We start from the raw sequence: 69,617 nt of genomic DNA, 5'->3' as shown, positions 1-69,617 counted from the left end.
CCATTCTCTGTGCCTCTGTGCGAGCACTGCCATGGGCAGATGAGGCTGAGCAACAGCTCTCCAGGCTAGCCCCTTCTGCCTGCCAGCTATCTGCAGACGTTCGCATTTCAAGAACAGGGCTGCGAAAGGAGCCTGGCAAGGTACACCACCATTCCCAGCATGCGTTTGAAGTTTGAGGTGGCAAGACAAGCAAGCAGCCCCATTCTCTGTGCCTCTGTGCGAGCACTGCCATGGGCAGATCAGGCTGAGCAACAGCTTTCCAGGCTAGCCACTTCTGGCTGCCAGCTATCTGCAGACCTTCGCACTTTCGGAGCAGGGCTGCGAAAGGAGCCTGGCTGGAACACCATCTTTCCCAGCATGCGTTTGAAGTTTCAAGAGGCAAGATAAGCAAGCAGCCCCATTCTCTGTGCCTCTATGCGAACAGTGCCATGGGCAGATGAGGCTGAGCAACAGCTTTCCAGGCTAGCCCCTTCTGCCTGCCAGCTATCTGCAGACGTTCGCACTTTCGGAGCAGGGCTGTGATAGGAGCCTGGCAGGGACACCACCATTCCCAGCATGCGTTTGAAGTTTCAAGTGGCAAGATAAGCAAGCAGCCCCATTCTCTGTGCCTCTATGCGAGCACTGCCATGGGCAGATGAGGCTGAGCAACAGCTTTCCAGGCTAGCACCTTCTGGCTGCCAGCTATCTGCAGACGTTCGCATTTCAAGAGCAGGGCCGCGAAAGGAGCCTAGCAGGTACACCAAATTTCCCAGGTTACGTTTGAAGTTTGAGGTGGCAAGACAAGCAAGCAGCCCCATTCTCTGTGCCTCTGTGCGAGCACTGCCATGGGCAGATGAGGCTGAGCAACAGCTTTCCAGGCTAGCCCCTTCTGCCTGCCAGCTATCTGCAGACGTTCGCACTTTCGGAGCAGGGCTATGATAGGACCCTGGCAGGGACACCACCATTCCCAGCATGCGTTTGAAGTTTGAGGTGGCAAGACAAGCAAGCAGCCCCATTCTCTGTGCCTCTGTGCGAGCACTGCCATGGGCAGATGAGGCTGAGCAACAGCTTTCCAGGCTAGCCCCTTCTGCCTGCCAGCTATCTGCAGACGTTCGCATTTCAAGAACAGGGCTGCGAAAGGAGCCTAGCAGGTACACCAAATTTCCCAGGCTACGTTTGAAGTTTGAGGTGGCAAGACAAGCAAGCAGCCCCATTCTCTGTGCCTCTGTGCGAGCACTGCCATGGGCAGATCAGGCTGAGCAACAGCTTTCCAGGCTAGCCACTTCTGGCTGCCAGCTATCTGCAGACCTTCGCACTTTCGGAGCAGGGCTGCGAAAGGAGCCTGGCTGGGACACCATCTTTCCCAGCATGGGTTTGAAGTTTCAAGAGGCAAGATAAGCAAGCAGCCCCATTCTCTGTGCCTCTATGCGAACAGTGCCATGGGCAGATGAGGCTGAGCAACAGCTTTCCAGGCTAACCCCTTCTGGCTGCCAGCTATCTGCAGACGTTCGCACTTTCGGAGCAGGGCTGTGATAGGAGCCTGGCAGGGACACCACCATTCCCAGCATGCGTTTGAAGTTTGAGGTGGCAAGACAAGCAAGCAGCCCCATTCTCTGTGCCTCTGTGCGAGCACTGCCATGGGCAGATCAGGCTGAGCAACAGCTTTCCAAGCTAGCCCCTTCTGCCTGCCAGCCATCTGCAGACGTTCGCATTTCAAGAGCAGGGCTGCGAAAGGAGCCTGGCTGGGACACCAACTTTCCCAGGCTACGTTTGAAGTTTGAGGTGGCAAGACAAGCAAGCAGCCCCATTCTCTGTGCCTCTGTGCGAGCACTGCCATGGGCAGATGAGGCTGAGCAACAGCTTTCCAGGCTAGCCCCTTCTGCCTGCCAGCTATCTGCAGACGTTCGCACTTTCGGAGCAGGGCTGTGATAGGAGCCTGGCAGGGACACCACCATTCCCAGCATGCGTTTGAAGTTTGAGGTGGCAAGACAAGCAAGCAGCCCCATTCTCTGTGCCTCTGTGCGAGCACTGCCATGGGCAGATGAGGCTGAGCAACAGCTTTCCAGGCTAGCCCCTTCTGCCTGCCAGCTATCTGCAGACGTTCGCACTTTCGGAGCAGGGCTGCGAAAGGAGCCTGGCAGGGACACCAACTTTCCCAGGCTACGTTTGAAGTTTGAGGTGGCAAGACAAGCAAGCAGCCCCATTCTCTGTGCCTCTGTGCGAGCACTGCCATGGGCAGATGAGGCTGAGCAACAGCTTTCCAGGCTAGCCCCTTCTGGCTGCCAGCTATCTGCAGACGTTCGCACTTTCGGAGCAGGGCTGTGATAGGAGCCTGGCAGGGACACCACCTTTCCCAGCATGCGTTTGAAGTTTCAAGTCGTAAGATAAGCAAGCAGCCCCATTCTCTGTGCCTCTATGCGAACAGTGCCATGGGCAGATGAGGCTGAGCAACAGCTTTCCAGGCTAGCCCCTTCTGCCTGCCAGCTATCTGCAGACGTTCGCACTTTCGGAGCAGGGCTGTGATAGGAGCCTGGCAGGGACACCACCATTCCCAGCATGCATTTGAAGTTTCAAGTGGCAAGATAAGCAAGCAGCCCCATTCTCTGTGCCTCTATGCGAGCACTGCCATGGGCAGATGAGGCTGAGCAACAGCTTTCCAGGCTAGCACCTTCTGGCTGCCAGCTATCTGCAGACATTCGCATTTCAAGAGCAGGGCCGCGAAAGGAGCCTAGCAGGTACACCAAATTTCCCAGGCTACGTTTGAAGTTTGAGGTGGCAAGACAAGCAAGCAGCCCCATTCTCTGTGCCTCTGTGCGAGCACTGCCATGGGCAGATGAGGCTGAGCAACAGCTTTCCAGGCTAGCCCCTTCTGGCTGCCAGCTATCTGCAGACGTTCGCACTTTTGGAGCAGGGCTATGATAGGACCCTGGCAGGGACACCACCATTCCCAGCATGCGTTTGAAGTTTGAGGTGGCAAGACAAGCAAGCAGCCCCATTCTCTGTGCCTCTGTGCGAGCACTGCCATGGGCAGATGAGGCTGAGCAACAGCTTTCCAGGCTAGCCCCTTCTGCCTGCCAGCTATCTGCAGACGTTCGCATTTCAAGAACAGGGCTGCGAAAGGAGCCTAGCAGGTACACCAACTTTCCCAGGCTACGTTTGAAGTTTGAGGTGGCAAGACAAGCAAGCAGCCCCATTCTCTGTGCCTCTGTGCGAGCACTGCCATGGGCAGATCAGGCTGAGCAACAGCTTTCCAGGCTAGCCACTTCTGGCTGCCAGCTATCTGCAGACGTTCGCACTTTCGGAGCAGGGCTGCGAAAGGAGCCTGGCTGGGACACCATCTTTCCCAGCATGCGTTTGAAGTTTCAAGAGGCAAGATAAGCAAGCAGCCCCATTCTCTGTGCCTCTATGCGAACAGTGCCATGGGCAGATGAGGCTGAGCAACAGCTTTCCAGGATAGCCCCTTCTGCCTGCCAGCTATCTGCAGACCTTCGCACTTTCGGAGCAGGGCTGCGAAAGGAGCCTGGCTGGGACACCATCTTTCCCAGCATGCGTTTGAAGTTTCAAGAGGCAAGATAAGCAAGCAGCCCCATTCTCTGTGCCTCTATGCGAACAGTGCCATGGGCAGATGAGGCTGAGCAACAGCTTTCCAGGCTAGCCCCTTCTGGCTGCCAGCTATCTGCAGACGTTCGCACTTTCGGAGCAGGGCTGTGATAGGAGCCTGGCAGGGACACCACCATTCCCAGCATGCGTTTGAAGTTTGAGGTGGCAAGACAAGCAAGCAGCCCCATTCTCTGTGCCTCTGTGCGAGCACTGCCATGGACAGATGAGGCTGAGCAACAGCTTTCCAGGCTAGCCCTTTCTGCCTGCCAGCTATCTGCAGACGTTCGCATTTCAAGAGCAGGGCTGCGAAAGGAGCCTAGCAGGTACACCATCTTTCCCAGGCTGCGTTTGAAGTTTGAGGTGGCAAGACAAGCAAGGAGCCGCATTCTCTGTGCCTCTGTGCGAGCACTGCCATGGGCAGATCAGGCTGAGCAACAGCTTTCCAGGCTAGCCCCTTCTGGCTGCCAGCTATCTGCAGACGTTCGCACTTTCGGAGCAGGGCTGCGAAAGGAGCCTGGCTGGGACACCAACTTTCCCAGGCTACGTTTGAAGTTTGAGGTGGCAAGACAAGCAAGCAGCCCCATTCTCTGTGCCTCTGTGCGAGCACTGCCATGGGCAGATGAGGCTGAGCAACAGCTTTCCAGGCTAGCCCCTTCTGGCTGCCAGCTATCTGCAGACGTTCGCACTTTCGGAGCAGGGCTGTGATAGGAGTCTGGCAGGGACACCACCATTCCCAGCATGCGTTTGAAGTTTCAAGTCGCAAGATAAGTAAGCAGCCCCATTCTCTGTGCCTCTATGCGAACAGTGCCATGGGCAGATGAGGCTGAGCAACAGCTTTCCAGGCTAGCCCCTTCTGCCTGCCAGCTATCTGCAGACGTTCGCACTTTCGGAGCAGGGCTGTGATAGGAGCCTGGCAAGGACACCACCATTCCCAGCATGCGTTTGAAGTTTGAGGTGGCAAGACAAGCAAGCAGCCCCATTCTCTGTGCCTCTGTGCGAGCACTGCCATGGGCAGATGAGGCTGAGCAACAGCTTTCCAGGCTAGCCCCTTCTGCCTGCCAGCTATCTGCAGACGTTCGCACTTTCGGAGCAGGGCTGCGAAAGGAGCCTGGTTGGGACACCAACTTTCCCAGGCTACGTTTGAAGTTTGAGGTGGCAAGACAAGCAAGCAGCCCCATTCTCTGTGCCTCTGTGCGAGCACTGCCATGGGCAGATGAGGCTGAGCAACAGCTTTCCAGACTAGCCCCTTCTGGCTGCCAGCTATCTGCAGACGTTCGCACTTTCGGAGCAGGGCTGTGATAGGAGCCTGGCAGGGACACCACCATTCCCAGCATGTGTTTGAAGTTTCAAGTTTCAACATAAGCAAGCAGCCCCATTCTCTGTGCCTCTATGCGAGCACTGCCATGGGCAGATGAGGCTGAGCAACAGCTTTCCAGGCTAGCCCCTTCTGGCTGCCAACTATCTGCAGACGTTCGCACTTTCGGAGCAGGGCTGTGATAGGAGCCTGGCAGGGACACCACCATTCCCAGCATGCGTTTGAAGTTTGAGGTGGCAAGACAAGCAAGCAGCCCCATTCTCTGTGCCTCTGTGCGAGCACTGCCATGGGCAGATGAGGCTGAGCAACAGCTCTCCAGGCTAGCCCCTTCTGCCTGCCAGCTATCTGCAGACGTTCGCATTTCAAGAACAGGGCTGCGAAAGGAGCCTGGCAAGGTACACCACCATTCCCAGCATGCGTTTGAAGTTTGAGGTGGCAAGACAAGCAAGCAGCCCCATTCTCTGTGCCTCTGTGCGAGCACTGCCATGGGCAGATCAGGCTGAGCAACAGCTTTCCAGGCTAGCCACTTCTGGCTGCCAGCTATCTGCAGACCTTCGCACTTTCGGAGCAGGGCTGCGAAAGGAGCCTGGCTGGGACACCATCTTTCCCAGCATGCGTTTGAAGTTTCAAGAGGCAAGATAAGCAAGCAGCCCCATTCTCTGTGCCTCTATGCGAACAGTGCCATGGGCAGATGAGGCTGAGCAACAGCTTTCCAGGCTAGCCCCTTCTGCCTGCCAGCTATCTGCAGACGTTCGCACTTTCGGAGCAGGGCTGTGATAGGAGCCTGGCAGGGACACCACCATTCCCAGCATGCGTTTGAAGTTTCAAGTGGCAAGATAAGCAAGCAGCCCCATTCTCTGTGCCTCTATGCGAGCACTGCCATGGGCAGATGAGGCTGAGCAACAGCTTTCCAGGCTAGCACCTTCTGGCTGCCAGCTATCTGCAGACGTTCGCATTTCAAGAGCAGGGCCGCGAAAGGAGCCTAGCAGGTACACCAAATTTCCCAGGTTACGTTTGAAGTTTGAGGTGGCAAGACAAGCAAGCAGCCCCATTCTCTGTGCCTCTGTGCGAGCACTGCCATGGGCAGATGAGGCTGAGCAACAGCTTTCCAGGCTAGCCCCTTCTGCCTGCCAGCTATCTGCAGACGTTCGCACTTTCGGAGCAGGGCTATGATAGGACCCTGGCAGGGACACCACCATTCCCAGCATGCGTTTGAAGTTTGAGGTGGCAAGACAAGCAAGCAGCCCCATTCTCTGTGCCTCTGTGCGAGCACTGCCATGGGCAGATGAGGCTGAGCAACAGCTTTCCAGGCTAGCCCCTTCTGCCTGCCAGCTATCTGCAGACGTTCGCATTTCAAGAACAGGGCTGCGAAAGGAGCCTAGCAGGTACACCAACTTTCCCAGGCTACGTTTGAAGTTTGAGGTGGCAAGACAAGCAAGCAGCCCCATTCTCTGTGCCTCTGTGCGAGCACTGCCATGGGCAGATCAGGCTGAGCAACAGCTTTCCAGGCTAGCCACTTCTGGCTGCCAGCTATCTGCAGACCTTCGCACTTTCGGAGCAGGGCTGCGAAAGGAGCCTGGCTGGGACACCATCTTTCCCAGCATGCGTTTGAAGTTTCAAGAGGCAAGATAAGCAAGCAGCCCCATTCTCTGTGCCTCTATGCGAACAGTGCCATGGGCAGATGAGGCTGAGCAACAGCTTTCCAGGATAGCCCCTTCTGGCTGCCAGCTATCTGCAGACGTTCGCACTTTCGGAGCAGGGCTGTGATAGGAGCCTGGCAGGGACACCACCATTCCCAGCATGCGTTTGAAGTTTGAGGTGGCAAGACAAGCAAGCAGCCCCATTCTCTGTGCCTCTGTGCGAGCACTGCCATGGGCAGATCAGGCTGAGCAACAGCTTTCCAAGCTAGCCCCTTCTGCCTGCCAGCCATCTGCAGACGTTCGCATTTCAAGAGCAGGGCTGCGAAAGGAGCCTGGCTGGGACACCAACTTTCCCAGGCTACGTTTGAAGTTTGAGGTGGCAAGACAAGCAAGCAGCCCCATTCTCTGTGCCTCTGTGCGAGCACTGCCATGGGCAGATGAGGCTGAGCAACAGCTTTCCAGGCTAGCCCCTTCTGCCTGCCAGCTATCTGCAGACGTTCGCACTTTCGGAGCAGGGCTGTGATAGGAGCCTGGCAGGGACACCACCTTTCCCAGCATGCGTTTGAAGTTTCAAGTCGCAAGATAAGCAAGCAGCCCCATTCTCTGTGCCTCTATGCGAACAGTGCCATGGGCAGATGAGGCTGAGCAACAGCTTTCCAGGCTAGCACCTTCTGGCTGCCAGCTATCTGCAGACGTTCGCATTTCAAGAGCAGGGCCGCGAAAGGAGCCTAGCACGTACACCAAATTTCCCAGGTTACGTTTGAAGTTTGAGGTGGCAAGACAAGCAAGCAGCCCCATTCTCTGTGCCTCTGTGCGAGCACTGCCATGGGCAGATGAGGCTGAGCAACAGCTTTCCAGGCTAGCCCCTTCTGCCTGCCAGCTATCTGCAGACGTTCGCACTTTCGGAGCAGGGCTATGATAGGACCCTGGCAGGGACACCACCATTCCCAGCATGCGTTTGAAGTTTGAGGTGGCAAGACAAGCAAGCAGCCCCATTCTCTGTGCCTCTGTGCGAGCACTGCCATGGGCAGATGAGGCTGAGCAACAGCTTTCCAGGCTAGCACCTTCTGCCTGCCAGCTATCTGCAGACGTTCGCATTTCAAGAACAGGGCTGCGAAAGGAGCCTAGCAGGTACACCAACTTTCCCAGGCTACGTTTGAAGTTTGAGGTGGCAAGACAAGCAAGCAGCCCCATTCTCTGTGCCTCTGTGCGAGCACTGCCATGGGCAGATCAGGCTGAGCAACAGCTTTCCAGGCTAGCCACTTCTGGCTGCCAGCTATCTGCAGACGTTCGCACTTTCGGAGCAGGGCTGCGAAAGGAGCCTGGCTGGGACACCATCTTTCCCAGCATGCGTTTGAAGTTTCAAGAGGCAAGATAAGCAAGCAGCCCCATTCTCTGTGCCTCTATGCGAACAGTGCCATGGGCAGATGAGGCTGAGCAACAGCTTTCCAGGATAGCCCCTTCTGGCTGCCAGCTATCTGCAGACGTTCGCACTTTCGGAGCAGGGCTGCGATAGGAGCCTGGCAGGGACACCACCATTCCCAGCATGCGTTTGAAGTTTCAAGTGCCAAGATAAGCAAGCAGCCCCATTCTCTGTGCCTCTATGCGAGCACTGCCATGGGCAGATGAGGCTGAGCAACAGCTTTCCAGGCTAGCCCCTTCTGGCTGCCAACTATCTGCAGACGTTCGCACTTTCAGAGCAGGGCTGCGAAAGGAGCCTGGCTGGGACACCAACTTTCCCAGCATGCGTTTGAAGTTTGAGGTGGCAAGACAAGCAAGCAGCCCCATTCTCTGTGCCTCTGTGCGAGCACTGCCATGGGCAGATGAGGCTGAGCAACAGCTTTCCAGGATAGCCCCTTCTGGCTGCCAGCTATCTGCAGACGTTCGCACTTTCGGAGCAGGGCTGTGATAGGAGCCTGGCAGGGACACCACCATTCCCAGCATGCGTTTGAAGTTTGAGGTGGCAAGACAAGCAAGCAGCCCCATTCTCTGTGCCTCTGTGCGAGCAGTGCCATGGGCAGATGAGGCTGAGCAACAGCTTTCCAGGCTAGCCCCTTCTGGCTGCCAGCTATCTGCAGACGTTCGCATTTCAAGAGCAGGGCTGCGAAAGGAGCCTAGCAGGTACACCAAATTTCCCAGGCTACGTTTGAAGTTTGAGGTGGCAAGACAAGCAAGCAGACCCAGTCTCTGTGCCTCTGTGCGAGCAGTGCCATGGGCAGATGAGGCTGAGCAACAGCTTTCCAGGCTAGCCCCTTCTGCCTGCCAGCTATCTGCAGACGTTCGCACTTTTGGAGCAGGGCTGCGAAAGGAGCCTGGCTGGGACACCAACTTTCCCAGGCTACGTTTGAAGTTTGAGGTGGCAAGACAAGCAAGCAGCCCCATTCTCTGTGCCTCTGTGCGAGCACTGCCATGGGCAGATGAGGCTGAGCAACAGCTTTCCAGACTAGCCCCTTCTGCCTGCCAGCTATCTGCAGACGTTCGCACTTTCAGAGCAGGGCTGTGATAGGATCCTGGCAGGGACACCACCATTCCCAGCATGCGTTTGAAGTTTGAGGTGGCAAGACAAGCAAGCAGCCCCATTCTCTGTGCCTCTGTGCGAGCACTGCCATGGGCAGATGAGGCTGAGCAACAGCTTTCCAGGATAGCCCCTTCTGGCTGCCAGCTATCTGCAGACGTTCGCACTTTCGGAGCAGGGCTGCGAAAGGAGCCTGGCTGGGACACCATCTTTCCCAGGCTACGTTTGAAGTTTGAGGTGGCAAGACAAGCAAGCAGCCCCATTCTCTGTGCCTCTGTGCGAGCACTGCCATGGGCAGATGAGGCTGAGCAACAGCTTTCCAGGATAGCCCCTTCTGCCTGCCAGCTATCTGCAGACGTTCGCACTTTCGGAGCAGGGCTGCGATAGGAGCCTGGCAGGGACACCACCATTCCCAGCATGCGTTTGTAGCTTCAAGTGGCAAGATAAGCAAGCAGCCCCATTCTCTGTGCCTCTATGCGAGCACTGCCATGGGCAGATGAGGCTGAGCAACAGCTTTCCAGGCTAGCCCCTTCTGCCTGCCAGCTATCTGCAGACGTTCGCACTTTCGGAGCAGGGCTGTGATAGGAGCCTGGCAGGGACACCACCATTCCCAGCATGCGTTTGAAGTTTGAGGTGGCAAGACAAGCAAGCAGCCCCATTCTCTGTGCCTCTGTGCGAGCACTGCCATGGGCAGATGAGGCTGAGCAACAGCTTTCCAGGCTAGCCCCTTCTGCCTGCCAGCTATCTGCAGACGTTCGCACTTTCGTAGCAGGACAGCGAAAGGAGCCTGGCTGGGACACCAACTTTCCCAGGCTACGTTTGAAGTTTGAGGTGGCAAGACAAGCAAGCAGCCCCATTCTCTGTGCCTCTGTGCGAGCACTGCCATGGGCAGATGAGGCTGAGCAACAGCTTTCCAGGCTAGCCCCTTCTGCCTGCCAGCTATCTGCAGACGTTCGCACTTTCGGAGCAGGGCTGTGATAGGAGCCTGGCAGGGACACCACCATTCCCAGCATGCGTTTGAAGTTTCAAGTGGCAAGATAAGCAAGCAGCCCTATTCTCTGTGCCTCTGTGCGAGCACTGCCATGGGCAGATGAGGCTGAGCAACAGCTTTCCAGGATAGCCCCTTCTGCCTGCCAGCTATCTGCAGACGTTCGCACTTTCGGAGCAGGGCTCTGACAGGAGCCTGGCAGGGACACCACCATTCCCAGCATGCGTTTGAAGTTTGAGGTGGCAAGACAAGCAAGCAGCCCCATTCTCTGTGCCTCTGTGCGAGCACTGCCATGGGCAGATGAGGCTGAGCAACAGCTTTCCAGGCTAGCCCCTTCTGCCTGCCAGCTATCTGCAGACGTTCGCACTTTCGGAGCAGGGCTGCGAAAGGAGCCTGGCTGGGACACCAACTTTCCCAGCATGCGTTTGAAGTTTGAGGTGGCAAGACAAGCAAGCAGCCCCATTCTCTGTGCCTCTGTGCGAGCACTGCCATGGGCAGATGAGGCTGAGCAACAGCTTTCCAGGCTAGCCCCTTCTGCCTGCCAGCTATCTGCAGACGTTCGCACTTTCGGAGCAGGGCTGTGATAGGAGCCTGGCAGGGACACCACCATTCCCAGCATGCGTTTGAAGTTTCAAGTGGCAAGATAAGCAAGCAGCCCTATTCTCTGTGCCTCTGTGCGAGGACTGCCATGGGCAGATGAGGCTGAGCAACAGCTTTCCAGGATAGCCCCTTCTGCCTGCCAGCTATCTGCAGACGTTCGCACTTTCGGAGCAGGGCTCTGACAGGAGCCTGGCAGGGACACCACCATTCCCAGCATGCGTTTGAAGTTTGAGGTGGCAAGACAAGCAAGCAGCCCCATTCTCTGTGCCTCTATGCGAACAGTGCCATGGGCAGATGAGGCTGAGCAACAGCTTTCCAGGCTAGCCCCTTCTGCCTGCCAGCTATCTGCAGACGTTCGCACTTTCGGAGCAGGGCTGCGAAAGGAGCCTGGCTGGGACACCAACTTTCCCATTCTACGTTTGAAGTTTGAGGTGGCAAGACAAGCAAGCAGCCCCATTCACTGTGCCTCTGTGCGAGCACTGCCATGGGCAGATGAGGCTGAGCAACAGCTTTCCAGGCTAGCCCCTTCTGCCTGCCAGCTATCTGCAGACGTTCGCACTTTCGGAGCAGGGCTGTGATAGGAGCCTGGCAGGGACACCACCATTCCCAGCATGCGTTTGAAGTTTCAAGTGGCAAGATAAGCAAGCAGCCCCATTCTCTGTGCCTCTGTGCGAGCACTGCCATGGGCAGATGAGGCTGAGCAACAGCTTTCCAGGATAGCCCCTTCTGGCTGCCAGCTATCTGCAGACGTTCGCACTTTCGGAGCAGGGCTGTGATAGGAGCCTGGCTGGGACACCAACTTTCCCAGGCTACGTTTGAAGTTTGAGGTGGCAAGACAAGCAAGCAGCCCCATTCTCTGTGCCTCTGTGCGAGCACTGCCATGGGCAGATGAGGCTGAGCAACAGCTTTCCAGGCTAGCACCTTCTGGCTGCCAGCTATCTGCAGACGTTCGCATTTCAAGAGCAGGGCTGCGAAAGGAGCCTGGCTGGGACACCAACTTTCCCAGGCTACGTTTGAAGTTTGAGGTGGCAAGACAAGCAAGCAGCCCCATTCTCTGTGCCTCTGTGCGAGCACTGCCATGGGCAGATCAGGCTGAGCAACAGCTTTCCAGGCTAGCCCCTTCTGCCTGCCAGCTATCTGCAGACGTTCGCAGTTTCGGAGCAGGGCTGCGAAAGGAGCCTGGCAGGGACACCACCATTCCCAGCATGCGTTTGAAGTTTCAAGTGGCAAGATAAGCAAGCAGCCCCATTCTCTGTGCCTCTATGCGAACAGTGCCATGGGCAGATGAGGCTGAGCAACAGCTTTCCAGGCTAGCACCTTCTGCCTGCCAGCTATCTGCAGACGTTCGCACTTTCGGAGCAGGGCTGCGAAAGGAGCCTAGCAGGTACACCACCATTCCCAGCATGCGTTTGAAGTTTCAAGTGGCAAGATAAGCAAGCAGCCCTATTCTCTGTGCCTCTGTGCGAGCACTGCCATGGGCAGATGAGGCTGAGCAACAGCTTTCCAGGATAGCCCCTTCTGCCTGCCAGCTATCTGCAGACGTTCGCACTTTCGGAGCAGGGCTCTGACAGGAGCCTGGCAGGGACACCACCATTCCCAGCATGCGTTTGAAGTTTGAGGTGGCAAGACAAGCAAGCAGCCCCATTCTCTGTGCCTCTGTGCGAGCACTGCCATGGGCAGATGAGGCTGAGCAACAGCTTTCCAGGCTAGCCCCTTCTGCCTGCCAGCTATCTGCAGACGTTCGCACTTTCGGAGCAGGGCTGCGAAAGGAGCCTGGCTGGGACACCAACTTTCCCAGCATGCGTTTGAAGTTTGAGGTGGCAAGACAAGCAAGCAGCCCCATTCTCTGTGCCTCTGTGCGAGCACTGCCATGGGCTGATGAGGCTGAGCAACAGCTTTCCAGGCTAGCCCCTTCTGCCTGCCAGCTATCTGCAGACGTTCGCACTTTCGGAGCAGGGCTGTGATAGGAGCCTGGCAGGGACACCACCATTACCAGCATGCGTTTGAAGTTTCAAGTGGCAAGATAAGCAAGCAGCCCCATTCTCTGTGCCTCTGTGCGAGCACTGCCATGGGCAGATGAGGCTGAGCAACAGCTTTCCAGGATAGCCCCTTCTGGCTGCCAGCTATCTGCAGACGTTCGCACTTTCGGAGCAGGGCTGTGATAGGAGCCTGGCTGGGACACCAACTTTCCCAGGCTACGTTTGAAGTTTGAGGTGGCAAGACAAGCAAGGAGCCGCATTCTCTATGCCTCTGTGCGAGCAGTGCCATGGGCAGATGAGGCTGAGCAACAGCTTTCCAGGCTAGCACCTTCTGGCTGCCAGCTATCTGCAGACGTTCGCATTTCAAGAGCAGGGCTGCGAAAGGAGCCTGGCTGGGACACCAACTTTCCCAGGCTACGTTTGAAGTTTGAGGTGGCAAGACAAGCAAGCAGCCCCATTCTCTGTGCCTCTGTGCGAGCACTGCCATGGGCAGATGAGGCTGAGCAACAGCTTTCCAGGCTAGCCCCTTCTGCCTGCCAGCTATCTGCAGACGTTCGCAGTTTCGGAGCAGGGCTGCGAAAGGAGCCTGGCAGGGACACCACCATTCCCAGCATGCGTTTGAAGTTTCAAGTGGCAAGATAAGCAAGCAGCCCCATTCTCTGTGCCTCTATGCGAACAGTGCCATGGGCAGATGAGGCTGAGCAACAGCTTTCCAGGCTAGCCCCTTCTGCCTGCCAGCTATCTGCAGACGTTCGCACTTTCGGAGCAGGGCTGCGAAAGGAGCCTAGCAGGTACACAAAATTTCCCAGGCTACGTTTGAAGTTTGAGGTGGCAAGACAAGCAAGCAGCCCCATTCTCTGTGCCTCTGTGCGAGCACTGCCATGGGCAGATGAGGCTGAGCAACAGCTTTCCAGGCTAGCCCCTTCTGCCTGCCAGCTATCTGCAGACGTTCCCACTTTCGGAGCAGGGCTGTGATAGGAGCCTGGCAGGGACACCACCATTCCCAGCATGCGTTTGAAGTTTCAAGTGGCAAGATAAGCAAGGAGCCCCATTCTCTGTGCCTCTGTGCGAGCACTGCCATGGGCAGATGAGGCTGAGCAACAGCTTTCCAGACTAGCCCCTTCTGGCTGCCAGCTATCTGCAGACGTTCGCACTTTCGGAGCAGGGCTGTGATAGGAGCCTGGCAGGGACACCACCATTCCCAGCATGCGTTTGAAGTTTGAGGTGGCAAGACAAGCAAGCAGCCCCATTCTCTGTGCCTCTGTGCGAGCACTGCCATGGGCAGATGAGGCTGAGCAACAGCTTTCCAGGCTAGCCCCTTCTGCCTGCCAGCTATCTGCAGACGTTCGCACTTTCGGAGCAGGGCTGCGAAAGGAGCCTGGCAGGGACACCAACTTTCCCAGGCTACGTTTGAAGTTTGAGGTGGCAAGACAAGCAAGCAGCCCCATTCTCTGTGCCTCTGTGCGAGCACTGCCATGGGCAGATGAGGCTGAGCAACAGCTTTCCAGGCTAGCCCCTTCTGGCTGCCAGCTATCTGCAGACGTTCGCACTTTCGGAGCAGGGCTGTGATAGGAGCCTGGCAGGGACACCACCTTTCCCAGCATGCGTTTGAAGTTTCAAGTCGTAAGATAAGCAAGCAGCCCCATTCTCTGTGCCTCTATGCGAACAGTGCCATGGGCAGATGAGGCTGAGCAACAGCTTTCCAGGCTAGCCCCTTCTGCCTGCCAGCTATCTGCAGACGTTCGCACTTTCGGAGCAGGGCTGTGATAGGAGCCTGGCAGGGACACCACCATTCCCAGCATGCATTTGAAGTTTCAAGTGGCAAGATAAGCAAGCAGCCCCATTCTCTGTGCCTCTATGCGAGCACTGCCATGGGCAGATGAGGCTGAGCAACAGCTTTCCAGGCTAGCACCTTCTGGCTGCCAGCTATCTGCAGACGTTCGCATTTCAAGAGCAGGGCCGCGAAAGGAGCCTAGCAGGTACACCAAATTTCCCAGGCTACGTTTGAAGTTTGAGGTGGCAAGACAAGCAAGCAGCCCCATTCTCTGTGCCTCTGTGCGAGCACTGCCATGGGCAGATGAGGCTGAGCAACAGCTTTCCAGGCTAGCCCCTTCTGCCTGCCAGCTATCTGCAGACGTTCGCACTTTTGGAGCAGGGCTATGATAGGACCCTGGCAGGGACACCACCATTCCCAGCATGCGTTTGAAGTTTGAGGTGGCAAGACAAGCAAGCAGCCCCATTCTCTGTGCCTCTGTGCGAGCACTGCCATGGGCAGATGAGGCTGAGCAACAGCTTTCCAGGCTAGCCCCTTCTGCCTGCCAGCTATCTGCAGACGTTCGCATTTCAAGAACAGGGCTGCGAAAGGAGCCTAGCAGGTACACCAACTTTCCCAGGCTACGTTTGAAGTTTGAGGTGGCAAGACAAGCAAGCAGCCCCATTCTCTGTGCCTCTGTGCGAGCACTGCCATGGGCAGATCAGGCTGAGCAACAGCTTTCCAGGCTAGCCACTTCTGGCTGCCAGCTATCTGCAGACCTTGGCACTTTCGGAGCAGGGCTGCGAAAGGAGCCTGGCTGGGACACCATCTTTCCCAGCATGCGTTTGAAGTTTCAAGAGGCAAGATAAGCAAGCAGCCCCATTCTCTGTGCCTCTATGCGAACAGTGCCATGGGCAGATGAGGCTGAGCAACAGCTTTCCAGGATAGCCCCTTCTGCCTGCCAGCTATCTGCAGACCTTCGCACTTTCGGAGCAGGGCTGCGAAAGGAGCCTGGCTGGGACACCATCTTTCCCAGCATGCGTTTGAAGTTTCAAGTGGCAAGATAAGCAAGCAGCCCCATTCTCTGTGCCTCTATGCGAACAGTGCCATGGGCAGATGAGGCTGAGCAACAGCTTTCCAGGATAGCCCCTTCTGGCTGCCAGCTATCTGCAGACGTTCGCACTTTCGGAGCAGGGCTGTGATAGGAGCCTGGCAGGGACACCACCATTCCCAGCATGCGTTTGAAGTTTGAGGTGGCAAGACAAGCAAGCAGCCCCATTCTCTGTGCCTCTGTGCGAGCACTGCCATGGACAGATGAGGCTGAGCAACAGCTTTCCAGGCTAGCCCCTTCTGGCTGCCAGCTATCTGCAGACGTTCGCACTTTCGGAGCAGGGCTGTGATAGGAGCCTGGCAGGGACACCACCTTTCCCAGCATGCGTTTGAAGTTTCAAGTCGCAAGATAAGCAAGCAGCCCCATTCTCTGTGCCTCTATGCGAACAGTGCCATGGGCAGATGAGGCTGAGCAACAGCTTTCCAGGCTAGCCCCTTCTGCCTGCCAGCTATCTGCAGACGTTCGCACTTTCGGAGCAGGGCTGTGATAGGAGCCTGGCAGGGACACCACCTTTCCCAGCATGCGTTTGAAGTTTCAAGTGGCAAGATAAGCAAGCAGCCCCATTCTCTGTGCCTCTGTGCGAGCACTGCCATGGGCAGATGAGGCTGAGCAACAGCTTTCCAGGCTAGCCCCTTCTGCCTGCCAGCTATCTGCAGACGTTCGCACTTTTGGAGCAGGGCTATGATAGGACCCTGGCAGGGACACCACCATTCCCAGCATGCGTTTGAAGTTTGAGGTGGCAAGACAAGCAAGCAGCCCCATTCTCTGTGCCTCTGTGCGAGCACTGCCATGGGCAGATGAGGCTGAGCAACAGCTTTCCAGGCTAGCCCCTTCTGCCTGCCAGCTATCTGCAGACGTTCGCATTTCAAGAACAGGGCTGTGAAAGGAGCCTAGCAGGTACACCAACTTTCCCAGGCTACGTTTGAAGTTTGAGGTGGCAAGCCAAGCAAGCAGCCCCATTCTCTGTGCCTCTGTGCGAGCACTGCCATGGGCAGATGAGGCTGAGCAACAGCTTTCCAGGCTAGCCCCTTCTGGCTGCCAGCTATCTGCAGACGTTCGCACTTTCGCAGTAGGGCTGCGAAAGGAGCCTGGCTGGGACACCAACTTTCCCAGGCTACGTTTGAAGTTTGAGGTGGCAAGACAAGCAAGCAGCCCCATTCTCTGTGCCTCTGTGCGAACAGTGCCATGGGCAGATGAGGCTGAGCAACAGCTTTCCAGGCTAGCCCCTTCTGGCTGCCAGCTATCTGCAGACGTTCGCACTTTCGGAGCAGGGCTGCGATAGGAGCCTGGCAGGGACACCACCATTCCCAGCATGCGTTTGAAGTTTCAAGTGCCAAGATAAGCAAGCAGCCCCATTCTCTGTGCCTCTATGCGAGCACTGCCATGGGCAGATGAGGCTGAGCAACAGCTTTCCAGGCTAGCCCCTTCTGGCTGCCAACTATCTGCAGACGTTCGCACTTTCAGAGCAGGGCTGCGAAAGGAGCCTGGCTGGGACACCAACTTTCCCAGGCTACGTTTGAAGTTTGAGGTGGCAAGACAAGCAAGCAGCCCCATTCTCTGTGCCTCTGTGCGAGCACTGCCATGGGCAGATGAGGCTGAGCAACAGCTTTCCAGGCTAGCCCCTTCTGGCTGCCAGCTATCTGCAGACATTTGCACTTTCGGAGCAGGGCTGCGAAAGGAGCCTGGCTGGGACACCACCATTCCCAGCATGCGTTTGAAGTTTGAGGTGGCAAGACAAGCAAGCAGCCCCATTCTCTGTGCCTCTGTGCGAGCACTGCCGTGGGCAGATCAGGCTGAGCAACAGCTTTCCAGGCTAGCCCCTTCTGCCTGCCAGCTATCTGCAGACGTTCGCACTTTCGGAGCAGGGCTGTGATAGGAGCCTGGCAGGGACACCACCATTCCCAGCGTGCGTTTGAAGTTTGAGGTGGCAAGACAAGCAAGCAGCCCCATTCTCTGTGCCTCTGTGCGAGCACTGCCATGGGCAGATGAGGCTGAGCAACAGCTTTCCAGGCTAGCCCCTTCTGCCTGCCAGCTATCTGCAGACGTTCGCATTTCAAGAGCAGGGCTGCGAAAGGAGCCTAGCAGGTACACCAAATTTCCCAGGCTACGTTTGAAGTTTGAGGTGGCAAGACAAGCAAGCAGACCCAGTCTCTGTGCCTCTGTGCGAGCACTGCCATGGGCAGATGAGGCTGAGCAACAGCTTTCCAGGCTAGCCCCTTCTGCCTGCCAGCTATCTGCAGACGTTCGCACTTTTGGAGCAGGGCTGCGAAAGGAGCCGGGCTGGGACACCAACTTTCCCAGCATGCGTTTGAAGTTTGAGGTGGCAAGACAAGCAAGCAGCCCCATTCTCTGTGCCTCTGTGCGAGCACTGCCATGGGCAGATGAGGCTGAGCAACAGCTTTCCAGGCTAGCCCCTTCTGCCTGCCAGCTATCTGCAGACGTTCGCACTTTCGGAGCAGGGCTGTGATAGGAGCCTGGCAGGGACACCACCATTCCCAGCATGCGTTTGAAGTTTGAGGTGGCAAGACAAGGAAGCAGCCCCATTCTCTGTGCCTCTGTGCGAGCACTGCCATGGGCAGATGAGGCTGAGCAACAGCTTTCCAGGATAGCCCCTTCTGCCTGCCAGCTATCTGCAGACGTTCGCACTTTCGGAGCAGGGCTGCGATAGGAGCCTGGCAGGGACACCACCATTCCCAGCATGCGTTTGTAGCTTCAAGTGGCAAGATAAGCAAGCAGCCCCATTCTCTGTGCCTCTATGCGAGCACTGCCATGGGCAGATGAGGCTGAGCAACAGCTTTCCAGGCTAGCCCCTTCTGCCTGCCAGCTATCTGCAGACGTTCGCACTTTCGGAGCAGGGCTGTGATAGGAGCCTGGCAGGGACACCACCATTCCCAGCATGCGTTTGAAGTTTGAGGTGGCAAGACAAGCAAGCAGCCCCATTCTCTGTGCCTCTGTGCGAGCACTGCCATGGGCAGATGAGGCTGAGCAACAGCTTTCCAGGATAGCCCCTTCTGCCTGCCAGCTATCTGCAGACGTTCGCACTTTCGGAGCAGGGCTGCGATAGGAGCCTGGCAGGGACACCACCATTCCCAGCATGCGTTTGTAGCTTCAAGTGGCAAGATAAGCAAGCAGCCCCATTCTCTGTGCCTCTATGCGAGCACTGCCATGGGCAGATGAGGCTGAGCAACAGCTTTCCAGGCTAGCCCCTTCTGCCTGCCAGCTATCTGCAGACGTTCGCACTTTCGGAGCAGGGCTGTGATAGGAGCCTGGCAGGGACACCACCATTCCCAGCATGCGTTTGAAGTTTGAGGTGGCAAGACAAGCAAGCAGCCCCATTCTCTGTGCCTCTGTGCGAGCACTGCCATGGGCAGATGAGGCTGAGCAACAGCTTTCCAGGCTAGCCGCTTCTGCCTGCCAGCTATCTGCAGACGTTCGCATTTCAAGAGCAGGGCTGCGAAAGGAGCCTAGCAGGTACACCATCTTTCCCAGGCTACGTTTGAAGTTTGAGGTGGCAAGACAAGCAAGCAGCCCCATTCTCTGTGCCTCTGTGCGAGCACTGCCATGGGCAGATGAGGCTGAGCAACAGCTTTCCAGGCTAGCACCTTCTGGCTGCCAGCTATCTGCAGACGTTCGCACTTTTGGAGCAGGGCTGCGAAAGGAGCCTGGCTGGGACACCAACTTTCCCAGGCTACGTTTGAAGTTTGAGGTGGCAAGACAAGCAAGCAGCCCCATTCTCTGGGCCTCTGTGCGAGCACTGCCATGGACAGATGAGGCTGAGCAACAGCTTTCCAGGCTAGCCCCTTCTGGCTGCCAGCTATCTGCAGACGTTCGCACTTTCGGAGCAGGGCTGTGATAGGAGCCTGGCAGGGACACCACCTTTCCCAGCATGCGTTTGAAGTTTCAAGTCGCAAGATAAGCAAGCAGCCCCATTCTCTGTGCCTCTATGCGAACAGTGCCATGGGCAGATGAGGCTGAGCAACAGCTTTCCAGGCTAGCCCCTTCTGCCTGCCAGCTATCTGCAGACGTTCGCACTTTCGGAGCAGGGCTGTGATAGGAGCCTGGCAGGGACACCACCTTTCCCAGCATGCGTTTGAAGTTTCAAGTGGCAAGATAAGCAAGCAGCCCCATTCTCTGTGCCTCTGTGCGAGCACTGCCATGGGCAGATGAGGCTGAGCAACAGCTTTCCAGGCTAGCCCCTTCTGCCTGCCAGCTATCTGCAGACGTTCGCACTTTTGGAGCAGGGCTATGATAGGACCCTGGCAGGGACACCACCATTCCCAGCATGCGTTTGAAGTTTGAGGTGGCAAGACAAGCAAGCAGCCCCATTCTCTGTGCCTCTGTGCGAGCACTGCCATGGGCAGATGAGGCTGAGCAACAGCTTTCCAGGCTAGCCCCTTCTGCCTGCCAGCTATCTGCAGACGTTCGCATTTCAAGAACAGGGCTGTGAAAGGAGCCTAGCAGGTACACCAACTTTCCCAGGCTACGTTTGAAGTTTGAGGTGGCAAGCCAAGCAAGCAGCCCCATTCTCTGTGCCTCTGTGCGAGCACTGCCATGGGCAGATCAGGCTGAGCAACAGCTTTCCAGGCTAGCCCCTTCTGGCTGCCAGCTATCTGCAGACGTTCGCACTTTCGCAGTAGGGCTGCGAAAGGAGCCTGGCTGGGACACCAACTTTCCCAGGCTACGTTTGAAGTTTGAGGTGGCAAGACAAGCAAGCAGCCCCATTCTCTGTGCCTCTGTGCGAACAGTGCCATGGGCAGATGAGGCTGAGCAACAGCTTTCCAGGCTAGCCCCTTCTGGCTGCCAGCTATCTGCAGACGTTCGCACTTTCGGAGCAGGGCTGCGATAGGAGCCTGGCAGGGACACCACCATTCCCAGCATGCGTTTGAAGTTTCAAGTGCCAAGATAAGCAAGCAGCCCCATTCTCTGTGCCTCTATGCGAGCACTGCCATGGGCAGATGAGGCTGAGCAACAGCTTTCCAGGCTAGCCCCTTCTGGCTGCCAACTATCTGCAGACGTTCGCACTTTCAGAGCAGGGCTGCGAAAGGAGCCTGGCTGGGACACCAACTTTCCCAGGCTACGTTTGAAGTTTGAGGTGGCAAGACAAGCAAGCAGCCCCATTCTCTGTGCCTCTGTGCGAGCACTGCCATGGGCAGATGAGGCTGAGCAACAGCTTTCCAGGCTAGCCCCTTCTGGCTGCCAGCTATCTGCAGACATTTGCACTTTCGGAGCAGGGCTGCGAAAGGAGCCTGGCTGGGACACCAACTTTCCCAGGCTACGTTTGAAGTTTGAGGTGGCAAGACAAGCAAGCAGCCCCATTCTCTGTGCCTCTGTGCGAGCACTGCCGTGGGCAGATCAGGCTGAGCAACAGCTTTCCAGGCTAGCCCCTTCTGCCTGCCAGCTATCTGCAGACGTTCGCACTTTCGGAGCAGGGCTGTGATAGGAGCCTGGCAGGGACACCACCATTCCCAGCGTGCGTTTGAAGTTTGAGGTGGCAAGACAAGCAAGCAGCCCCATTCTCTGTGCCTCTGTGCGAGCACTGCCATGGGCAGATGAGGCTGAGCAACAGCTTTCCAGGCTAGCCCCTTCTGCCTGCCAGCTATCTGCAGACGTTCGCATTTCAAGAGCAGGGCTGCGAAAGGAGCCTAGCAGGTACACCAAATTTCCCAGGCTACGTTTGAAGTTTGAGGTGGCAAGACAAGCAAGCAGACCCAGTCTCTGTGCCTCTGTGCGAGCACTGCCATGGGCAGATGAGGCTGAGCAACAGCTTTCCAGGCTAGCCCCTTCTGCCTGCCAGCTATCTGCAGACGTTCGCACTTTTGGAGCAGGGCTGCGAAAGGAGCCGGGCTGGGACACCAACTTTCCCAGGCTACGTTTGAAGTTTGAGGTGGCAAGACAAGCAAGCAGCCCCATTCTCTGTGCCTCTGTGCGAGCACTGCCATGGGCAGATGAGGCTGAGCAACAGCTTTCCAGGCTAGCCCCTTCTGCCTGCCAGCTATCTGCAGACGTTCGCACTTTCGGAGCAGGGCTGTGATAGGAGCCTGGCAGGGACACCACCATTCCCAGCATGCGTTTGAAGTTTGAGGTGGCAAGACAAGGAAGCAGCCCCATTCTCTGTGCCTCTGTGCGAGCACTGCCATGGGCAGATGAGGCTGAGCAACAGCTTTCCAGGATAGCCCCTTCTGCCTGCCAGCTATCTGCAGACGTTCGCACTTTCGGAGCAGGGCTGCGATAGGAGCCTGGCAGGGACACCACCATTCCCAGCATGCGTTTGTAGCTTCAAGTGGCAAGATAAGCAAGCAGCCCCATTCTCTGTGCCTCTATGCGAGCACTGCCATGGGCAGATGAGGCTGAGCAACAGCTTTCCAGGCTAGCCCCTTCTGCCTGCCAGCTATCTGCAGACGTTCGCACTTTCGGAGCAGGGCTGTGATAGGAGCCTGGCAGGGACACCACCATTCCCAGCATGCGTTTGAAGTTTGAGGTGGCAAGACAAGCAAGCAGCCCCATTCTCTGTGCCTCTGTGCGAGCACTGCCATGGGCAGATGAGGCTGAGCAACAGCTTTCCAGGATAGCCCCTTCTGCCTGCCAGCTATCTGCAGACGTTCGCACTTTCGGAGCAGGGCTGCGATAGGAGCCTGGCAGGGACACCACCATTCCCAGCATGCGTTTGTAGCTTCAAGTGGCAAGATAAGCAAGCAGCCCCATTCTCTGTGCCTCTATGCGAGCACTGCCATGGGCAGATGAGGCTGAGCAACAGCTTTCCAGGCTAGCCCCTTCTGCCTGCCAGCTATCTGCAGACGTTCGCACTTTCGGAGCAGGGCTGTGATAGGAGCCTGGCAGGGACACCACCATTCCCAGCATGCGTTTGAAGTTTGAGGTGGCAAGACAAGCAAGCAGCCCCATTCTCTGTGCCTCTGTGCGAGCACTGCCATGGGCAGATGAGGCTGAGCAACAGCTTTCCAGGCTAGCCGCTTCTGCCTGCCAGCTATCTGCAGACGTTCGCATTTCAAGAGCAGGGCTGCGAAAGGAGCCTAGCAGGTACACCATCTTTCCCAGGCTACGTTTGAAGTTTGAGGTGGCAAGACAAGCAAGCAGCCCCATTCTCTGTGCCTCTGTGCGAGCACTGCCATGGGCAGATGAGGCTGAGCAACAGCTTTCCAGGCTAGCACCTTCTGGCTGCCAGCTATCTGCAGACGTTCGCACTTTTGGAGCAGGGCTGCGAAAGGAGCCTGGCTGGGACACCAACTTTCCCAGGCTACGTTTGAAGTTTGAGGTGGCAAGACAAGCAAGCAGCCCCATTCTCTGGGCCTCTGTTCGAGCAGTGCCATGGGCAGATGAGGCTGAGCAACAGCTTTCCAGGCTAGCCCCTTCTGCCTGCCAGCTATCTGCAGACGTTCGCACTTTCGAAGCAGGGCTGCGATAGGAGCCTGGCAGGGACACCACCATTCCCAGCATGCGTTTGAGTTTTCAAGTGGCAAGATAAGCAAGCAGCCCCGTTCTCTGTGCCTCTATGCGAGCACTGCCATGGGCAGATGAGGTTGAGCAACAGCTTTCCAGGCTAGCCCCTTCTGCCTGCCAGCTATCTGCAGACGTTCTCACTTTCGGAGCAGGGCTGTGATAGGAGCCTGGCAGGGACACAACCATTCCCAGCATGCGTTTGAAGTTTGAGGTGGCAAGACAAGCAAGCAGCCCCATTCTCTGTGCCTCTGTGCGAGCACTGCCATTGGCAGATGAGGCTGAGCAACAGCTTTCCAGACTAGCTCCTTCTGGCTGCCAGCTATCTGCAGACGTTCGCACTTTCGGAGCAGGGCTGCGAAAGGAGCCTGGCTGGGACACCAACTTTCCCAGGCTACGTTTGAAGTTTGAGGTGGCAAGACAAGCAAGCAGCCCCATTCTCTGTGCCTCTGTGCGAGCACTGCCATGGGCAGATCAGGCTGAGCAACAGCTTTCCAGGCTAGCCCCTTCTGGCTGCCAGCTATCTGCAGACGTTCGCACTTTCGGAGCAGGGCTGCGAAAGGAGCCTGGCAGGGACACCACCATTCCCAGCATACGTTTGAAGTTTCAAGTGCCAAGATAAGCAAGCAGCCCCATTCTCTGTGCCTCTATGCGAACAGTGCCATGGGCAGATGAGGCTGAGCAACAGCTTTCCAGGATAGCCCCTTCTGCCTGCCAGCTATCTGCAGACGTTCGCATTTCAAGAGCAGGGCTGCGAAAGGAGCCTAGCAGGTACACCAAATTTCCCAGGCTACGTTTGAAGTTTGAGGTGGCAAGACAAGCAAGCAGCCCCATTCTCTGTGCCTCTGTGCGAGCACTGCCATGGGCAGATGAGGCTGAGCAACAGCTTTCCAAGCTAGCCCCTTCTGCCTGCCAGCCATCTGCAGACGTTCGCATTTCAAGAGCAGGGCTGTGATAGGAGCCTAGCAGGTACACTATCTTTCCCAGGCTGCGTTTGAAGTTTGAGGTGGCAAGACAAGCAGGCAGCCCCATTCTCTGTGCCTCTGTGCGAGCACTGCCATGGGCAGATGAGGCTGAGCAACAGCTTTCCAGGCTAGCCCCTTCTGCCTGCCAGCTATCTGCAGACGTTCGCACTTTCGGAGCAGGGCTGTGATAGGAGCCTGGCAGGGACACCACCATTCCCAGCATGCGTTTGAAGTTTGAGGTGGCAAGACAAGGAAGCAGCCCCATTCTCTGTGCCTCTGTGCGAGCACTGCCATGGGCAGATGAGGCTGAGCAACAGCTTTCCAAGCTAGCCCCTTCTGCCTGCCAGCTATCTGCAGACGTTCGCATTTCAAGAACAGGGCTGCGAAAGGAGCCTAGCAGGTACACCAACTTTCCCAGCATGCGTTTGAAGTTTGAGGTGGCAAGACAAGCAAGCAGCCCCATTCTCTGTGCCTCTGTGCGAGCACTGCCATGGGCAGATGAGGCTGAGCAACAGCTTTCCAGGCTAGCCCTTTCTGCCTGCCAGCTATCTGCAGACGTTCGCATTTCAAGAGCAGGGCTGCGAAAGGAGCCTAGCAGGTACACCATCTTTCCCAGGCTGCGTTTGAAGTTTGAGGTGGCAAGACAAGCAAGGAGCCGCATTCTCTGTGCCTCTGTGCGAGCACTGCCATGGGCAGATGAGGCTGAGCAACAGCTTTCCAGGCTAGCCCCTTCTGGCTGCCAGCTATCTGCAGACGTTCGCACTTTCGGAGCAGGGCTGCGAAAGGAGCCTGGCTGGGACACCAACTTTCCCAGGCTACGTTTGAAGTTTGAGGTGGCAAGACAAGCAAGCAGCCCCATTCTCTGTGCCTCTGTGCGAGCACTGCCATGGGCAGATGAGGCTGAGCAACAGCTTTCCAGGCTAGCCCCTTCTGGCTGCCAGCTATCTGCAGACGTTCGCACTTTCGGAGCAGGGCTGTGATAGGAGCCTGGCAGGGACACCACCATTCCCAGCATGCGTTTGAAGTTTCAAGTGCCAAGATAAGCAAGCAGCCCCATTCTCTGTGCCTGTATGCGAACAGTGCCATGGGCAGATGAGGCTGAGCAACAGCTTTCCAGGATAGCCCCTTCTGCCTGCCAGCTATCTGCAGACGTTCGCACTTTCGGAGCAGGGCTGTGATAGGAGCCTGGCAAGGACACCACCATTCCCAGCATGCGTTTGAAGTTTCAAGTGGCAAGATAAGCAAGCAGCCCCATTCTCTGTGCCTCTATGCGAGCACTGCCATGGGCAGATGAGGCTGAGCAACAGCTTTCCAGGCTAGCACCTTCTGGCTGCCAGCTATCTGCAGACGTTCGCATTTCAAGAGCAGAGCTGCGAAAGGAGCCTAGCAGGTACACCAAATTTCCCAGGCTACGTTTGAAGTTTGAGGTGGCAAGACAAGCAGGCAGCCCCATTCTCTGTGCCTCTGTGCGAGCACTGCCATGGGCAGATGAGGCTGAGCAACAGCTTTCCAGGCTAGCCCCTTCTGCCTGCCAGCTATCTGCAGACGTTCGCACTTTCGGAGCAGGGCTGTGATAGGAGCCTGGCAGGGACACCACCATTCCCAGCATGCGTTTGAAGTTTGAGGTGGCAAGACAAGCAAGCAGCCCCATTCTCTGTGCCTCTGTGCGACCACTGCCATGGGCAGATGAGGCTGAGCAACAGCTTTCCAAGCTAGCCCCTTCTGCCTGCCAGCTATCTGCAGACGTTCGCATTTCAAGAACAGGGCTGCGAAAGGAGCCTAGCAGGTACACCATCTTTCCCAGGCTGCGTTTGAAGTTTGAGGTGGCAAGACAAGCAAGGAGCCGCATTCTCTGTGCCTCTGTGCGAGCACTGCCATGGGCAGATCAGGCTGAGCAACAGCTTTCCAGGCTAGCCCCTTCTGGCTGCCAGCTATCTGCAGACGTTCGCACTTTCGGAGCAGGGCTGCGAAAGGAGCCTGGCTGGGACACCAACTTTCCCAGGCTACGTTTGAAGTTTGAGGTGGCAAGACAAGCAAGCAGCCCCATTCTCTGTGCCTCTGTGCGAGCACTGCCATGGGCAGATGAGGCTGAGCAACAGCTTTCCAGGCTAGCCCCTTCTGCCTGCCAGCTATCTGCAGACGTTCGCACTTTCGGAGCAGGGCTGTGATAGGAGCCTGGCAGGGACACCACCATTCCCAGCATGCGTTTGAAGTTTCAAGTGCCAAGATAAGCAAGCAGCCCCATTCTCTGTGCCTCTATGCGAACAGTGCCATGGGCAGATGAGGCTGAGCAACAGCTTTCCAGGATAGCCCCTTCTGCCTGCCAGCTATCTGCAGACGTTCGCACTTTCGGAGCAGGGCTGTGATAGGAGCCTGGCAAGGACACCTCCATTCCCAGCATGCGTTTGAAGTTTGAGGTGGCAAGACAAGCAAGCAGCCCCATTCTCTGTGCCTCTGTGCGAGCACTGCCATGGGCAGATGAGGCTGAGCAACAGCTTTCCAGGCTAGCCCCTTCTGCCTGCCAGCTATCTGCAGACGTTCGCACTTTCGGAGCAGGGCTGCGAAAGGAGCCTGGTTGGGACACCAACTTTCCCAGGCTACGTTTGAAGTTTGAGGTGGCAAGACAAGCAAGCAGCCCCATTCTCTGTGCCTCTGTGCGAGCACTGCCATGGGCAGATGAGGCTGAGCAACAGCTTTCCAGGCTAGCCCCTTCTGGCTGCCAGCTATCTGCAGACGTTCGCACTTTCGGAGCAGGGCTGTGATAGGAGCCTGGCAGGGACACCACCATTCCCAGCATGCGTTTGAAGTTTCAAGTGGCAAGATAAGCAAGCAGCCCCATTCTCTGTGCCTCTATGCGAGCACTGCCATGGGCAGATGAGGCTGAGCAACAGCTTTCCAGGCTAGCACCTTCTGGCTGCCAGCTATCTGCAGACGTTCGCATTTCAAGAGCAGGGCTGCGAAAGGAGCCTGGCAGGTACACCAAATTTCCCAGCATGCGTTTGAAGTTTGAGGTGGCAAGACAAGCAAGGAGCCGCATTCTCTGTGCCTCTGTGCGAGCACTGCCATGGGCAGATGAGGCTGAGCAACAGCTTTCCAGGCTAGCCCCTTCTGCCTGCCAGCTATCTGCAGACGTTCGCACTTTCGGAGCAGGGCTGTGATAGGACCCTGGCAGGGACACCACCATTCCCAGCATGCGTTTGAAGTTTGAGGTGGCAAGACAAGGAAGCAGCCCCATTCTCTGTGCCTCTGTGCGAGCACTGCCATGGGCAGATGAGGCTGAGCAACAGCTTTACAAGCTAGCCCCTTCTGCCTGCCAGCTATCTGCAGACGTTCGCATTTCAAGAACAGGGCTGCGAAAGGAGCCTAGCAGGTACACCATTTTCCCCAGTCTACGTTTGAAGTTTGAGGTGGCAAGATAAGCAAGCAGCCCCATTCTCTGTGCCTCTGTGCGAGCACTGCCATGGGCAGATGAGGCTGAGCAACAGCTTTCCAGGCTAGCCCCTTCTGGCTGCCAGCTATCTGCAGACGTTCGCACTTTCGGAGCAGGGCTGTGATAGGAGCCTGGCAGGGACACCACCTTTCCCAGCATGCGTTTGAAGTTTCAAGTGGCAAGATAAGCAAGCAGCCCCATTCTCTGTGCCTCTATGCGAACAGTGCCATGGGCAGATGAGGCTGAGCAACAGCTTTCCAGGCTAGCCACTTCTGGCTGCCAGCTATCTTCAGAAGTTCGCACTTTCGGAGCAGGGCTGTGATAGGAGCCTGGCAGGGACACCACCATTCCCAGCATGCGTTTGAAGTTTCAAGTGGCAAGATAAGCAAGCAGCCCCATTCTCTGTGCCTCTATGCGAGCACTGCCATGGGCAGATGAGGCTGAGCAACAGCTTTCCAGGCTAGCACCTTCTGGCTGCCAGCTATCTGCAGACGTTCGCATTTCAAGAGCAGGGCTGCGAAAGGAGCCTAGCAGGTACACCAAATTTCCCAGGCTACGTTTGAAGTTTGAGGTGGCAAGACAAGCAAGGAGCCGCATTCTCTGTGCCTCTGTGCGAGCACTGCCATGGGCAGATGAGGCTGAGCAACAGCTTTCCAGGCTAGCCCCTTCTGGCTGCCAGCTATCTGCAGACGTTCGCACTTTCGGAGCAGGGCTGCGAAAGGAGCCTGGCAGGGACACCACCATTCCCAGCATGCGTTTGAAGTTTCAAGTGCCAAGATAAGCAAGCAGCCCCATTCTCTGTGCCTCTATGCGAACAGTGCCATGGGCAGATGAGGCTGAGCAACAGCTTTCCAGGATAGCCCCTTCTGCCTGCCAGCTATCTGCAGACGTTCGCATTTCAAGAGCAGGGCTGCGAAAGGAGCCTAGCAGGTACACCAAATTTCCCAGGCTACGTTTGAAGTTTGAAGTGGCAAGACAAGCAAGCAGCCCCATTCTCTGTGCCTCTGTGCGAGCACTGCCATGGGCAGATGAGGCTGAGCAACAGCTTTCCAGGCTAGCCCCTTCTGCCTGCCAGCTATCTGCAGACGTTCGCACTTTCGGAGCAGGGCTGTGATAGGAGCCTGGCAGGGACACCACCACTCCCAGCATGCGTTTGAAGTTTCAAGTGGCAAGATAAGCAAGGAGCCGCATTCTCTGTGCCTCTGTGCGAGCAGTGCCATGGGCAGATGAGGCTGAGCAACAGCTTTCCAGGCTAGCCCCTTCTGCCTGCCAGCTATCTGCAGACGTTCGCACTTTCGGAGCAGGGCTGTGATAGGAGCCTGGCAGGGACACCACCATTCCCAGCATGCGTTTGAAGTTTCAAGTGGCAAGATAAGCAAGCAGCCCCATTCTCTGTGCCTCTATGCGAGCACTGCCATGGGCAGATGAGGCTGAGCAACAGCTTTCCAGGCTAGCACCTTCTGGCTGCCAGCTATCTGCAGACGTTCGCATTTCAAGAGCAGGGCTGCGAAAGGAGCCTGGCAGGTACACCAAATTTCCCAGGCTACGTTTGAAGTTTGAGGTGGCAAGACAAGCAAGGAGCCGCATTCTCTGTGCCTCTGTGCGAGCACTGCCATGGGCAGATGAGGCTGAGCAACAGCTTTCCAGGCTAGCCCCTTCTGCCTGCCAGCTATCTGCAGACGTTCGCACTTTCGGAGCAGGGCTGTGATAGGACCCTGGCAGGGACACCACCATTCCCAGCATGCGTTTGAAGTTTGAGGTGGCAAGACAAGGAAGCAGCCCCATTCTCTGTGCCTCTGTGCGAGCACTGCCATGGGCAGATGAGGCTGAGCAACAGCTTTACAAGCTAGCCCCTTCTGCCTGCCAGCTATCTGCAGACGTTCGCATTTCAAGAACAGGGCTGCGAAAGGAGCCTAGCAGGTACACCATTTTCCCCAGTCTACGTTTGAAGTTTGAGGTGGCAAGATAAGCAAGCAGCCCCATTCTCTGTGCCTCTGTGCGAGCACTGCCATGGGCAGATGAGGCTGAGCAACAGCTTTCCAGGCTAGCCCCTTCTGGCTGCCAGCTATCTGCAGACGTTCGCACTTTCGGAGCAGGGCTGTGATAGGAGCCTGGCAGGGACACCACCTTTCCCAGCATGCGTTTGAAGTTTCAAGTGGCAAGATAAGCAAGCAGCCCCATTCTCTGTGCCTCTATGCGAACAGTGCCATGGGCAGATGAGGCTGAGCAACAGCTTTCCAGGCTAGCCACTTCTGGCTGCCAGCTATCTTCAGACGTTCGCACTTTCGGAGCAGGGCTGTGATAGGAGCCTGGCAGGGACACCACCATTCCCAGCATGCGTTTGAAGTTTCAAGTGGCAAGATAAGCAAGCAGCCCCATTCTCTGTGCCTCTATGCGAGCACTGCCATGGGCAGATGAGGCTGAGCAACAGCTTTCCAGGCTAGCACCTTCTGGCTGCCAGCTATCTGCAGACGTTCGCACTTTTGGAGCAGGGCTGCGAAAGGAGCCTAGCAGGTACACCAAATTTCCCAGGCTACGTTTGAAGTTTGAGGTGGCAAGACAAGCAAGGAGCCGCATTCTCTGTGCCTCTGTGCGAGCACTGCCATGGGCAGATGAGGCTGAGCAACAGCTTTCCAGGCTAGCCCCTTCTGGCTGCCAGCTATCTGCAGACGTTCGCACTTTCGGAGCAGGGCTGCGAAAGGAGCCTGGCAGGGACACCACCATTCCCAGCATGCGTTTGAAGTTTCAAGTGCCAAGATAAGCAAGCAGCCCCATTCTCTGTGCCTCTATGCGAACAGTGCCATGGGCAGATGAGGCTGAGCAACAGCTTTCCAGGATAGCCCCTTCTGCCTGCCAGCTATCTGCAGACGTTCGCATTTCAAGAGCAGGGCTGCGAAAGGAGCCTAGCAGGTACACCAAATTTCCCAGGCTACGTTTGAAGTTTGAGGTGGCAAGACAAGCAAGCAGCCCCATTCTCTGTGCCTCTGTGCGAGCACTGCCATGGGCAGATGAGGCTGAGCAACAGCTTTCCAGGATAGCCCCTTCTGCCTGCCAGCTATCTGCAGACGTTCGCACTTTCGGAGCAGGGCTGTGATAGGAGCCTGGCAGGGACACCACCACTCCCAGCATGCGTTTGAAGTTTCAAGTGGCAAGATAAGCAAGGAGCCGCATTCTCTGTGCCTCTGTGCGAGCAGTGCCATGGGCAGATGAGGCTGAGCAACAGCTTTCCAGGCTAGCCCCTTCTGCCTGCCAGCTATCTGCAGACGTTCGCACTTTCGGAGCAGGGCTGTGATAGGAGCCTGGCAGGGACACCACCATTCCCAGCATGCGTTTGAAGTTTCAAGTGGCAAGATAAGCAAGCAGCCCCATTCTCTGTGCCTCTATGCGAGCACTGCCATGGGCAGATGAGGCTGAGCAACAGCTTTCCAGGCTAGCACCTTCTGGCTGCCAGCTATCTGCAGACGTTCGCATTTCAAGAGCAGGGCTGCGAAAGGAGCCTAGCAGGTACACCAAATTTCCCAGGCTACGTTTGAAGTTTGAGGTGGCAAGACAAGCAAGGAGCCGCATTCTCTGTGCCTCTGTGCGAGCACTGCCATGGGCAGATGAGGCTGAGCAACAGCTTTCCAGGCTAGCCCCTTCTGCCTGCCAGCTATCTGCAGACGTTCGCACTTTCGGAGCAGGGCTGTGATAGGACCCTGGCAGGGACACCACCATTCCCAGCATGCGTTTGAAGTTTGAGGTGGCAAGACAAGGAAGCAGCCCCATTCTCTGTGCCTCTGTGCGAGCACTGCCATGGGCAGATGAGGCTGAGCAACAGCTTTACAAGCTAGCCCCTTCTGCCTGCCAGCTATCTGCAGACGTTCGCATTTCAAGAACAGGGCTGCGAAAGGAGCCTAGCAGGTACACCATTTTCCCCAGTCTACGTTTGAAGTTTGAGGTGGCAAGATAAGCAAGCAGCCCCATTCTCTGTGCCTCTGTGCGAGCACTGCCATGGGCAGATGAGGCTGAGCAACAGCTTTCCAGGCTAGCCCCTTCTGGCTGCCAGCTATCTGCAGACGTTCGCACTTTCGGAGCAGGGCTGTGATAGGAGCCTGGCAGGGACACCACCTTTCCCAGCATGCGTTTGAAGTTTCAAGTGGCAAGATAAGCAAGCAGCCCCATTCTCTGTGCCTCTATGCGAACAGTGCCATGGGCAGATGAGGCTGAGCAACAGCTTTCCAGGCTAGCCACTTCTGGCTGCCAGCTATCTTCAGACGTTCGCACTTTCGGAGCAGGGCTGTGATAGGAGCCTGGCAGGGACACCACCATTCCCAGCATGCGTTTGAAGTTTCAAGTGGCAAGATAAGCAAGCAGCCCCATTCTCTGTGCCTCTATGCGAGCACTGCCATGGGCAGATGAGGCTGAGCAACAGCTTTCCAGGCTAGCACCTTCTGGCTGCCAGCTATCTGCAGACGTTCGCATTTCAAGAGCAGGGCTGCGAAAGGAGCCTAGCAGGTACACCAAATTTCCCAGGCTACGTTTGAAGTTTGAGGTGGCAAGACAAGCAAGGAGCCGCATTCTCTGTGCCTCTGTGCGAGCACTGCCATGGGCAGATGAGGCTGAGCAACAGCTTTCCAGGCTAGCCCCTTCTGCCTGCCAGCTATCTGCAGACGTTCGCACTTTCGGAGCAGGGCTGTGATAGGACCCTGGCAGGGACACCACCATTCCCAGCATGCGTTTGAAGTTTGAGGTGGCAAGACAAGGAAGCAGCCCCATTCTCTGTGCCTCTGTGCGAGCACTGCCATGGGCAGATGAGGCTGAGCAACAGCTTTACAAGCTAGCCCCTTCTGCCTGCCAGCTATCTGCAGACGTTCGCATTTCAAGAACAGGGCTGCGAAAGGAGCCTAGCAGGTACACCATTTTTCCCAGTCTACGTTTGAAGTTTGAGGTGGCAAGATAAGCAAGCAGCCCCATTCTCTGTGCCTCTGTGCGAGCACTGCCATGGGCAGATGAGGCTGAGCAACAGCTTTCCAGGCTAGCCCCTTCTGCCTGCCAGCTATCTGCAGACGTTCGCATTTCAAGAGCAGCCCTGCGAAAGGAGCCTAGCAGGTACACCATCTTTCCCAGGCTGCGTTTGAAGTTTGAGGTGGCAAGACAAGCAAGCAGCCCCATTCTCTGTGCGTCTGTGCGAGCACTGCCATGGGCAGATGAGGCTGAGCAACAGCTTTCCAGGCTAGCCCCTTCTGCCTCCCAGCTATCTGCAGACGTTCGCACTTTCGGAGCAGGGCTGCGAAAGGAGCCTGGCTGGGACACCAACTTTCCCAGGCTACGTTTGAAGTTTGAGGTGGCAAGACAAGCAAGCAGCCCCATTCTCTGTGCCTCTGTGCGAGCACTGCCATGGGCAGATCAGGCTGAGCAACAGCTTTCCAGGCTAGCCCCTTCTGGCTGCCAGCTATCTGCAGACGTTCGCACTTTCGGAGCAGGGCTGTGATAGGAGCCTGGCAGGGACACCACCTTTCCCAGCATGCGTTTGAAGTTTCAAGTGCCAAGATAAGCAAGCAGCCCCATTCTCTGTGCCTCTATGCGAACAGTGCCATGGGCAGATGAGGCTGAGCAACAGCTTTCCAGGATAGCCCCTTCTGCCTGCCAGCTATCTGCAGACGTTCGCACTTTCGGAGCAGGGCTGTGATAGGAGCCTGGCAAGGACACCACCATTCCCAGCATGCGTTTGAAGTTTGAGGTGGCAAGACAAGCAAGCAGCCCCATTCTCTGTGCCTCTGTGCGAGCACTGCCATGGGCAGATGAGGCTGAGCAACAGCTTTCCAGGCTAGCCCCTTCTGGCTGCCAGCTATCTGCAGACGTTCGCACTTTCGGAGCAGGGCTGCGAAAGGAGCCTGGTTGGGACACCAACTTTCCCAGGCTACGTTTGAAGTTTGAGGTGGCAAGACAAGCAAGCAGCCCCATTCTCTGTGCCTCTGTGCGAGCAGTTCCATGGGCAGATGAGGCTGAGCAACAGCTTTCCAGGCTAGCCCCTTCTGGCTGCCAGCTATCTGCAGACGTTCGCACTTTCGGAGCAGGGCTGTGATAGGAGCCTGGCAGGGACACCACCATTCCCAGCATGCGTTTGAAGTTTCAAGTTTCAACATAAGCAAGCAGCCCCATTCTCTGTGCCTCTGTGCGAGCAGTGCCATGGGCAGATGAGGCTGAGCAACAGCTTTCCAGGCTAGCCCCTTCTGGCTGCCAGCTATCTGCAGACGTTCGCACTTTCGGAGCAGGGCTGTGATAGGAGCCTGGCAGGGACACCACCATTCCCAGCATGCGTTTGAAGTTTCAAGTTTCAACATAAGCAAGCAGCCCCATTCTCTGTGCCTCTGTGCGAGCACTGCCATGGGCAGATGAGGCTGAGCAACAGCTTTCCAGGCTAGCCCCTTCTGCCTGCCAGCTATCTGCAGACGTTCGCATTTCAAGAACAGGGCTGCGAAAGGAGCCTAGCAGGTACACCAACTTTCCCAGGCTACGTTTGAAGTTTGAGGTGGCAAGACAAGCAAGCAGCCCCATTCTCTGTGCCTCTGTGCGAGCACTGCCATGGGCAGATCAGGCTGAGCAACAGCTTTCCAAGCTAGCCCCTTCTGGCTGCCAGCTATCTGCAGACGTTCGCATTTCAAGAACAGGGCTGCGAAAGGAGCCTAGCAGGTACACCAACTTTCCCAGGCTACGTTTGAAGTTTGAGGTGGCAAGACAAGCAAGCAGCCCCATTCTCTGTGCCTCTGTGCGAGCACTGCCATGGGCAGATGAGGCTGAGCAACAGCTTTCCAGGCTAGCCCCTTCTGCCTGCCAGCTATCTGCAGACGTTCGCACTTTCGGAGCAGGGCTGCGAAAGGAGCCTGGTTGGGACACCAACTTTCCCAGGCTACGTTTGAAGTTTGAGGTGGCAAGACAAGCCAGCAGCCCCATTCTCTGTGCCTCTGTGCGAGCACTGCCATGGGCAGATGAGGCTGAGCAACAGCTTTCCAGACTAGCCCCTTCTGGCTGCCAGCTATCTGCAGACGTTCGCACTTTCGGAGCAGGGCTGCGAAAGGAGCCTGGCTGGGACACCATCTTTCCCAGGCTACGTTTGAATTTTGAGGTGGCAAGACAAGCAAGCAGCCCCATTCTCTGTGCCTCTGTGCGAGCACTGCCATGGGCAGATGAGGCTGAGCAACAGCTTTCCAGGATAGCCCCTTCTGCCTGCCAGCTATCTGCAGACGTTCGCACTTTCGGAGCAGGGCTGTGATAGGAGCCTGGCAGGGACACCACCATTCCCAGCATGCGTTTGAAGTTTCAAGTTTCAACATAAGCAAGCAGCCCCATTCTCTGTGCCTCTATGCGAACAGTGCCATGGGCAGATGAGGCTGAGCAACAGCTTTCCAGGCTAGCCCCTTCTGCCTGCCAGCTATCTGCAGACGTTCGCACTTTCGGAGCAGGGCTGTGATAGGAGCCTGGCAGGGACACCACCATTCCCAGCATGCGTTTGAAGTTTCAAGTGGCAAGATAAGCAAGCAGCCCCATTCTCTGTGCCTCTGTGCGAGCACTGCCATGGGCAGATGAGGCTGAGCAACAGCTTTCCAGGCTAGCCCCTTCTGCCTGCCAGCTATCTGCAGACGTTCGCATTTCAAGAGCAGGGCTGCGAAAGGAGCCTAGCAGGTACACCATCTTTCCCAGGCTACGTTTGAAGTTTGAGGTGGCAAGATAAGCAAGCAGCCCCATTCTCTGTGCCTCTGTGCGAGCACTGCCATGGGCAGATGAGGCTGAGCAACAGCTTTCCAGGCTAGCCCCTTCTGCCTGCCAGCTATCTGCAGACGTTCGCACTTTCGGAGCAGGGCTGTGATAGGAGCCTGGCAGGGACACCACCATTCCCAGCATGCGTTTGAAGTTTCAAGTGCCAAGATAAGCAAGCAGCCCCATTCTCTGTGCCTCTATGCGAACAGTGCCATGGGCAGATGAGGCTGAGCAACAGCTTTCCAGGATAGCCCCTTCTGCCTGCCAGCTATCTGCAGACGTTCGCACTTTCGGAGCAGGGCTGTGATAGGAGCCTGGCAAGGACACCACCATTCCCAGCATGCGTTTGAAGTTTGAGGTGGCAAGACAAGCAAGCAGCCCCATTCTCTGTGCCTCTGTGCGAGCACTGCCATGGGCAGATGAGGCTGAGCAACAGCTTTCCAGGCTAGCCCCTTCTGCCTGCCAGCTATCTGCAGACGTTCGCACTTTCGGAGCAGGGCTGCGAAAGGAGCCTGGTTGGGACACCAACTTTCACAGGCTACGTTTGAAGTTTGAGGTGGCAAGACAAGCAAGCAGCCCCATTCTCTGTGCCTCTGTGCGAGCAGTGCCATGGGCAGATGAGGCTGAGCAACAGCTTTCCAGGCTAGCCCCTTCTGGCTGCCAGCTATCTGCAGACGTTCGCACTTTCGGAGCAGGGCTGTGATAGGAGCCTGGCAGGGACACGACCATTCCCAGCATGCGTTTGAAGTTTCAAGTTTCAACATAAGCAAGCAGCCCCATTCTCTGTGCCTCTGTGCGAGCAGTGCCATGGGCAGATGAGGCTGAGCAACAGCTTTCCAGGCTAGCCCCTTCTGGCTGCCAGCTATCTGCAGACGTTCGCACTTTCGGAGCAGGGCTGTGATAGGAGCCTGGCAGGGACACCACCATTCCCAGCATGCGTTTGAAGTTTCAAGTGGCAAGATAAGCAAGCAGCCCCATTCTCTGTGCCTCTGTGCGAGCACTGCCATGGGCAGATGAGGCTGAGCAACAGCTTTCCAAGCTAGCCCCTTCTGGCTGCCAGCTATCTGCAGACGTTCGCATTTCAAGAACAGGGCTGCGAAAGGAGCCTAGCAGGTACACCAACTTTCCCAGGCTACGTTTGAAGTTTGAGGTGGCAAGACAAGCAAGCAGCCCCATTCTCTGTGCCTCTGTGCGAGCACTGCCATGGGCAGATCAGGCTGAGCAACAGCTTTCCAGGCTAGCCCCTTCTGCCTGCCAGCTATCTGCAGACGTTCGCACTTTCGGAGCAGGGCTGCGAAAGGAGCCTGGTTGGGACACCAACTTTCCCAGGCTACGTTTGAAGTTTGAGGTGGCAAGACAAGCAAGCAGCCCCATTCTCTGTGCCTCTGTGCGAGCACTGCCATGGGCAGATGAGGCTGAGCAACAGCTTTCCAGGCTAGCCCCTTCTGGCTGCCAGCTATCTGCAGACGTTCGCACTTTCGGAGCAGGGCTGCGAAAGGAGCCTGGCTGGGACACCATCTTTCCCAGGCTACGTTTGAATTTTGAGGTGGCAAGACAAGCAAGCAGCCCCATTCTCTGTGCCTCTGTGCGAGCACTGCCATGGGCAGATGAGGCTGAGCAACAGCTTTCCAGGATAGCCCCTTCTGCCTGCCAGCTATCTGCAGACGTTCGCACTTTCGGAGCAGGGCTGTGATAGGAGCCTGGCAGGGACACCACCATTCCCAGCATGCGTTTGAAGTTTCAAGTTTCAACATAAGCAAGCAGCCCCATTCTCTGTGCCTCTATGCGAACAGTGCCATGGGCAGATGAGGCTGAGCAACAGCTTTCCAGGATAGCCCCTTCTGCCTGCCAGCTATCTGCAGACGTTCGCACTTTCGGAGCAGGGCTGTGATAGGAGCCTGGCAGGGACACCACCATTCCCAGCATGCGTTTGAAGTTTCAAGTGGCAAGATAAGCAAGCAGCCCCATTCTCTGTGCCTCTGTGCGAGCACTGCCATGGGCAGATGAGGCTGAGCAACAGCTTTCCAGGCTAGCCCCTTCTGCCTGCCAGCTATCTGCAGACGTTCGCATTTCAAGAGCAGGGCTGCGAAAGGAGCCTAGCAGGTACACCATCTTTCCCAGGCTACGTTTGAAGTTTGAGGTGGCAAGATAAGCAAGCAGCCCCATTCTCTGTGCCTCTGTGCGAGCACTGCCATGGGCAGATCAGGCTGAGCAACAGCTTTCCAGGCTAGCCCCTTCTGCCTGCCAGCTATCTGCAGACGTTCGCACTTTCGGAGCAGGGGTGTGATAGGAGCCTGGCAGGGACACCACCATTCCCAGCATGCGTTTGAAGTTTCAAGTGGCAAGATAAGCAAGCAGCCCCATTCTCTGTGCCTCTATGCGAGCACTGCCATGGGCAGATGAGGCTGAGCAACAGCTTTCCAGGCTAGCCCCTTCTGGCTGCCAGCTATCTGCAGACGTTCGCACTTTCGGAGCAGGGCTGCGAAAGGAGCCTGGTTGGGACACCAACTTTCCCAGGATACGTTTGAAGTTTGAGGTGGCAAGACAAGCAAGCAGCCCCATTCTCTGTGCCTCTGTGCGAGCACTGCCATGGGCAGATGAGGCTGAGCAACAGCTTTCCAGGCTAGCCCCTTCTGCCTGCCAGCTATCTGCAGACGTTCGCACTTTCGGAGCAGGGCTGTGATAGGAGCCTGGCAGGGACACCACCATTCCCAGCATGTGTTTGAAGTTTCAAGTGGCAAGATAAGCAAGCAGCCCCATTCTCTGTGCCTCTATGCGAACAGTGCCATGGGCAGATGAGGCTGAGCAACAGCTTTCCAGGCTAGCCCCTTCTGGCTGCCAGCTATCTGCAGACGTTCGCATTTCAAGAGCAGGGCTGCAAAAGGAGCCTATCAGGTACACCAAATTTCCCAGGCTATGTTTGAAGTTTGAGGTGGCAAGACAAGCAAGCAGCCCCATTCTCTGTGCCTCTGTGCGAGCACTGCCATGGGCAGATGAGGCTGAGCAACAGCTTTCCAGGCTAGCCCCTTCTGCCTGCCAGCTATCTGCAGACGTTCGCACTTTCGGAGCAGGGCTGTGATAGGAGCCTGGCAGGGACACCACCATTCCCAGCATGCGTTTGAAGTTTGAGGTGGCAAGACAAGCAAGCAGCCCCATTCTCTGTGCCTCTGTGCGAGCACTGCCATGGGCAGATGAGGCTGAGCAACAGCTTTCCAAGCTAGCCCCTTCTGCCTGCCAGCTATCTGCAGACGTTCGCATTTCAAGAACAGGGCTGCGAAAGGAGCCTAGCAGGTACACCATTTTTCCCAGTCTACGTTTGAAGTTTGAGGTGGCAAGATAAGCAAGCAGCCCCATTCTCTGTGCCTCTGTGCGAGCACTGCCATGGGCAGATGAGGCTGAGCAACAGCTTTCCAGGCTAGCCCCTTCTGGCTGCCAGCTATCTGCAGACGTTCGCACTTTTGGAGCAGGGCTGCGAAAGGAGCCTGGCTGGGACACCAACTTTCCCAGGCTACGTTTGAAGTTTGAGGTGGCAAGACAAGCAAGCAGCCCCATTCTCTGTGCCTCTGTGCGAGCACTGCCATGGGCAGATGAGGCTGAGCAACAGCTTTCCAGGCTAGCCCCTTCTGCCTGCCAGCTATCTGCAGACGTTCGCACTTTCGGAGCAGGGCTGTGATAGGAGCCTGGCAGGGACACCACCATTCCCAGCATGCGTTTGAAGTTTCAAGTGCCAAGATAAGCAAGCAGCCCCATTCTCTGTGCCTCTATGCGAACAGTGCCATGGGCAGATGAGGCTGAGCAACAGCTTTCCAGGATAGCCCCTTCTGCCTGCCAGCTATCTGCAGACGTTCGCACTTTCGGAGCAGGGCTGTGATAGGAGCCTGGCAGGGACACCACCATTCCCAGCATGCGTTTGAAGTTTCAAGTGGCAAGATAAGCAAGCAGCCCCATTCTCTGTGCCTCTATGCGAGCACTGCCATGGGCAGATGAGGCTGAGCAACAGCTTTCCAGGCTAGCCCCTTCTGCCTGCCAGCTATCTGCAGACGTTCGCACTTTCGGAGCAGGGCTGCGAAAGGAGCCTGGTTGGGACACCAACTTTCCCAGGATACGTTTGAAGTTTGAGGTGGCAAGACAAGCAAGCAGCCCCATTCTCTGTGCCTCTGTGCGAGCACTGCCATGGGCAGATGAGGCTGAGCAACAGCTTTCCAGGCTAGCCCCTTCTGTCTGCCAGCTATCTGCAGACGTTCGCACTTTCGGAGCAGGGCTGTGATAGGAGCCTGGCAGGGACACCACCATTCCCAGCATGCGTTTGAAGTTTCAAGTGGCAAGATAAGCAAGCAGCCCCATTCTCTGTGCCTCTATGCGAACAGTGCCATGGGCAGATGAGGCTGAGCAACAGCTTTCCAGGCTAGCCCCTTCTGCCTGCCAGCTATCTGCAGACGTTCGCACTTTCGGAGCAGGGCTGTGATAGGAGCCTGGCAGGGACACCACCATTCCCAGCATGCGTTTGAAGTTTCAAGTGGCAAGATAAGCAAGCAGCCCCATTCTCTGTGCCTCTGTGCGAGCACTGCCATGGGCAGATGAGGCTGAGCAACAGCTTTCCAGGCTAGCCCCTTCTGGCTGCCAGCTATCTGCTGACGTTCGCACTTTCGGAGCAGGGCTGTGATAGGAGCCTGGCTGGGACACCAACTTTCCCAGGCTACGTTTGAAGTTTGAGGTGGCAAGACAAGCAAGGAGCCGCATTCTCTATGCCTCTGTGCGAGCAGTGCCATGGGCAGATGAGGCTGACCAACAGCTTTCCAGGCTAGCACCTTCTGGCTGCCAGCTATCTGCAGACGTTCGCATTTCAAGAGCAGGGCTGCGAAAGGAGCCTGGCAGGGACACCACCATTCCCAGCATGCGTTTGAAGTTTGAGGTGGCAAGACAAGCAAGCAGCCCCATTCTCTGTGCCTCTGTGCGAGCACTGCCATGGGCAGATGAGGCTGAGCAACAGCTTTCCAGGCTAGCCCCTTCTGGCTGCCAGCTATCTGCAGACGTTCGCACTTTCGGAGCAGGGCTGCGAAAGGAGCCTGGCAGGGACACCACCATTCCCAGCATGCGTTTGAAGTTTCAAGTGGCAAGATAAGCAAGCAGCCCCATTCTCTGTGCCTCTGTGCGAACAGTGCCATGGGCAGATGAGGCTGAGCAACAGCTTTCCAGGCTAGCCCCTTCTGGCTGCCAGCTATCTGCAGACGTTCGCATTTCAAGAGCAGGGCTGCGAAAGGAGCCTGGCAGGGACACCACCATTCCCAGCATGCGTTTGAAGTTTGAGGTGGCAAGACAAGCAAGCAGCCCCATTCTCTGTGCCTCTGTGCGAGCACTGCCATGGGCAGATGAGGCTGAGCAACAGCTTTCCAGGCTAGCCCCTTCTGCCTGCCAGCTATCTGCAGACGTTCGCACTTTCGGAGCAGGGCTGTGATAGGAGCCTGGCAGGGACACCACCATTCCCAGGCTACGTTTGAAGTTTGAGGTGGCACGACAAGCAAGCAACCCCATTCTCTGTGCCTCTGTGCGAGCACTGCCATGGGCAGATGAGGCTGAGCAACAGCTTTCCAAGCTAGCCCCTTCTGCCTGCCAGCTATCTGCAGACGTTCGCATTTCAAGAACAGGGCTGCGAAAGGAGCCTAGCAGGTACACCATTTTTCCCAGTCTACGTTTGAAGTTTGAGGTGGCAAGATAAGCAAGCAGCCCCATTCTCTGTGCCTCTGTGCGAGCACTGCCATGGGCAGATGAGGCTGAGCAACAGCTTTCCAGGCTAGCCCCTTCTGGCTGCCAGCTATCTGCAGACGTTCGCACTTTTGGAGCAGGGCTGCGAAAGGAGCCTGGCTGGGACACCAACTTTCCCAGGCTACGTTTGAAGTTTGAGGTGGCAAGACAAGCAAGCAGCCCCATTCTCTGTGCCTCTGTGCGAGCAGTGCCATGGGCAGATCAGGCTGAGCAACAGCTTTCCAGGCTAGCCCCTTCTGCCTGCCAGCTATCTGCAGACGTTCGCACTTTCGGAGCAGGGCTGTGATAGGAGCCTGGCAGGGACACCACCATTCCCAGCATGCGTTTGAAGTTTCAAGTGGCAAGATAAGCAAGCAGCCCCATTCTCTGTGCCTCTGTGCGAGCACTGCCATGGGCAGATGAGGCTGAGCAACAGCTTTCCAGGCTAGCCCCTTCTGGCTGCCAGCTATCTGCAGACGTTCGCACTTTCGGAGCAGGGCTGTGATAGGAGCCTGGCTGGGACACCAACTTTCCCAGGCTACGTTTGAAGTTTGAGGTGGCAAGACAAGCAAGGAGCCGCATTCTCTATGCCTCTGTGCGAGCAGTGCCATGGGCAGATGAGGCTGAGCAACAGCTTTCCAGGCTAGCACCTTCTGGCTGCCAGCTATCTGCAGACGTTCGCATTTCAAGAGCAGGGCTGCGAAAGGAGCCTGGCAGGGACACCACCATTCCCAGCATGCGTTTGAAGTTTGAGGTGGCAAGACAAGCAAGCAGCCCCATTCTCTGTGCCTCTGTGCGAGCACTGCCATGGGCAGATGAGGCTGAGCAACAGTTTTCCAGGATAGCCCCTTCTGGCTGCCAGCTATCTGCAGACGTTCGCACTTTCGGAGCAGGGCTGCGAAAGGAGCCTGGCAGGGACACCACCATTCCCAGCATGCGTTTGAAGTTTCAAGTGGCAAGATAAGCAAGCAGCCTCATTCTCTGTGCCTCTGTGCGAACAGTGCCATGGGCAGATGAGGCTGAGCAACAGCTTTCCAGGCTAGCCCCTTCTGGCTGCCAGCTATCTGCAGACGTTCGCATTTCAAGAGCAGGGCTGCGAAAGGAGCCTGGCAGGGACACCACCATTCCCAGCATGCGTTTGAAGTTTGAGGTGGCAAGACAAGCAAGCAGCCCCATTCTCTGTGCCTCTGTGCGAGCACTGCCATGGGCAGATGAGGCTGAGCAACAGCTTTCCAGGCTAGCCCCTTCTGCCTGCCAGCTATCTGCAGACGTTCGCACTTTCGGAGCAGGGCTGTGATAGGAGCCTGGCAGGGACACCACCATTCCCAGGCTACGTTTGAAGTTTGAGGTGGCACGACAAGCAAGCAGCCCCATTCTCTGTGCCTCTGTGCGAGCACTGCCATGGGCAGATGAGGCTGAGCAACAGCTTTCCAAGCTAGCCCCTTCTGCCTGCCAGCTATCTGCAGACGTTCGCATTTCAAGAACAGGGCTGCGAAAGGAGCCTAGCAGGTACACCATTTTTCCCAGTCTACGTTTGAAGTTTGAGGTGGCAAGATAAGCAAGCAGCCCCATTCTCTGTGCCTCTGTGCGAGCACTGCCATGGGCAGATGAGGCTGAGCAACAGCTTTCCAGGCTAGCCCCTTCTGGCTGCCAGCTATCTGCAGACGTTCGCACTTTCGGAGCAGGGCTGCGAAAGGAGCCTGGCTGGGACACCAACTTTCCCAGGCTACGTTTGAAGTTTGAGGTGGCAAGACAAGCAAGCAGCCCCATTCTCTGTGCCTCTGTGCGAGCACTGCCATGGGCAGATGAGGCTGAGCAACAGCTTTCCAGGCTAGCCCCTTCTGCCTGCCAGCTATCTGCAGACGTTCGCACTTTCGGAGCAGGGCTGTGATAGGAGCCTGGCAGGGACACCACCATTCCCAGCATGCGTTTGAAGTTTCAAGTGCCAAGATAAGCAAGCAGCCCCATTCTCTGTGCCTCTATGCGAACAGTGCCATGGGCAGATGAGGCTGAGCAACAGCTTTCCAGGCTAGCCCCTTCTGGCTGCCAGCTATCTGCAGACGTTCGCACTTTCGGAGCAGGGCTGTGATAGGAGCCTGGCAAGGACACCACCATTCCCAGCATGCGTTTGAAGTTTGAGGTAGCAAGACAAGAAAGCAGCCCCATTCTCTGTGCCTCTGTGCGAGCACTGCCATGGGCAGATGAGGCTGAGCAACAGCTTTCCAGGCTAGCCCCTTCTGCCTGCCAGCTATCTGCAGACGTTCGCACTTTCGGAGCAGGGCTGTGATAGGAGCCTGGCAGGGACACCACCATTCCCAGCATGCGTTTGAAGTTTGAGGTGGCAAGACAAGCAAGCAGCCCCATTCTCTGTGCCTCTGTGCGAGCACTGCCATGGGCAGATGAGGCTGAGCAACAGCTTTCCAAGCTAGCCCCTTCTGCCTGCCAGCTATCTGCAGACGTTCGCATTTCAAGAACAGGGCTGCGAAAGGAGCCTAGCAGGTACACCATTTTTCCCAGTCTACGTTTGAAGTTTGAGGTGGCAAGATTAGCAAGCAGCCCCATTCTCTGTGCCTCTGTGCGAGCACTGCCATGGGCAGATGAGGCTGAGCAACAGCTTTCCAGGCTAGCCCCTTCTGGCTGCCAGCTATCTGCAGACGTTCGCACTTTTGGAGCAGGGCTGCGAAAGGAGCCTGGCTGGGACACCAACTTTCCCAGGCTACGTTTGAAGTTTGAGGTGGCAAGACAAGCAAGCAGCCCCATTCTCTGTGCCTCTGTGCGAACAGTGCCATGGGCAGATGAGGCTGAGCAACAGCTTTCCAGGCTAGCCCCTTCTGGCTGCCAGCTATCTGCAGACGTTCGCATTTCAAGAGCAGGGCTGCGAAAGGAGCCTGGCAGGGACACCACCATTCCCAGCATGCGTTTGAAGTTTGAGGTGGCAAGACAAGCAAGCAGCCCCATTCTCTGTGCCTCTGTGCGAGCACTGCCATGGGCAGATGAGGCTGAGCAACAGCTTTCCAGGCTAGCCCCTTCTGCCTGCCAGCTATCTGCAGACGTTCGCACTTTCGGAGCAGGGCTGTGATAGGAGCCTGGCAGGGACACCACCATTCCCAGGCTACGTTTGAAGTTTGAGGTGGCACGACAAGCAAGCAGCCCCATTCTCTGTGCCTCTGTGCGAGCACTGCCATGGGCAGATGAGGCTGAGCAACAGCTTTCCAAGCTAGCCCCTTCTGCCTGCCAGCTATCTGCAGACGTTCGCATTTCAAGAACAGGGCTGCGAAAGGAGCCTAGCAGGTACACCATTTTTCCCAGTCTACGTTTGAAGTTTGAGGTGGCAAGATAAGCAAGCAGCCCCATTCTCTGTGCCTCTGTGCGAGCACTGCCATGGGCAGATGAGGCTGAGCAACAGCTTTCCAGGCTAGCCCCTTCTGGCTGCCAGCTATCTGCAGACGTTCGCACTTTTGGAGCAGGGCTGCGAAAGGAGCCTGGCTGGGACACCAACTTTCCCAGGCTACGTTTGAAGTTTGAGGTGGCAAGACAAGCAAGCAGCCCCATTCTCTGTGCCTCTGTGCGAGCACTGCCATGGGCAGATGAGGCTGAGCAACAGCTTTCCAGGCTAGCCCCTTCTGCCTGCCAGCTATCTGCAGACGTTCGCACTTTCGGAGCAGGGCTGTGATAGGAGCCTGGCAGGGACACCACCATTCCCAGCATGCGTTTGAAGTTTCAAGTGCCAAGATAAGCAAGCAGCCCCATTCTCTGTGCCTCTATGCGAACAGTGCCATGGGCAGATGAGGCTGAGCAACAGCTTTCCAGGCTAGCCCCTTCTGGCTGCCAGCTATCTGCAGACGTTCGCACTTTCGGAGCAGGGCTGTGATAGGAGCCTGGCAAGGACACCACCATTCCCAGCATGCGTTTGAAGTTTGAGGTAGCAAGACAAGAAAGCAGCCCCATTCTCTGTGCCTCTGTGCGAGCACTGCCATGGGCAGATGAGGCTGAGCAACAGCTTTCCAGGCTAGCCCCTTCTGCCTGCCAGCTATCTGCAGACGTTCGCACTTTCGGAGCAGGGCTGTGATAGGAGCCTGGCAGGGACACCACCATTCCCAGCATGCGTTTGAAGTTTGAGGTGGCAAGACAAGCAAGCAGCCCCATTCTCTGTGCCTCTGTGCGAGCACTGCCATGGGCAGATGAGGCTGAGCAACAGCTTTCCAAGCTAGCCCCTTCTGCCTGCCAGCTATCTGCAGACGTTCGCATTTCAAGAACAGGGCTGCGAAAGGAGCCTAGCAGGTACACCATTTTTCCCAGTCTACGTTTGAAGTTTGAGGTGGCAAGATTAGCAAGCAGCCCCATTCTCTGTGCCTCTGTGCGAGCACTGCCATGGGCAGATGAGGCTGAGCAACAGCTTTCCAGGCTAGCCCCTTCTGGCTGCCAGCTATCTGCAGACGTTCGCACTTTTGGAGCAGGGCTGCGAAAGGAGCCTGGCTGGGACACCAACTTTCCCAGGCTACGTTTGAAGTTTGAGGTGGCAAGACAAGCAAGCAGCCCCATTCTCTGTGCCTCTGTGCGAGCACTGCCATGGGCAGATGAGGCTGAGCAACAGCTTTCCAGGCTAGCCCCTTCTGCCTGCCAGCTATCTGCAGACGTTCGCACTTTCGGAGCAGGGCTGTGATAGGAGCCTGGCTGGGACACCACCATTCCCAGCATGCGTTTGAAGTTTCAAGTGCCAAGATAAGCAAGCAGCCCCATTCTCTGTGCCTCTATGCGAACAGTGCCATGGGCAGATGAGGCTGAGCAACAGCTTTCCAGGCTAGCCCCTTCTGCCTGCCAGCTATCTGCAGACGTTCGCACTTTCGGAGCAGGGCTGTGATAGGAGCCTGGCAAGGACACCACCATTCCCAGCATGCGTTTGAAGTTTGAGGTGGCAAGACAAGCAAGCAGCCCCATTCTCTGTGCCTCTGTGCGAGCACTGCCATGGGCAGATGAGGCTGAGCAACAGCTTTCCAGGCTAGCCCCTTCTGCCTGCCAGCTATCTGCAGACGTTCGCACTTTCGGAGCAGGGCTGCGAAAGGAGCCTGGTTGGGACACCAACTTTCCCAGGCTACGTTTGAAGTTTGAGGTGGCAAGACAAGCAAGCAGCCCCATTCTCTGTGCCTCTGTGCGAGCACTGCCATGGGCAGATGAGGCTGAGCAACAGCTTTCCAGACTAGCCCCTTCTGGCTGCCAGCTATCTGCAGACGTTCGCACTTTCGGAGCAGGGCTGCGAAAGGAGCCTGGCTGGGACACCATCTTTCCCAGGCTACGTTTGAAGTTTGAGGTGGCAAGACAAGCAAGCAGCCCCATTCTCTGTGCCTCTGTGCGAGCACTGCCATGGGCAGATGAGGCTGAGCAACAGCTTTCCAGGCTAGCCCCTTCTGCCTGCCAGCTATCTGCAGACGTTCGCACTTTCGGAGCAAGGCTGTGATAGGAGCCTGGCAGGGACACCACCATTCCCAGCATGCGTTTGAAGTTTCAAGTTTCAACATAAGCAAGCAGCCCCATTCTCTGTGCCTCTATGCGAACAGTGCCATGGGCAGATCAGGCTGAGCAACAGCTTTCCAGGCTAGCCCCTTCTGGCTGCCAGCTATCTGCAGACGTTCGCACTTTCGGAGCAGGGCTGTGATAGGAGCCTGGCAGGGACACCACCATTCCCAGCATGCGTTTGAAGTTTCAAGTGCCAAGATAAGCAAGCAGCCCCATTCTCTGTGCCTCTGTGCGAGCACTGCCATGGGCAGATGAGGCTGAGCAACAGCTTTCCAGGCTAGCCCCTTCTGGCTGCCAGCTATCTGCAGACGTTCGCACTTTTGGAGCAGGGCTGCGAAAGGAGCCTGGCTGGGACACCAACTTTCCCAGGCTACGTTTGAAGTTTGAGGTGGCAAGACAAGCAAGCAGCCCCATTCTCTGTGCCTCTGTGCGAGCACTGCCATGGGCAGATGAGGCTGAGCAACAGCTTTCCAGGCTAGCCCCTTCTGCCTGCCAGCTATCTGCAGACGTTCGCACTTTCGGAGCAGGGCTGTGATAGGAGCCTGGCAGGGACACCACCATTCCCAGCATGCGTTTGAAGTTTCAAGTGCCAAGATAAGCAAGCAGCCCCATTCTCTGTGCCTCTATGCGAACAGTGCCATGGGCAGATGAGGCTGAGCAACAGCTTTCCAGGATAGCCCCTTCTGCCTGCCAGCTATCTGCAGACGTTCGCACTTTCGGAGCAGGGCTGTGATAGGAGCCTGGCAAGGACACCACCATTCCCAGCATGCGTTTGAAGTTTGAGGTGGCAAGACAAGCAAGCAGCCCCATTCTCTGTGCCTCTGTGCGAGCACTGCCATGGGCAGATGAGGCTGAGCAACAGCTTTCCAGGCTAGCCCCTTCTGCCTGCCAGCTATCTGCAGACGTTCGCACTTTCGGAGCAGGGCTGTGATAGGAGCCTGGCTGGGACACCAACTTTCCCAGGCTACGTTTGAAGTTTGAGGTGGCAAGACAAGCAAGCAGCCCCATTCTCTGTGCCTCTGTGCGAGCACTGCCATGGGCAGATGAGGCTGAGCAACAGCTTTCCAGACTAGCCCCTTCTGGCTGCCAGCTATCTGCAGACGTTCGCACTTTCGGAGCAGGGCTGCGAAAGGAGCCTGGCTGGGACACCATCTTTCCCAGGCTACGTTTGAAGTTTGAGGTGGCAAGACAAGCAAGCAGCCCCATTCTCTGTGCCTCTGTGCGAGCACTGCCATGGGCAGATGAGGCTGAGCAACAGCTTTCCAGGCTAGCCCCTTCTGGCTGCCAGCTATCTGCAGACGTTCGCACTTTCGGAGCAGGGCTGTGATAGGAGCCTGGCAGGGACACCACCATTCCCAGCATGCGTTTGAAGTTTCAAGTTTCAACATAAGCAAGCAGCCCCATTCTCTGTGCCTCTATGCGAACAGTGCCATGGGCAGATCAGGCTGAGCAACAGCTTTCCAGGCTAGCCCCTTCTGGCTGCCAGCTATCTGCAGACGTTCGCACTTTCGGAGCAGGGCTGTGATAGGAGCCTGGCAGGGACACCACCATTCCCAGCATGCTTTTGAAGTTTCAAGTTTCAACATAAGCAAGCAGCCTCATTCTCTGTGCCTCTATGCGAACAGTGCCATGGGCAGATCAGGCTGAGCAACAGCTTTCCAGGCTAGCCCCTTCTGGCTGCCAGCTATCTGCAGACGTTCGCACTTTCGGAGCAGGGCTGTGATAGGAGCCTGGCAGGGACACCACCATTCCCAGCATGCGTTTGAAGTTTCAAGTGGCAAGATAAGCAAGCAGCCCCATTCTCTGTGCCTCTGTGCGAGCACTGCCATGGGCAGATGAGGCTGAGCAACAGCTTTGCAAGCTAGCCCCTTCTGCCTGCCAGCTATCTGCAGACGTTCGCATTTCAAGAGCAGGGCTGCGAAAGGAGCCTGGCAGGTACACCATCTTTCCCAGGCTACGTTTGAAGTTTGAGGTGGCAAGATAAGCAAGCAGCCCCATTCTCTGTGCCTCTGTGCGAGCACTGCCATGGGCAGATGAGGCTGAGCAACAGCTTTCCAGGCTAGCCCCTTCTGCCTGCCAGCTATCTGCAGACGTTCGCACTTTCGGGGCAAGGCTGTGATAGGAGCCTGGCAGGGACACCACCATTCCCAGCATGCGTTTGAAGTTTCAAGTGGCAAGATAAGCAAGCAGCCTCATTCTCTGTGCCTCTATGCGAACAGTGCCATGGGCAGATGAGGCTGAGCAACAGCTTTCCAGACTAGCCCCTTCTGGCTGCCAGCTATCTGCAGACGTTCGCACTTTCGGAGCAGGGCTGCGAAAGGAGCCTGGCTGGGACACCATCTTTCCCAGGCTACGTTTGAAGTTTGAGGTGGCAAGACAAGCAAGCAGCCCCATTCTCTGTGCCTCTGTGCGAGCACTGCCATGGGCAGATGAGGCTGAGCAACAGCTTTCCAGGCTAGCCACTTCTGCCTGCCAGCTATCTGCAGACGTTCGCACTTTCGGAGCAGGGCTGTGATAGGAGCCTGGCAGGGACACCACCATTCCCAGCATGCGTTTGAATTTTCAAGTTTCAACATAAGCAAGCAGCCCCATTCTCTGTGCCTGTATGCGAACAGTGCCATGGGCAGATGAGGCTGAGCAACAGCTTTCCAGGCTAGCCCCTTCTGGCTGCCAGCTATCTGCAGACGTTCGCACTTTCGGAGCAGGGCTGTGATAGGAGCCTGGCAGGGACACCACCATTCCCAGCATGCGTTTGAAGTTTCAAGTTTCAACATAAGCAAGCAGCCCCATTCTCTGTGCCTCTATGCGAACAGTGCCATGGGCAGATCAGGCTGAGCAACAGCTTTCCAGGCTAGCCCCTTCTGGCTGCCAGCTATCTGCAGACGTTCGCACTTTCGGAGCAGGGCTGTGATAGGAGCCTGGCAGGGACACCACCATTCCCAGCATGCGTTTGAAGTTTCAAGTGGCAAGATAAGCAAGCAGCCCCATTCTCTGTGCCTCTGTGCGAGCACTGCCATGGGCAGATGAGGCTGAGCAACAGCTTTCCAGGCTAGCCCCTTCTGCCTGCCAGCTATCTGCAGACGTTCGCACTTTCGCAGCAGGGCTGCGAAAGGAGCCTGGTTGGGACACCAACTTTCCCAGGCTACGTTTGAAGTTTGAGGTGGCAAGACAAGCAAGCAGCCCCATTCTCTGTGCCTCTGTGCGAGCACTGCCATGGGCAGATGAGGCTGAGCAACAGCTTTCCAGACTAGCCCCTTCTGGCTGCCAGCTATCTGCAGACGTTCGCACTTTCGGAGCAGGGCTGCGAAAGGAGCCTGGCTGGGACACCATCTTTCCCAGGCTACGTTTGAAGTTTGAGGTGGCAAGACAAGCAAGCAGCCCCATTCTCTGTGCCTCTGTGCGAGCACTGCCATGGGCAGATGAGGCTGAGCAACAGCTTTCCAGGCTAGCCCCTTCTGCCTGCCAGCTATCTGCAGACGTTCGCACTTTCGGAGCAGGGCTGTGATAGGAGCCTGGCAGGGACACCACCATTCCCAGCATGCGTTTGAAGTTTCAAGTTTCAACATAAGCAAGCAGCCCCATTCTCTGTGCCTCTATGCGAACAGTGCCATGGGCAGATCAGGCTGAGCAACAGCTTTCCAGGCTAGCCCCTTCTGGCTGCCAGCTATCTGCAGACGTTCGCACTTTCGGAGCAGGGCTGTGATAGGAGCCTGGCAGGGACACCACCATTCCCAGCATGCGTTTGAAGTTTCAAGTGCCAAGATAAGCAAGCAGCCCCATTCTCTGTGCCTCTCTGCGAACAGTGCCATGGGCAGATGAGGCTGAGCAACAGCTTTCCAGGCTAGCCCCTTCTGGCTGCCAGCTATCTGCAGACGTTCGCACTTTCGGAGCAGGGCTGTGATAGGAGCCTGGCAAGGACACCACCATTCCCAGCATGCGTTTGAAGTTTGAGGTGGCAAGACAAGAAAGCAGCCCCATTCTCTGTGCCTCTGTGCGAGCACTGCCATGGGCAGATGAGGCTGAGCAACAGCTTTCCAGGCTAGCCCCTTCTGGCTGCCAGCTATCTGCAGACGTTCGCACTTTCGGAGCAGGGCTGTGATAGGAGCCTGGCAGGGACACCACCATTCCCAGCATGCGTTTGAAGTTTGAGGTGGCAAGACAAGCAAGCAGCCCCATTCTCTGTGCCTCTGTGCGAGCACTGCCATGGGCAGATGAGGCTGAGCAACAGCTTTCCAAGCTAGCCCCTTCTGCCTGCCAGCTATCTGCAGACGTTCGCATTTCAAGAACAGGGCTGCGAAAGGAGCCTAGCAGGTACACCATTTTTCCCAGTCTACGTTTGAAGTTTGAGGTGGCAAGATAAGCAAGCAGCCCCATTCTCTGTGCCTCTGTGCGAGCACTGCCATGGGCAGATGAGGCTGAGCAACAGCTTTCCAGGCTAGCCCCTTCTGGCTGCCAGCTATCTGCAGACGTTCGCACTTTTGGAGCAGGGCTGCGAAAGGAGCCTGGCTGGGACACCAACTTTCCCAGGCTACGTTTGAAGTTTGAGGTGGCAAGACAAGCAAGCAGCCCCATTCTCTGTGCCTCTGTGCGAGCACTGCCATGGGCAGATGAGGCTGAGCAACAGCTTTCCAGGCTAGCCCCTTCTGCCTGCCAGCTATCTGCAGACGTTCGCACTTTCGGAGCAGGGCTGTGATAGGAGCCTGGCAGGGACACCACCATTCCCAGCATGCGTTTGAAGTTTCAAGTGCCAAGATAAGCAAGCAGCCCCATTCTCTGTGCCTCTATGCGAACAGTGCCATGGGCAGATGAGGCTGAGCAACAGCTTTCCAGGATAGCCCCTTCTGCCTGCCAGCTATCTGCAGACGTTCGCACTTTCGGAGCAGGGCTGTGATAGGAGCCTGGCAAGGACACCACCATTCCCAGCATGCGTTTGAAGTTTGAGGTGGCAAGACAAGCAAGCAGCCCCATTCTCTGTGCCTCTGTGCGAGCACTGCCATGGGCAGATGAGGCTGAGCAACAGCTTTCCAGGCTAGCCCCTTCTGCCTGCCAGCTATCTGCAGACGTTCGCACTTTCGGAGCAGGGCTGCGAAAGGAGCCTGGTTGGGACACCAACTTTCCCAGGCTACGTTTGAAGTTTGAGGTGGCAAGACAAGCAAGCAGCCCCATTCTCTGTGCCTCTGTGCGAGCACTGCCATGGGCAGATCAGGCTGAGCAACAGCTTTCCAGACTAGCCCCTTCTGGCTGCCAGCTATCTGCAGACGTTCGCACTTTCGGAGCAGGGCTGCGAAAGGAGCCTGGCTGGGACACCATCTTTCCCAGGCTACGTTTGAAGTTTGAGGTGGCAAGACAAGCAAGCAGCCCCATTCTCTGTGCCTCTGTTCGAGCACTGCCATGGGCAGATGAGGCTGAGCAACAGCTTTCCAGGCTAGCCCCTTCTGGCTGCCAGCTATCTGCAGACGTTCGCACTTTCGGAGCAGGGCTGTGATAGGAGCCTGGCAGGGACACCACCATTCCCAGCATGCGTTTGAAGTTTCAAGTTTCAACATAAGCAAGCAGCCCCATTCTCTGTGCCTCTATGCGAACAGTGCCATGGGCAGATCAGGCTGAGCAACAGCTTTCCAGGCTAGCCCCTTCTGGCTGCCAGCTATCTGCAGACGTTCGCACTTTCGGAGCAGGGCTGTGATAGGAGCCTGGCAGGGACACCACCATTCCCAGCATGCGTTTGAAGTTTCAAGTGGCAAGATAAGCAAGCAGCCCCATTCTCTGTGCCTCTGTGCGAGCACTGCCATGGGCAGATGAGGCTGAGCAACAGCTTTGCAAGCTAGCCCCTTCTGCCTGCCAGCTATCTGCAGACGTTCGCATTTCAAGAGCAGGGCTGCGAAAGGAGCCTAGCAGGTACACCATCTTTCCCAGGCTACGTTTGAAGTTTGAGGTGGCAAGATAAGCAAGCAGCCCCATTCTCTGTGCCTCTGTGCGAGCACTGCCATGGGCAGATGAGGCTGAGCAACAGCTTTCCAGGCTAGCCCCTTCTGCCTGCCAGCTATCTGCAGACGTTCGCACTTTCGGGGCAAGGCTGTGATAGGAGCCTGGCAGGGACACCACCATTCCCAGCATGCGTTTGAAGTTTCAAGTGGCAAGATAAGCAAGCAGCCTCATTCTCTGTGCCTCTATGCGAACAGTGCCATGGGCAGATGAGGCTGAGCAACAGCTTTCCAGACTAGCCCCTTCTGGCTGCCAGCTATCTGCAGACGTTCGCACTTTCGGAGCAGGGCTGCGAAAGGAGCCTGGCTGGGACACCATCTTTCCCAGGCTACGTTTGAAGTTTGAGGTGGCAAGACAAGCAAGCAGCCCCATTCTCTGTGCCTCTGTGCGAGCACTGCCATGGGCAGATGAGGCTGAGCAACAGCTTTCCAGGCTAGCCCCTTCTGCCTGCCAGCTATCTGCAGACGTTCGCACTTTCGGAGCAGGGCTGTGATAGGAGCCTGGCAGGGACACCACCATTCCCAGCATGCGTTTGAAGTTTCAAGTTTCAACATAAGCAAGCAGCCCCATTCTCTGTGCCTCTATGCGAACAGTGCCATGGGCAGATCAGGCTGAGCAACAGCTTTCCAGGCTAGCCCCTTCTGGCTGCCAGCTATCTGCAGACGTTCGCACTTTCGGAGCAGGGCTGTGATAGGAGCCTGGCAGGGACACCACCATTCCCAGCATGCGTTTGAAGTTTCAAGTGCCAAGATAAGCAAGCAGCCCCATTCTCTGTGCCTCTATGCGAACAGTGCCATGGGCAGATGAGGCTGAGCAACAGCTTTCCAAGCTAGCCCCTTCTGGCTGCCAGCTATCTGCAGACGTTCGCACTTTCGGAGCAGGACTGTGATAGGAGCCTGGCAAGGACACCACCATTCCCAGCATGCGTTTGAAGTTTGAGGTGGCAAGACAAGAAAGCAGCCCCATTCTCTGTGCCTCTGTGCGAGCACTGCCATGGGCAGATGAGGCTGAGCAACAGCTTTCCAGGCTAGCCCCTTCTGGCTGCCAGCTATCTGCAGACGTTCGCACTTTCGGAGCAGGGCTGTGATAGGAGCCTGGCAGGGACACCACCATTCCCAGCATGCGTTTGAAGTTTGAGGTGGCAAGACAAGCAAGCAGCCCCATTCTCTGTGCCTCTGTGCGAGCACTGCCATGGGCAGATGAGGCTGAGCAACAGCTTTCCAAGCTAGCCCCTTCTGCCTGCCAGCTATCTGCAGACGTTCGCATTTCAAGAACAGGGCTGCGAAAGGAGCCTAGCAGGTACACCATTTTTCCCAGTCTACGTTTGAAGTTTGAGGTGGCAAGATAAGCAAGCAGCCCCATTCTCTGTGCCTCTGTGCGAGCACTGCCATGGGCAGATGAGGCTGAGCAACAGCTTTCCAGGCTAGCCCCTTCTGGCTGCCAGCTATCTGCAGACGTTCGCACTTTTGGAGCAGGGCTGCGAAAGGAGCCTGGCTGGGACACCAACTTTCCCAGGCTACGTTTGAAGTTTGAGGTGGCAAGACAAGCAAGCAGCCCCATTCTCTGTGCCTCTGTGCGAGCACTGCCATGGGCAGATGAGGCTGAGCAACAGCTTTCCAGGCTAGCCCCTTCTGCCTGCCAGCTATCTGCAGACGTTCGCACTTTCGGAGCAGGGCTGTGATAGGAGCCTGGCAGGGACACCACCATTCCCAGCATGCGTTTGAAGTTTCAAGTGCCAAGATAAGCAAGCAGCCCCATTCTCTGTGCCTCTATGCGAACAGTGCCATGGGCAGATGAGGCTGAGCAACAGCTTTCCAGGATAGCCCCTTCTGCCTGCCAGCTATCTGCAGACGTTCGCACTTTCGGAGCAGGGCTGTGATAGGAGCCTGGCAAGGACACCACCATTCCCAGCATGCGTTTGAAGTTTGAGGTGGCAAGACAAGCAAGCAGCCCCATTCTCTGTGCCTCTGTGCGAGCACTGCCATGGGCAGATGAGGCTGAGCAACAGCTTTCCAGGCTAGCCCCTTCTGCCTGCCAGCTATCTGCAGACGTTCGCACTTTCGGAGCAGGGCTGCGAAAGGAGCCTGGTTGGGACACCAACTTTCCCAGGCTACGTTTGAAGTTTGAGGTGGCAAGACAAGCAAGCAGCCCCATTCTCTGTGCCTCTGTGCGAGCACTGCCATGGGCAGATCAGGCTGAGCAACAGCTTTCCAGACTAGCCCCTTCTGGCTGCCAGCTATCTGCAGACGTTCGCACTTTCGGAGCAGGGCTGCGAAAGGAGCCTGGCTGGGACACCATCTTTCCCAGGCTACGTTTGAAGTTTGAGGTGGCAAGATAAGCAAGCAGCCCCATTCTCTGTGCCTCTGTGCGAGCACTGCCATGGGCAGATGAGGCTGAGCAACAGCTTTCCAGGCTAGCCCCTTCTGGCTGCCAGCTATCTGCAGACGTTCGCACTTTCGGAGCAGGGCTGTGATAGGAGCCTGGCAGGGACACCACCATTCCCAGCATGCGTTTGAAGTTTCAAGTTTCAACATAAGCAAGCAGCCCCATTCTCTGTGCCTCTATGCGAACAGTGCCATGGGCAGATCAGGCTGAGCAACAGCTTTCCAGGCTAGCCCCTTCTGGCTGCCAGCTATCTGCAGACGTTCGCACTTTCGGAGCAGGGCTGTGATAGGAGCCTGGCAGGGACACCACCATTCCCAGCATGCTTTTGAAGTTTCAAGTTTCAACATAAGCAAGCAGCCTCATTCTCTGTGCCTCTGTGCGAACAGTGCCATGGGCAGATCAGGCTGAGCAACAGCTTTCCAGGCTAGCCCCTTCTGGCTGCCAGCTATCTGCAGACGTTCGCACTTTCGGAGCAGGGCTGTGATAGGAGCCTGGCAGGGACACCACCATTCCCAGCATGCGTTTGAAGTTTCAAGTGGCAAGATAAGCAAGCAGCCCAATTCTCTGTGCCTCTGTGCGAGCACTGCCATGGGCAGATGAGGCTGAGCAACAGCTTTGCAAGCTAGCCCCTTCTGCCTGCCAGCTATCTGCAGACGTTCGCATTTCAAGAGCAGGGCTGCGAAAGGAGCCTAGCAGGTACACCATCTTTCCCAGGCTACGTTTGTAGTTTGAGGTGGCAAGATAAGCAAGCAGCCCCATTCTCTGTGCCTCTGTGCGAGCACTGCCATGGGCAGATGAGGCTGAGCAACAGCTTTCCAGGCTAGCCCCTTCTGCCTGCCAGCTATCTGCAGACGTTCGCACTTTCGGGGCAAGGCTGTGATAGGAGCCTGGCAGGGACACCACCATTCCCAGCATGCGTTTGAAGTTTCAAGTGGCAAGATAAGCAAGCAGCCTCATTCTCTGTGCCTCTATGCGAACAGTGCCATGGGCAGATGAGGCTGAGCAACAGCTTTCCAGACTAGCCCCTTCTGGCTGCCAGCTATCTGCAGACGTTCGCACTTTCGGAGCAGGGCTGCGAAAGGAGCCTGGCTGGGACACCATCTTTCCCAGGCTACGTTTGAAGTTTGAGGTGGCAAGACAAGCAAGCAAGCAGCCCCATTCTCTGTGCCTCTGTGCGAGCACTGACATGGGCAGATGAGGCTGAGCAACAGCTTTCCAGGCTAGCCACTTCTGCCTGCCAGCTATCTGCAGACGTTCGCACTTTCGGAGCAGGGCTGTGATAGGAGCCTGGCAGGGACACCACCATTCCCAGCATGCGTTTGAATTTTCAAGTTTCAACATAAGCAAGCAGCCCCATTCTCTGTGCCTGTATGCGAACAGTGCCATGGGCAGATGAGGCTGAGCAACAGCTTTCCAGGCTAGCCCCTTCTGGCTGCCAGCTATCTGCAGACGTTCGCACTTTCGGAGCAGGGCTGTGATAGGAGCCTGGCAGGGACACCACCATTCCCAGCATGCGTTTGAAGTTTCAAGTTTCAACATAAGCAAGCAGCCCCATTCTCTGTGCCTCTATGCGAACAGTGCCATGGGCAGATCAGGCTGAGCAACAGCTTTCCAGGCTAGCCCCTTCTGCCTGCCAGCTATCTGCAGACGTTCGCACTTTCGGAGCAGGGCTGTGATAGGAGCCTGGCAGGGACACCACCATTCCCAGCATGCGTTTGAAGTTTCAAGTGGCAAGATAAGCAAGCAGCCCCATTCTCTGTGCCTCTGTGCGAGCACTGCCATGGGCAGATGAGGCTGAGCAACAGCTTTGCAAGCTAGCCCCTTCTGCCTGCCAGCTATCTGCAGACGTTCGCATTTCAAGAGCAGGGCTGCGAAAGGAGCCTAGCAGGTACACCATCTTTCCCAGGCTACGTTTGAAGTTTGAGGTGGCAAGATAAGCAAGCAGCCCCATTCTCTGTGCCTCTGTGCGAGCACTGCCATGGGCAGATGAGGCTGAGCAACAGCTTTCCAAGCTAGCCCCTTCTGCCTGCCAGCTATCTGCAGACGTTCGCATTTCAAGAACAGGGCTGCGAAAGGAGCCTAGCAGGTACACCAACTTTCCCAGGCTACGTTTGAAGTTTGAGGTGGCAAGACAAGCAAGCAGCCCCATTCTCTGTGCCTCTGTGCGAGCAGTGCCATGGGCAGATGAGGCTGAGCAACAGCTTTCCAAGCTAGCCCCTTCTGCCTGCCAGCTATCTGCAGACGTTCGTATTTCAAGAGCAGGGCTGCGAAAGGAGCCTAGCAGGTACACCATCTTTCCCAGGCTGCGTTTGAAGTTTGAGGTGGCAAGACAAGCAAGGAGCCCCATTCTCTGTGCCTCTGTGCGAGCACTGCCATGGGCAGATGAGGCTGAGCAACAGCTTTCCAGGCTAGCCCCTTCTGCCTGCCAGCTATCTGCAGACGTTCGCACTTTTGGAGCAGGGCTGCGAAAGGAGCCTGGCTGGGACACCAACTTTCCCAGGCTACGTTTGAAGTTTGAGGTGGCAAGACAAGCAAGCAGCCCCATTCTCTGTGCCTCTGTGCGAGCACTGCCATGGGCAGATGAGGCTGAGCAACAGCTTTCCAGGATAGCCCCTTCTGCCTGCCAGCTATCTGCAGACGTTCGCACTTTCGGAGCAGGGCTGTGATAGGAGCCTGGCAGGGACACCACCATTCCCAGCATGCGTTTGAAGTTTCAAGTGCCAAGATAAGCAAGCAGCCCCATTCTCTGTGCCTCTATGCGAACAGTGCAATGGGCAGATGAGGCTGAGCAACAGCTTTCCAGGATAGCCCCTTCTGCCTGCCAGCTATCTGCAGACGTTCGCACTTTCGGAGCAGGGCTGTGATAGGAGCCTGGCAAGGACACCACCATTCCCAGCATGCGTTTGAAGTTTGAGGTGGCAAGACAAGCAAGCAGCCCCATTCTCTGTGCCTCTGTGCGAGCACTGCCATGGGCAGATGAGGCTGAGCAACAGCTTTCCAGGCTAGCCCCTTCTGCCTGCCAGCTATCTGCAGACGTTCGCACTTTCGGAGCAGGGCTGCGAAAGGAGCCTGGTTGGGACACCAACTTTCCCAGGCTACGTTTGAAGTTTGAGGTGGCAAGACAAGCAAGCAGCCCCATTCTCTGTGCCTCTGTGCGAGCACTGCCATGGGCAGATGAGGCTGAGCAACAGCTTTCCAGACTAGCCCCTTCTGGCTGCCAGCTATCTGCAGACGTTCGCACTTTCGGAGCAGGGCTGCGAAAGGAGCCTGGCTGGGACACCATCTTTCCCAGGCTACGTTTGAAGTTTGAGGTGGCAAGACAAGCAAGCAGCCCCATTCTCTGTGCCTCTGTGCGAGCACTGCCATGGGCAGATGAGACTGAGCAACAGCTTTCCAGGCTAGCCCCTTCTGGCTGCCAGCTATCTGCAGACGTTCGCACTTTCGGAGCAGGGCTGTGATAGGAGCCTGGCAGGGACACCACCATTCCCAGCATGCGTTTGAAGTTTCAAGTGCCAAGATAAGCAAGCAGCCCCATTCTCTGTGCCTCTATGCGAACAGTGCCATGGGCAGATGAGGCTGAGCAACAGCTTTCCAGGCTAGCCCCTTCTGCCTGCCAGCTATCTGCAGACGTTCGCACTTTCGGAGCAGGGCTGTGATAGGAGCCTGGCAGGGACACCACCATTCCCAGCATGCGTTTGAAGTTTCAAGTTTCAACATAAGCAAGCAGCCCCATTCTCTGTGCCTCTGTGCGAGCACTGCCATGGGCAGATGAGGCTGAGCAACAGCTTTCCAGGATAGCCCCTTCTGCCTGCCAGCTATCTGCAGACGTTCGCACTTTCGGAGCAGGGCTGTGATAGGAGCCTGGCAGGGACACCACCATTCCCAGCATGCGTTTGAAGTTTCAAGTTTCAACATAAGCAAGCAGCCCCATTCTCTGTGCCTCTATGCGAACAGTGCCATGGGCTGATCAGGCTGAGCAACAGCTTTCCAGGCTAGCCCCTTCTGGCTGCCAGCTATCTGCAGACGTTCGCATTTCAAGAGCAGGGCTGCGAAAGGAGCCTAGCAGGTACACCATCTTTCCCAGGCTACGTTTGAAGTTTGAGGTGGCAAGATAAGCAAGCAGCCCCATTCTCTGTGCCTCTGTGCGAGCACTGCCATGGGCAGATGAGGCTGAGCAACAGCTTTCCAGGCTAGCCCCTTCTGCCTGCCAGCTATCTGCAGACGTTCGCACTTTCGGGGCAAGGCTGTGATAGGAGCCTGGCAGGGACACCACCATTCCCAGCATGCGTTTGAAGTTTCAAGTTTCAACATAAGCAAGCAGCCCCATTCTCTGTGCCTCTATGCGAACAGTGCCATGGGCAGATGAGGCTGAGCAACAGCTTTCCAGGCTAGCCCCTTCTGCCTGCCAGCTATCTGCAGACGTTCGCACTTTCGGGGCAAGGCTGTGATAGGAGCCTGGCAGGGACACCACCATTCCCAGCATGCGTTTGAAGTTTCAAGTCGCAAGATAAGCAAGCAGCCCCATTCTCTGTGCCTCTGTGCGAGCACTGCCATGGGCAGATGAGGCTGAGCAACAGCTTTCCAAGCTAGCCCCTTCTGCCTGCCAGCTATCTGCAGACGTTCGCATTTCAAGAGCAGGGCTGCGAAAGGAGCCTAGCAGGTACACCATCTTTCCCAGGCTACGTTTGAAGTTTGAGGTGGCAAGATAAGCAAGCAGCCCCATTCTCTGTGCCTCTGTGCGAGCACTGCCATGGGCAGATGAGGCTGAGCAACAGCTTTCCAGGCTAGCCCCTTCTGCCTGCCAGCTATCTGCAGACGTTCGCACTTTCGGGGCAAGGCTGTGATAGGAGCCTGGCAGGGACACCACCATTCCCAGCATGCATTTGAAGTTTCAAGTGGCAAGATAAGCAAGCAGCCCCATTCTCTGTGCCTCTATGCGAACAGTGCCATGGGCAGATGAGGCTGAGCAACAGCTTTCCAGGCTAGCCCCTTCTGGCTGCCAGCTATCTGCAGACGTTCGCACATTCGGAGCAGGGCTGCGAAAGGAGCCTGGTTGGGACACCAACTTTCCCAGGCTACGTTTGAAGTTTGAGGTGGCAAGACAAGCAAGCAGCCCCATTCTCTGTGCCTCTGTGCGAGCACTGCCATGGGCAGATGAGGCTGAGCAACAGCTTTCCAGGCTAGCCCCTTCTGCCTGCCAGCTATCTGCAGACGTTCGCACTTTCGGAGCAGGGCTGTGATAGGAGCCTGGCAGGGACACCACCATTCCCAGCATGCGTTTGAAGTTTCAAGTTTCAACATAAGCAAGCAGCCCCATTCTCTGTGCCTCTATGCGAACAGTGCCATGGGCAGATCAGGCTGAGCAACAGCTTTCCAGGCTAGCCCCTTCTGGCTGCCAGCTATCTGCAGACGTTCGCACTTTCGGAGCAGGGCTGTGATAGGAGCCTGGCAGGGACACCACCATTCCCAGCATGCGTTTGAAGTTTCAAGTTTCAACATAAGCAAGCAGCCCCATTCTCTGTGCCTCTGTGCGAGCACTGCCATGGGCAGATGAGGCTGAGCAACAGCTTTCCAGGCTAGCCCCTTCTGCCTGCCAGCTATTTGCAGACGTTCGCACTTTCGGGGCAAGGCTGTGATAGGAGCCTGGCAGGGACACCACCATTCCCAGCATGCGTTTGAAGTTTCAAGTGGCAAGATAAGCAAGCAGCCCCATTCTCTGTGCCTCTATGCGAACAGTGCCATGGGCAGATGAGGCTGAGCAACAGCTTTCCAGGCTAGCCCCTTCTGGCTGCCAGCTATCTGCAGACGTTCGCATTTCAAGAACAGGGCTGCGAAAGGAGCCTAGCAGGTACACCATTTTTCCCTGTCTACGTTTGAAGTTTGAGGTGGCAAGATAAGCAAGCAGCCCCATTCTCTGTGCCTCTGTGCGAGCACTGCCATGGGCAGATGAGGCTGAGCAACAGCTTTCCAGGCTAGCCCCTTCTGGCTGCCAGCTATCTGCAGACGTTCGCACTTTTGGAGCAGGGCTGCGAAAGGAGCCTGGCTGGGACACCAACTTTCCCAGGCTACGTTTGAAGTTTGAGGTGGCAAGACAAGCAAGCAGCCCCATTCTCTGTGCCTCTGTGCGAGCACTGCCATGGGCAGATGAGGCTGAGCAACAGCTTTCCAGGCTAGCCCCTTCTGCCTGCCAGCTATCTGCAGACGTTCGCACTTTCGGAGCAGGGCTGTGATACGAGCCTGGCAGGGACACCACCATTCCCAGCATGCGTTTGAAGTTTCAAGTGCCAAGATAAGCAAGCAGCCCCATTCTCTGTGCCTCTATGCGAACAGTGCCATGGGCAGATGAGGCTGAGCAACAGCTTTCCAGGATAGCCCCTTCTGCCTGCCAGCTATCTGCAGACGTTCGCACTTTCGGAGCAGGGCTGTGATAGGAGCCTGGCAAGGACACCACCATTCCCAGCATGCGTTTGAAGTTTGAGGTGGCAAGACAAGCAAGCAGCCCCATTCTCTGTGCCTCTGTGCGAGCACTGCCATGGGCAGATGAGGCTGAGCAACAGCTTTCCAGGCTAGCCCCTTCTGCCTGCCAGCTATCTGCAGACGTTCGCACTTTCGGAGCAGGGCTGCGAAAGGAGCCTGGTTGGGACACCAACATTCCCAGGCTACGTTTGAAGTTTGAGGTGGCAAGACAAGCAAGCAGCCCCATTCTCTGTGCCTCTATGCGAACAGTGCCATGGGCAGATGAGGCTGAGCAACAGCTTTCCAGGCTAGCCCCTTCTGGCTGCCAGCTATCTGCAGACGTTCGCACTTTCGGAGCAGGGCTGCGAAAGGAGCCTGGCTGGGACACCATCTTTCCCAGGCTACGTTTGAAGTTTGAGGTGGCAAGACAAGCAAGCAGCCCCATTCTCTGTGCCTCTGTGCGAGCACTGCCATGGGCAGATGAGGCTGAGCAACAGCTTTCCAGGCTAGCCCCTTCTGCCTGCCAGCTATCTGCAGACGTTCGCACTTTCGGAGCAGGGCTGTGATAGGAGCCTGGCAGGGACACCACCATTCCCAGCATGCGTTTGAATTTTCAAGTTTCAACATAAGCAAGCAGCCCCATTCTCTGTGCCTCTATGCGAACAGTGCCATGGGCAGATGAGGCTGAGCAACAGCTTTCCAGGATAGCCCCTTCTGGCTGCCAGCTATCTGCAGACGTTCGCACTTTCGGAGCAGGGCTGTGATAGGAGCCTGGCAGGGACACCACCATTCCCAGCATGCGTTTGAAGTTTCAAGTTTCAACATAAGCAAGCAGCCCCATTCTCTGTGCCTCTATGCGAACAGTGCCATGGGCAGATGAGGCTGAGCAACAGCTTTCCAGGCTAGCCCCTTCTGGCTGCCAGCTATCTGCAGACGTTCGCACTTTCGGAGCAGGGCTGTGATAGGAGCCTGGCAGGGACACCACCATTCCCAGCATGCGTTTGAAGTTTCAAGTGCCAAGATAAGCAAGCAGCCCCATTCTCTGTGCCTCTGTGCGAGCACTGCCATGGGCAGATGAGGCTGAGCAACAGCTTTGCAAGCTAGCCCCTTCTGCCTGCCAGCTATCTGCAGACGTTCGCATTTCAAGAGCAGGGCTGCGAAAGGAGCCTAGCAGGTACACCATCTTTCCCAGGCTACGTTTGAAGTTTGAGGTGGCAAGATAAGCAAGCAGCCCCATTCTCTGTGCCTCTGTGCGAGCACTGCCATGGGCAGATGAGGCTGAGCAACAGCTTTCCAGGCTAGCCCCTTCTGCCTGCCAGCTATCTGCAGACGTTCGCACTTTCGGGGCAAGGCTGTGATAGGAGCCTGGCAGGGACACCACCATTCCCAGCATGCGTTTGAAGTTTCAAGTGGCAAGATAAGCAAGCAGCCTCATTCTCTGTGCCTCTATGCGAACAGTGCCATGGGCAGATGAGGCTGAGCAACAGCTTTCCAGACTAGCCCCTTCTGGCTGCCAGCTATCTGCAGACGTTCGCACTTTCGGAGCAGGGCTGCGAAAGGAGCCTGGCTGGGACACCATCTTTCCCAGGCTACGTTTGAAGTTTGAGGTGGCAAGACAAGCAAGCAGCCCCATTCTCTGTGCCTCTGTGCGAGCACTGCCATGGGCAGATGAGGCTGAGCAACAGCTTTCCAGGCTAGCCCCTTCTGCCTGCCAGCTATCTGCAGACGTTCGCACTTTCGGAGCAGGGCTGTGATAGGAGCCTGGCAGGGACACCACCATTCCCAGCATGCGTTTGAATTTTCAAGTTTCAACATAAGCAAGCAGCCCCATTCTCTGTGCCTCTATGCGAACAGTGCCATGGGCAGATGAGGCTGAGCAACAGCTTTCCAGGCTAGCCCCTTCTGGCTGCCAGCTATCTGCAGACGTTCGCACTTTCGGAGCAGGGCTGTGATAGGAGCCTGGCAGGGACACCACCATTCCCAGCATGCGTTTGAAGTTTCAAGTTTCAACATAAGCAAGCAGCCCCATTCTCTGTGCCTCTATGCGAACAGTGCCATGGGCAGATCAGGCTGAGCAACAGCTTTCCAGGCTAGCCCCTTCTGGCTGCCAGCTATCTGCAGACGTTCGCACTTTCGGAGCAGGGCTGTGATAGGAGCCTGGCAGGGACACCACCATTCCCAGCATGCGTTTGAAGTTTCAAGTGGCAAGATAAGCAAGCAGCCCCATTCTCTGTGCCTCTGTGCGAGCACTGCCATGGGCAGATGAGGCTGAGCAACAGCTTTGCAAGCTAGCCCCTTCTGCCTGCCAGCTATCTGCAGACGTTCGCATTTCAAGAGCAGGGCTGCGAAAGGAGCCTAGCAGGTACACCATCTTTCCCAGGCTACGTTTGAAGTTTGAGGTGGCAAGATAAGCAAGCAGCCCCATTCTCTGTGCCTCTGTGCGAGCACTGCCATGGGCAGATGAGGCTGAGCAACAGCTTTCCAAGCTAGCCCCTTCTGCCTGCCAGCTATCTGCAGACGTTCGCATTTCAAGAACAGGGCTGCGAAAGGAGCCTAGCAGGTACACCAACTTTCCCAGGCTACGTTTGAAGTTTGAGGTGGCAAGACAAGCAAGCAGCCCCATTCTCTGTGCCTCTGTGCGAGCACTGCCATGGGCAGATGAGGCTGAGCAACAGCTTTCCAAGCTAGCCCCTTCTGCCTGCCAGCTATCTGCAGACGTTCGCATTTCAAGAACAGGGCTGCGAAAGGAGCCTAGCAGGTACACAATCTTTCCCAGGCTACGTTTGAAGTTTGAGGTGGCAAGACAAGCAAGGAGCCCCATTCTCTGTGCCTCTGTGCGAGCACTGCCATGGGCAGATGAGGCTGAGCAACAGCTTTCCAGGCTAGCCCCTTCTGCCTGCCAGCTATCTGCAGACGTTCGCACTTTTGGAGCAGGGCTGCGAAAGGAGCCTGGCTGGGACACCAACTTTCCCAGGCTACGTTTGAAGTTTGAGGTGGCAAGACAAGCAAGCAGCCCCATTCTCTGTGCCTCTGTGCGAGCACTGCCATGGGCAGATGAGGCTGAGCAACAGCTTTCCAGGCTAGCCCCTTCTGCCTGCCAGCTATCTGCAGACGTTCGCACTTTCGGAGCAGGGCTGTGATAGGAGCCTGGCAGGGACACCACCATTCCCAGCATGCGTTTGAAGTTTCAAGTGCCAAGATAAGCAAGCAGCCCCATTCTCTGTGCCTCTATGCGAACAGTGCCATGGGCAGATGAGGCTGAGCAACAGCTTTCCAGGCTAGCCCCTTCTGGCTGCCAGCTATCTGCAGACGTTCGCACTTTCGGAGCAGGGCTGTGATAGGAGCCTGGCAAGGACACCACCATTCCCAGCATGCGTTTGAAGTTTGAGGTGGCAAGACAAGAAAGCAGCCCCATTCTCTGTGCCTCTGTGCGAGCACTGCCATGGGCAGATGAGGCTGAGCAACAGCTTTCCAGGCTAGCCCCTTCTGCCTGCCAGCTATCTGCAGACGTTCGCACTTTCGGAGCAGGGCTGTGATAGGAGCCTGGCAGGGACACCACCATTCCCAGCATGCGTTTGAAGTTTGAGGTGGCAAGACAAGCAAGCAGCCCCATTCTCTGTGCCTCTGTGCGAGCACTGCCATGGGCAGATGAGGCTGAGCAACAGCTTTCCAAGCTAGCCCCTTCTGCCTGCCAGCTATCTGCAGACGTTCGCATTTCAAGAACAGGGCTGCGAAAGGAGCCTAGCAGGTACACCATTTTTCCCAGTCTACGTTTGAAGTTTGAGGTGGCAAGATAAGCAAGCAGCCCCATTCTCTGTGCCTCTGTGCGAGCACTGCCATGGGCAGATGAGGCTGAGCAACAGCTTTCCAGGATAGCCCCTTCTGCCTGCCAGCTATCTGCAGACGTTCGCACTTTTGGAGCAGGGCTGCGAAAGGAGCCTGGCTGGGACACCAACTTTCCCAGGCTACGTTTGAAGTTTGAGGTGGCAAGACAAGCAAGCAGCCCCATTCTCTGTGCCTCTGTGCGAGCACTGCCATGGGCAGATCAGGCTGAGCAACAGCTTTCCAGGCTAGCCCCTTCTGCCTGCCAGCTATCTGCAGACGTTCGCACTTTCGGAGCAGGGCTGTGATAGGAGCCTGGCAGGGACACCACCATTCCCAGCATGCGTTTGAAGTTTCAAGTGCCAAGATAAGCAAGCAGCCCCATTCTCTGTGCCTCTATGCGAACAGTGCCATGGGCAGATGAGGCTGAGCAACAGCTTTCCAGGATAGCCCCTTCTGCCTGCCAGCTATCTGCAGACGTTCGCACTTTCGGAGCAGGGCTGTGATAGGAGCCTGGCAAGGACACCACCATTCCCAGCATGCGTTTGAAGTTTGAGGTGGCAAGACAAGCAAGCAGCCCCATTCTCTGTGCCTCTGTGCGAGCACTGCCATGGGCAGATGAGGCTGAGCAACAGCTTTCCAGGCTAGCCCCTTCTGCCTGCCAGCTATCTGCAGACGTTCGCACTTTCGGAGCAGGGCTGCGAAAGGAGCCTGGCTGGGACACCATCTTTCCCAGGCTACGTTTGAAGTTTGAGGTGGCAAGACAAGCAAGCAGCCCCATTCTCTGTGCCTCTGTGCGAGCACTGCCATGGGCAGATGAGGCTGAGCAACAGCTTTCCAGGCTAGCCCCTTCTGCCTGCCAGCTATCTGCAGACGTTCGCACTTTCGGAGCAGGGCTGTGATAGGAGCCTGGCAGGGACACCACCATTCCCAGCATGCGTTTGAAGTTTCAAGTTTCAACATAAGCAAGCAGCCCCATTCTCTGTGCCTCTATGCGAACAGTGCCATGGGCAGATCAGGCTGAGCAACAGCTTTCCAGGCTAGCCCCTTCTGGCTGCCAGCTATCTGCAGACGTTCGCACTTTCGGAGCAGGGCTGTGATAGGAGCCTGGCAGGGACACCACCATTCCCAGCATGCTTTTGAAGTTTCAAGTTTCAACATAAGCAAGCAGCCCCATTCTCTGTGCCTCTATGCGAACAGTGCCATGGGCAGATCAGGCTGAGCAACAGCTTTCCAGGCTAGCCCCTTCTGGCTGCCAGCTATCTGCAGACGTTCGCACTTTCGGAGCAGGGCTGTGATAGGAGCCTGGCAGGGACACCACCATTCCCAGCATGCGTTTGAAGTTTCAAGTGGCAAGATAAGCAAGCAGCCCCATTCTCTGTGCCTCTGTGCGAGCACTGCCATGGGCAGATGAGGCTGAGCAACAGCTTTGCAAGCTAGGCCCTTCTGCCTGCCAGCTATCTGCAGACGTTCGCATTTCAAGAGCAGGGCTGCGAAAGGAGCCTAGCAGGTACACCATCTTTCCCAGGCTACGTTTGAAGTTTGAGGTGGCAAGATAAGCAAGCAGCCCCATTCTCTGTGCCTCTGTGCGAGCACTGCCATGGGCAGATGAGGCTGAGCAACAGCTTTCCAGGCTAGCCCCTTCTGCCTGCCAGCTATCTGCAGACGTTCGCACTTTCGGGGCAAGGCTGTGATAGGAGCCTGGCAGGGACACCACCATTCCCAGCATGCGTTTGAAGTTTCAAGTGGCAAGATAAGCAAGCAGCCTCATTCTCTGTGCCTCTATGCGAACAGTGCCATGGGCAGATGAGGCTGAGCAACAGCTTTCCAGACTAGCCCCTTCTGCCTGCCAGCTATCTGCAGACGTTCGCACTTTCGGAGCAGGGCTGCGAAAGGAGCCTGGCTGGGACACCATCTTTCCCAGGCTACGTTTGAAGTTTGAGGTGGCAAGACAAGCAAGCAGCCCCATTCTCTGTGCCTCTGTGCGAGCACTGCCATGGGCAGATGAGGCTGAGCAACAGCTTTCCAGGCTAGCCCCTTCTGCCTGCCAGCTATCTGCAGACGTTCGCACTTTCGGAGCAGGGCTGTGATAGGAGCCTGGCAGGGACACCACCATTCCCAGCATGCGTTTGAATTTTCAAGTTTCAACATAAGCAAGCAGCCCCATTCTCTGTGCCTCTATGCGAACAGTGCCATGGGCAGATGAGGCTGAGCAACAGCTTTCCAGGCTAGCCCCTTCTGGCTGCCAGCTATCTGCAGACGTTCGCACTTTCGGAGCAGGGCTGTGATAGGAGCCTGGCAGGGACACCACCATTCCCAGCATGCGTTTGAAGTTTCAAGTTTCAACATAAGCAAGCAGCCCCATTCTCTGTGCCTCTATGCGAACAGTGCCATGGGCAGATCAGGCTGAGCAACAGCTTTCCAGGCTAGCCCCTTCTGGCTGCCAGCTATCTGCAGACGTTCGCACTTTCGGAGCAGGGCTGTGATAGGAGCCTGGCAGGGACACCAACTTTCCCAGCATGCGTTTGAAGTTTCAAGTGGCAAGATAAGCAAGCAGCCCCATTCTCTGTGCCTCTGTGCGAGCACTGCCATGGGCAGATGAGGCTGAGCAACAGCTTTGCAAGCTAGCCCCTTCTGCCTGCCAGCTATCTGCAGACGTTCGCATTTCAAGAGCAGGGCTGCGAAAGGAGCCTAGCAGGTACACCATCTTTCCCAGGCTACGTTTGAAGTTTGAGGTGGCAAGATAAGCAAGCAGCCCCATTCTCTGTGCCTCTGTGCGAGCACTGCCATGGGCAGATGAGGCTGAGCAACAGCTTTCCAAGCTAGCCCCTTCTGCCTGCCAGCTATCTGCAGACGTTCGCATTTCAAGAACAGGGCTGCGAAAGGAGCCTAGCAGGTACACCAACTTTCCCAGGCTACGTTTGAAGTTTGAGGTGGCAAGACAAGCAAGCAGCCCCATTCTCTGTGCCTCTGTGCGAGCACTGCCATGGGCAGATCAGGCTGAGCAACAGCTTTCCAGGCTAGCCCCTTCTGGCTGCCATCTATCTGCAGACGTTCGCACTTTCGGAGCAGGGCTGTGATAGGAGCCTGGCAGGGACACCACCATTCCCAGCATGCGTTTGAAGTTTCAAGTGCCAAGATAAGCAAGCAGCCCCATTCTCTGTGCCTCTATGCGAACAGTGCCATGGGCAGATGAGGCTGAGCAACAGCTTTCCAGGATAGCCCCTTCTGCCTGCCAGCTATCTGCAGAAGTTCGCACTTTCGGAGCTGGGCTGTGATAGGAGCCTGGCAAGGACACCACCATTCCCAGCATGCGTTTGAAGTTTGAGGTGGCAAGACAAGCAAGCAGCCCCATTCTCTGTGCCTCTGTGCGAGCACTGCCATGGGCAGATGAGGCTGAGCAACAGCTTTCCAGGCTAGCCCCTTCTGCCTGCCAGCTATCTGCAGACGTTCGCACTTTCGGAGCAGGGCTGCGAAAGGAGCCTGGTTGGGACACCAACTTTCCCAGGCTACGTTTGAAGTTTGAGGTGGCAAGACAAGCAAGCAGCCCCATTCTCTGTGCCTCTGTGCGAGCACTGCCATGGGCAGATGAGGCTGAGCAACAGCTTTCCAGACTAGCCCCTTCTGGCTGCCAGCTATCTGCAGACGTTCGCACTTTCGGAGCAGGGCTGCGAAAGGAGCCTGGCTGGGACACCATCTTTCCCAGGCTACGTTTGAAGTTTGAGGTGGCAAGACAAGCAAGCAGCCCCATTCTCTGTGCCTCTGTGCGAGCACTGCCATGGGCAGATGAGACTGAGCAACAGCTTTCCAGGCTAGCCCCTTCTGCCTGCCAGCTATCTGCAGACGTTCGCACTTTCGGAGCAGGGCTGTGATAGGAGCCTGGCAGGGACACCACCATTCCCAGCATGCGTTTGAAGTTTCAAGTTTCAACATAAGCAAGCAGCCCCATTCTCTGTGCCTCTATGCAAACAGTGCCATGGGCAGATGAGGCTGAGCAACAGCTTTCCAGGCTAGCCCCTTCTGGCTGCCAGCTATCTGCAGACGTTCGCACTTTCGGAGCAGGGCTGTGATAGGAGCCTGGCAGGGACACCACCATTCCCAGCATGCGTTTGAATTTTCAAGTTTCAACATAAGCAAGCAGCCCCATTCTCTGTGCCTCTGTGCGAGCACTGCCATGGGCAGATGAGGCTGAGCAACAGCTTTCCAGGCTAGCCCCTTCTGCCTGCCAGCTATCTGCAGACGTTCGCACTTTCGGAGCAGGGCTGTGATAGGAGCCTGGCAGGGACACCACCATTCCCAGCATGCGTTTGAAGTTTCAAGTTTCAACATAAGCAAGCAGCCCCATTCTCTGTGCCTCTATGCGAACAGTGCCATGGGCTGATCAGGCTGAGCAACAGCTTTCCAGGCTAGCCCCTTCTGGCTGCCAGCTATCTGCAGACGTTCACATTTCAAGAGCAGGGCTGCGAAAGGAGCCTAGCAGGTACACCGTCTTTCCCAGGCTACGTTTGAAGTTTGAGGTGGCAAGATAAGCAAGCAGCCCCATTCTCTGTGCCTCTGTGCGAGCACTGCCATGGGCAGATGAGGCTGAGCAACAGCTTTCCAGGCTAGCCCCTTCTGCCTGCCAGCTATCTGCAGACGTTCGCACTTTCGGG

Source organism: Opisthocomus hoazin, chromosome 29, assembly GCF_030867145.1.
Source record: "Opisthocomus hoazin isolate bOpiHoa1 chromosome 29, bOpiHoa1.hap1, whole genome shotgun sequence".
Lineage (NCBI taxonomy): Eukaryota > Metazoa > Chordata > Aves > Opisthocomiformes > Opisthocomidae > Opisthocomus > Opisthocomus hoazin.
Note: the sequence above shows the minus strand (reverse complement) of the source record.